Raw genomic sequence first — 72,089 nt, 5'->3', positions numbered from 1 at the left:
AAAACTCTGAAAGAGGGTTCTCCTGCCACTACAATTCCTGTACTTGAGCTAAGACAGTGTCGTGGTTTAACTCCAGCCAGCAACTAAGCACCATGCAGCCGCTCACTCCTCCCCCCTCCCAGTGGGATGGGGAGGAGGATCGGGAAAAAAAGTAAAACTCATGGGTTGAGATAAGAGCAGTTTAATAACTAAAGTAAAATAAAATGTAATACTAACTAATAATAATTAAAATATAATAATAATAATTGTAATGAAAAGGAATACCACAAAAAAAGAGAGAGAGAAATAAAACCCAAGAAAAGACAAGTGATGCACAATGCAATTGCTCACCACCCGCCTGCTGATGCCCAAGCAGCGATCTGCCCCTCCAGGCCAACTCCCCCCTGTTTATATACTGAGCATGACATTATATGGTATGGAATATCCCTTTGGCTAGTTTGGGTCAGCTCTCCTGGCCATGCTCCCTCCCAGCTTCTTGCACACCTGCTTGCTGGCAGAGCATGGGAAACTGAACAATCCTTAACTTAGGATAAGCGCTACTTAGCAACAACTAAAACATCAGTGTGTTATCAACAGTATTCTCACACTAAATCCAAAACACAGCACTGTACCAGCTACTAAGAAGAAAATTAACTGCATCCCAGGAGAAACCAGGACAGACAGCCACAGTTTAAATTAATTCCCTGTTCCTGGGAGCCCAGCAAAGACGCTCCATTACTTCTATATTGGACAGAAAATATAACAATATTACAAAACCTTTACCATGGAAAAATTATTGGTTAATAACTTGTACAAAAAGGGGTTTATCTTTTGTCATTTGCAGTGGAAAAAGTTGGATTGGGAAGCTGGTTCATACATCAAATGTATATTTTTGCTTTTGTTTTTGCATTATTGTCCTTCATCTTCTTTGTCATATAAAATATTAATAATTTGCTCAAGTGACTTGCCCTCCTTTCAGGTGTCATGTCACCCAGCACAGCTACAGGTGAAGATGGCTTTCCTTATCCACTGGCAACTAGCTTAGAGAAAAAGAATTTCAGGCAGTTCTCCAAGAAAATCCAGACCTTCATTTTCAGCCATGACCTGAAAAATAAGCTTCAAGAGCAGAGGTCACAATCTTCCAGATCAATGAGCACACAAGGTGATGGCTGTTATGGTTGTCTGAGGTGAGACACTACATCGTGCTTCCACCCTCACAGAGGAAAAACTGGGATTTAGCCTGGCACTAGTATATTCTGGGGGTTGTAGTTTGCCTTTGGGGATATTCATGACGTATTTTGTTTCTCTCCCCCTGTGTTCCCTTTGTTTACACCCATTTGTACAGTCCATTGCTTATGACTGAGGAAAAACCTTTTCTTCAAAGCCTAGAGAGCTTGGTTTAATTTCCTCAATCTAATTTAATTTCCCCACAGTTCTGCATGCGAGTGCAAAACAGTGTGTGCCTGTGCTTATTTATTAGGGATCCCCAGGGGCTGAGCTTGGCCAAGAGACTGAATCGTGCCTTCCTTTCTGCCAGTCAGTCCCTGGCAGAAAAGTTACATGAGTGAAGATACCAGAGCTACCATCACCCTGGGCTGTGAGACAGCAATGAGATTATGAAAGGAAAGCAGTTTTAGAAGTGAGAAGTCATTTTAGCTGCGAATGTGTGGAACCATGTAAAGAGCTCTTGGCATATGCATGGCGCTTGTACCTGGCCTTGCAGTCTCTTTGCTGTGTATATTCAAAGGACAACAGTGCGAATATTTATATATTGATACCTGCCTTTATAGATACATAGTGGGCATGCACTCTGTGGTAGTTCACGCTTCACAATGGGGGCACAAAGAACAGTCTGTGCCTATAACATAGCAGTTCCCTTGCTGAAAAAGAACAGCCTGTGCCTGTAACATAGCAGTTCCCTTGCTGAGGAAAACAAGGCAGATAAAAGTAGGCAGCACAGTCTGAAAAACTCCAGTTACTGTAACATAAGTTACCTTGAGAAAATCCCTCAAAAAGGAAGCCCTTTGAGGGATTTTCTGCTGTGGGCAACACCAAACTCATAATATGCAGAAGTGAAGGAGAACAGTGATTACAGGAGTGCTTTGCCAGCTATTAAATCCAGAGGCTTCTGTAAATTAATGTGTAAATTAATTAAGGTTTGCTCTTTCAAATGTCTTTTTTTCACTGACACTGCTGAGACATCTCTGATGCTCTGTTTCACTGCATATGAAAAAAAAATGTAAATAGCATAACACCAACAGAAAATGGTCCATTAAAAATGCTAAAAATACTCTTACATTCACAACTAAGTCCATCTTGACCATCTTGTAAAAGCTCTTTATGCAAGCTACCATCCTTTTGGAGAGTTCCTAAATGGCTGGAGATTGGCATACACTCCGCCTCCATTACGGCCACAGCAACACCCAAGGAGACAGCCAAAATATATGATCCAGAAGACAAAGCGTGGGATACTGTCTGGCACCTAGATTTTAGGCCCCTATTCCTATATGGGATTTGTGAGCTCTGGGGAAGAACAACATTGAACTTTTTTAGGTTAGCAAAGATTCTCCAATCTCTTTCAGCAGAGTGGATTTTTAAGAAATACCTTGTCCAGGTAGAAATGATGTAGTCAGGATCTGCTAACATAGCATGATCAAATTTAGGAACAGGCTGCTTCAGTGCTTCTTACATCTCCAGACAGTAGTTTGGGGTGCAGAGTTGCAATATGTCACACAGTGTTAGATAGTCTCTTCCAGATGGGAAAGCTCATCATAAAGCCTGGTAATTCTGCCTATTAAGGTTTTGCTGATGACAATTAAGGTAGCAAAGATTAGTAGAGAAGAGATTTTCACTTATTACAGCAACCACCTAACTTCAGGCTGAGGGGTGATGGGATGCTTTTCCTCCCACCTCCATTCTGTGACAACAGAACAGGGTACAGAAGGTTTGGGTTGGGTGGAGTCACGGGATTCCCCTCTGATTTGGAAAGAGCCGTAGCAATCAGAAGGAGCTGAGAGCAAGCCTACAGCAATTCCTCCGTTGTCGAGGAGACACCGGCAAGGCATTCCTAACTCTGAGCTTTTCAGAAATGGAAACATTTACATTTCTTTTTGGTTAGTCCTTTAAACAAATCAAACCTGCAGTAAGGACGAAAAAAATCCTTGTTGTTCAGAATCTATGACTGTTCACTTCTGGTGTTTAAAGACATGCCTGATTAAGTTATCCACCAGACTGTTCTAATAACTGCAGCACAGAGTGATCTGATGCCAGATGCATGAGTTCAAAAGCTTGATTACCTCCTGGCATTCAGAAAAGCCCTTACTGCTTCTCACTTCATTGTCATTGTCTATCCTACTTATACTGATTATCCTGAGATATGCTACACAGGTCATTCACGGGCTTTCTGGGCTGCTTCAGACTCCAGTGCTGGAGGAGTTTGCAGAGAATGTCTGTCTCTCAGGCAATATGAGCAGTAAAATACCTGACAGAAATTTACCCAGGTATGATAAAATACAAAATGCAAGTTAAATATGTTTTGTGCCTGCCTCTGAGTGCTTTTCTCTCTCTCTCTGAAGTAAATATTGGCAAAGGATTTCACCCCAAAAGGCCTGTTTCTACTCATTAAAATTACCTAGAATTAGATCATTAGCTCAGTCTGTGTGGTTAAGTTACATTCAGAAACTGAACCTTGTTCACTTTCCAAACAGTGCCTATTTCTTTCCAGTGACTCTAATAGGAGAGCAGACAACGAGCTCAGCGGTAGATGTCTACACCTGATCAGATGAATCCCATCATCAGCCAAATTGTTGCCCCAGCTACTAGACTAGAGGCTTCTCAATCCCTACATTTTTCATTGTGAATACATGTTTTCTTTTGATCGCTCTGCATGTGAAATGAAATTTCTGACCTGAAAATGAATCATTTGGGCTCACTTCAGTAAACCAAAGTGGATTTTTTTGATTGTGGATTATGATAACATTTCATTTAGATTTTAAAAACAGCAGGAAAACTTCTAGATTTTTAATTAAACTTTTGTGGGAACATCTGTTCTCTGAAGAACTATGTGCTCACGTTTTTTCTTCATGTGTAACAAAAACAAATGTTGAAATGTTGGAATTGTCTTAGGATTGAAACTGGGTTCTGTTTAACAGCACTGAAAACATACTGAATTCAGCCAATTAGGTCACAAAGTTACAAAAGGACATTACAGTGAAGAAGAACCTACTGTATTTAAACAGCTTTGTAGCGTTTTCCTTTTACATTTGCCATAGCAAGCCATAGTGCTGATTGCTATGAAATACTGACCACATCTATATTAGTAAGCTGGACAACTGGGGTATGTTTTCTGACCACGCAAACAAATGGGACAGCCTGGCTTGCTTGCAACAGCATAGCTAGACCCTTTCCACAGCGCGGTCTTCACCATACCATGTATTGCAACCAGCCCCTGGCCTCGTGTTATCCCTCAAGCCACTCCTGGCCATCATCTGAGGGAGTGCTAGTTAATGGTCATGCACCAAAACTGGGCCAGGTAGAGGGGTAGTAAACACCAAACAGTACGAATGATAGGTGCTACTTCTCAAGCCAATGCCTTGGCCCAGTTTAGCTTGCTTACAGTTTGCTTTTAGTTTACTACTGCTAAGTAAAAGACCCTAAGTATCACAGGATGGCTCATGCCCACACCGCTGAAGGTTAGCTCCCTTTAGAGCAAATCTCCTCGTGCCTCAGTGATACACTGGTGGTTCTAAGATACTGCTACTATTCAGTCTGCTGCTTTCAGTTCAAAGTGTTTTAAATAACGTAAGAGGTGTTTTGCAGTCCATCAGGATGTTTTCATACCGAGCGATGCCAGGGTGTGTATGGCATGCCCTGGGATACACTATAGCCGTGTGTGGAGGTGAGTGGGAGGGCAAAAGATGCTGATATATTATGGAAAGACTGTATAGGGGAAGAGAGCCAAAGCCAGGGTAGTCCCATACATACTACCTTTTGGGAAAAAAACCTGGAGTGAACTGTCCCCAGAACTATGCCTGGGCTTTGTCCTAGCTAAAGCAGATAGGAGAGGGCCAAACCAGAGCCATGGAGTGAAACTACAACTGAGCAGAGTGAATGATCAAAGTCTGTCTCCTTTGCCCTTGTGCATTTAGCAGCAGTAACACCTTCAGGTTGTAATACCATGTTTAACAACGGTTCATCATTAGCTTTGGGAACTCCCCGTGGATGGGAGAACTGGACTCTAGAGTCAAACCGTGCTTACCTCTCAGGTTCTCTAAAGCCAAAACTTTCCAATGTCAAAATTTCACTTTCAATTTTAGAATAACTGGACTTGAAGGGAATGTACAATTTCTACACGAAGGATAACGTAAACCTTTGCTGTTCCAAACTGGAGCATTTTTGTGTATGATTTGTGGCCAGGCTTTGAAACAACACTCCGTTGCATGGTAACAGCCAAAGTGACACTATCATCTGTTTTGCAGAGATATGATTTTACTACAGTGGTGCCCAGTGAAGAGTCCCCTTTAATAAAAGATTCATAAATGTCTATTTTCAAAAGGCCTTATCTGAACCATAAAATTTGTCTTCAGCCTTGTGCTGTAAAATAAGGCTGTGGCATTCAAGCATGATTTTATATTTTTGGCACCAGCGTAGACAGTGTGTTTAAATTTGAGTTAGTTTGCCCTGATTCAGTCTTTTTTTGGTAACTTAAGGGATGTCACAAATTATATCACATTTTTATAGTGTTAGATTTTTTTTTAACAGATTTCATAAAAACCCAAAAGAAGGCTGGGTTTATGCCTGTAATTTTTATGGACCAATAAATCTGTGAGATGGACTGGTGTTTCACAGGCGAATTCCAGCTCTGTACAAACATGTTATTTTCATTGTCTTTGTAGAAACACTAATTACTATAACCAAGACTCTGTACAAAATCTTGTAGATACACGTTTGTACTCTACTGGGAAACACCCTGAGGAATCACTTTTTTTTTATGCACTTTTATGTTTAAAGCTTAGCCTGACTGACTGGTGGCTCCTCACAGAGAACTATGGTTCAGAACAATAGCATCTTCTGTCAATTAAATGAAGAAGAGTTCTTCTTTTTTCATGCACAGCAGGATCTAGCCCAGTCCCCTGGGCTGTGAAGTGGTGGGGCAGGGACTCTGCCTGCCAGGCCAGGCAGACGTAGAGGTTCACCTCCAGCAACAAGCCTCTATTTCCCCAGACTGCTTCAATACCCAACAGCCGCACCTGCAGCCTACCTCCAAAATCCCTGGTGTACCAGTGCATCGCCCTCTCTTATGCATCACCCAAAATGCCTTTTAACCCTGGGCCCTCCTACTGCCAGCTCCACTCAGCACCACAGGCACTGCCTCCTACCTATCATCAACTGTCTCAATGCCTAGTCCCACGCGTAGTCCCTCATTGTAAATCCCTTATCTGCTGCCAGATCTGCTGCACTCATCAGCAAAGTCATATGATTGCTAGCTACAGAGCCACAGGGCTGTAAAGCCAACGAGGACCTGTGCAGCAAGGCCACCCCAGGCCGCTTTTGCGTTGGCCGCTGTTGCTACACTCTGTGTGTCTTGACCTCAAGGTCTCCTTTTCAGTCAGCGTGGCGTGACGAAGAGGGCGACCACCAGAAATATACCAAAAGGAGTTTCAAGAGGTGCGCTGACTTGATGATATAACCAAAAACAAGCCTGGGAAAGTTCATGCTAGGAATTAGGGAACACAGAAGTACTTTGGTTTCTAGGAAGAAGTGATATTGCAAAAACGTTGTGAGTAAGGTAAAACGAGGAGTCACCCAAATGAGCTCATAGGTTAGACCATCCCTGCGCTACTGAAAAGGAATTCAATCTAGGCATTTTTAAAAACCTAATAAGAAAGGAAAGTAACTGACTAGGATGTAGCTCTGCTGGCATGGGAACAACCATCAGCTACATGAAACCAAATATAAGAGGCATATGGCTAAACACAGGCTGTAATATTTGTTCATTATATTGTATAGGTAACAAGCATGCTGTCAAATAACTTGTCTTCACCTCTTCCTCATCCCCATAATCCCCATACATGCAAACATTTTACCAGTCCCACAAGACTGTGTCTCTCTAATTCAGTTTTATCACCCCTGAGTCCACCTATCTTCCACTCATTATTTAAACTAAATCACAGTTACTAGCTAGAATGGTCTGAAATGTCTCAGGTTTTCCTGCAATTCAGAGTTTTCAGAATGAAAACATTTTTCTCTTTTTTTTTTATTTTTATTTTTATAAAGCCAGGATTTCCCATTTAAAAAAAAAAAGTCAGTTTTTTGGTCTTGACAGAAGGCAAATATTGATGATCTTTCCTTTTACTCCAAGGAAGGGAAGGGAGTAAAAATAAACAAGAAAGTGGAGGTATTATGCTCCTGAGAGAGCAGAAGGAAGAATTTCTATAAATAACCCTGTCATTTGGTAAGAAAATGCCAGCTGCAGGAGGCAGCTCCTTACTGGAATTAGCTACAGAGAGAGAGATGAACACAGAGCACAGACATAATGCGCCAAACAACTAGCTGCCTGAAGCCATCCCTTCAAAAGCCTTTGGACAGCACATGGCTGGTGTTGCCAGAAGGGAATGTTCCCCGCGGTGACAGTGCAGTGATACCCACACTCCGGTCCCCAAGCCTGTGCCTGCCTATCCCTGCTCTATAAACCCATGTTCAATTTACAGAAGCGTTTTCAGAGAGGCATGTGTTTCCTTGCTTCACAGGCACTTGTATCTGTACCACAACACCAGCATGTTGTACTTAGATCTTAAAGAGTCTGGTAACTTACATGATTATGGCCTTACCCTCTCTTTTTATTTGCTGGTCCCCAGAGGACTTTTCACTGCTTGTATCTGCACAGAAATTGTAAAGTTTCTTCTGCTGCTGAGCTGGGTCTGATCCTGCTTGAAAAAGAAGCTCACAAGACACTTACTCCTTCCTATTTAACCCTTTATAACAAATTACATTAAGGAGCACAGTCCTTTACGAAAAGACCTACTATAAATCTTTTGGGCTCAGACAGGACTCCTGACCAGAACAACTGATCAGAAAGTGCACCCCAAATGAGTTTTTAGTTAGGAAAAAAATCCTATTTTCCCTTTCTATACCAAATCTGAAACGTATGTCATAACTGTGATCAACTCTGTCATGATTCAAAAGCTGGAAAAAAATTGCTATACTTTTCCTGGTTAGCATAAATTTGTCACTGATATTTCAGATAGGTCTAATCAGACTGATGTAGTCAGAGGTAATTATTTTCCCAAAAAGTCATTACACAGTACATTAGCCAAGGAATAACGTTTTAACGCCTAGGACTGCATAATTAGTTCAGCATACATGTGAAAGCTGAGAAGTTCACCCAAAAGAGGAAGTAGTAATTTCTTATCACCTTCGATTTGCTTACACTCCTGTGGCTTACTACATATCAGCAATAAATTCCTGCTAAGTATTTCCATAATTCAGATCGGTGTGTCATCATCCAACAATCTGGCATGAGCTAACCTGCAAAAGAGCAAACATCTACAGCAAATGGAGCATATCCAGTCTGTGATCGATCTCTTTCTCAACTTTCATACTTAATATGCCTCATTAAAAGTGAAAATGCTGGTTCATTCCCTCAACATCCATGTGGAGAGGAGCAGTGATAAACCATGCAGCTTGGAGTGCATTCAGCATGACTGTCCTCAGCAGCCCAGATCTCTGAGACCCCTGGAGCTCTGTGGAAAACGAAACTATTACAGTATCTCCTGACTGCTACAGCTTAAGAGCGGCAACTCCGCGTGTTACTGACCCACTGGCAAACCCTAAATTTCCAATCCAAAATCCCAGCAGTGTAAAATGCAAGTGGGTAATCATCAGCCCGGCCACTGCAAAGCCTTCCACCTACCTCCTGCAGAAAGCAGCCTGCTGGAAGGGGTAGTTTCCAACAGCAAGGTATAGGCTAGATGGTGCTACACTTAAAGCCTCCTCCTCTTCTTCCAGATGTTCCAAATATCCAGGGATTTGGGATACCATATCCTTGACCTCCTCTGGAGGTTCCTTATCTTGGTCCCTTCAAGGGATACTATTAAGAAAAATAAAATCTGTAGAGGGTTTTAATGTTTTTTAATTTCATTTCATTAACTTTGCAATTTGAGTAGCTGCTAACTGGCTGAGAACAGGATTGGTTAGCATGGCAAAAAAACCAGTCACTTAGACCTTCCCAACTGACCTGTGCCCTCTTTAGGTGCAGTGATTTTTTTTCAGTTCTACAACAAACCAGTTAAGACCATTCAGATGAGCCCAGCCTGAGCAGCGGCTGTCCCTCAGGGGGCACAGAAAGATCCCAGCCTGCAACGGCCAGAGTTTTCTCGGTGTTATCTATACAAATTCCAAGGGGTTTTCTCATCTGAAATAACCCATAACCAGCAGAGAAGAGGAAGTCACACTTCCTCGCACACCCACGTGAAAGATGATTGACACTAAAGGCATTTGCTGTATTGCGGTAGTTTCTCCCTTTGTCACAATGTGTTGCTCTCTAATTCTGTCAGCGGTTCCCAGCACTGGCTGACTTGGTCTTATCATGACAGCCTTACTGGAAACTGTCGTTCCTGTTGTTATTCTTCACAGGATTCATCATTCATGATTATTGCACCAGTTTTCAGAAGTGCTTGTCAAGTGGAAATTCCCAACTTTGAACAAACTTACATAGATTACAGTCCATATTATATTTGCCTAATTTCCTTATAGGAAACTGGGGACAGGTTGTGCTTTTAGAATTAGCTGGTTCACTTTCCCTGAGTTACCCTGCTCTGAAAATGTAAAGAAGCTGTGTTGTAACTGGAAAGTGGCCAAGGATAAGCAGTTTTGTAATGGGTTGTGTGTCAGATCATAACCTTGGTTATCGTTGTTTCCATGCCGAGGCTCAGCTCCCTGACATAGAATGCAGCCATTGGAGCCAAGGAAGTAACATAATTACCTGGACATAGCAATAGGCTGTTCTGTGTGGTGGCACAGCCACCATGGCACAGGCATTGATTATATGAATTCTCACTCTGAAATCTCTGGCATAATTTTCTTGCTCATATTGTCTGCTTGAAAGAGCACCTGGAATCACCCCAAAGCATCCTCTTATGCAATCGGCTGAAGCTAAAAATCAAATTCTGGAATGAGAATTTGCATTGAAATGGTTGTTATTGGTGCTGAAGCTCTGTTTAAAAATCAGTCCATGAATTCAGCCTGAAGTTAACACAGTTTAAGGAATGGAACAATTTTCAGGGAGGCCTAGAAAAAAATAAATGAGGAAAGAGATAATGAAAGAGATAAGAAAAGATGATTGATTTCAGCTTTTAGATTCCTGCCTGATAGTGAAGCAATTCTGAAAGACAACTTTGAATAAATGAAAATTCACCTGAAAGACAAACACTGATACTATGTCCCTCTTCCTACCCAATGACAATTTATGTCTTTCCACATAAACAGTTGGAGGATGCAAGTGACTAAAGTAAAACAGATAACAAATTACTAAAGTAAAATAGATAACTGATAAGAAAATGCAGAAACAACTTCTGAAGCGAGGTTCTCACCACAAGGAATGTGTAGAGCAAAATAAGCATTTGAATATCTCTGGCAAAACAAAGTAGGAAGAAGAGTGTGTCATCACAATGCAATAAAATGATATTATGTTTATGGGCGCTTTTTTTTCGCCAATGGAAGCTAAGAGAAGAGAAGGGCTAGAGAGGGTGCAGAGGTGGAAGTCAATCTTTGGTCTGCATGGCTGGATCCAAGGACGCTATGAACAGACCAGGAGATAATTCTTTGTGCAATACTGGGAGAAGTATTAATACAAACTAATACCTCTGTAATAAGGAAAACCAAGGCAGTAAAGCCAAGTCACTTTCAAAGCCAGGATTCACAATCAAGCAATTCCCCCTCCTTAGAAATTACCTTTTAGTGTGTGCATGTGTGGTCCCTGAAGGCTTGGCTCTGCAATTCATACCTCAGTCATTACCTCACAGGAAGGGATAATTTGACAGCAGATATATCCTTTGTATTTTGTTTCAAAAGGTACCGCATTAGTCATAGGTTGCACATTCCTCTCATGCACATTCCTCTCTTTTATATATCATTTTAGCATTCTTCTCCTTTTGTTCCCCTTGCATCTAAGTGGAATTGAGATTTTTATAGGAAAAAAAAGCATTTGCAAACTTGCATTGACTTCCCCATTCTTGTCTTTGCAATGTGGAAGGACCTCCTGCAGGGTCTGGTGTTGCTATATTAATAAGTAAAGTTAGTCAAAAATTCAGAGTTAAAAAGCTGTGAGGTAAAAATGGCAGTACTTGCTGTTCTGACTGTGGTTTCATGTTCAGATTGGAAGAATATGTTAGGAACCCTGGAGCTGAAACAGAAGCATCATGAAAAGGAAACTGCTGAGGGTGATCTGCAGTAGATAGAAGTGGATAGGAAATGGGTGTCTGTAAAGAGATGAGAAACAAAAGGGATCTGAAAAATTTACGTAGCTGCCTTGACAGAAAAATATTAGGGAACTGTGGATTTCAAGCTTTGCAAAAACTTTTATGATGATTCACAACCATGTGCCCATTTTTCCGCTGAAAGCTGTATGCGGAGTAACTCTAGGGAAACCAGAGGAGCCACATCTATGGAGAGTGCAACCAAGCTCCACAGCCATCATGGCAAAGCCACCACTGCTTTTCATGAGCAAAATAATTCCCAGTAAATAATATAATGAAGCACCACAATATACTGATTAATCTGTAATTAGCTTTCATTTGCTTTTATGAACCCATATTTCTTTTCCAGTGAAGCAGCAGGGAAGTCACCCCCAGAGTAATCCCTCCCCCTCAGGATGAACAGCTCTCCTCTGGAATGAGGAACAGCCCAAATAGAGCCTCACGTGGGCCTGCTCCCTGTACCTCATGTGTTACTCGATGCTGCGTACGTATGTGTTTGCTTTATGAAATACTTGTTAGAACAGGAAGGTAGAGTATTTCATGTACCTATTATCTATCCTCTTTTCCAAATAAATGCTTCGGAGGCGTCTTCCTGGCACACAGTAGGTTCTCTCAGCCTGCAAGCTGGCCCAGGCCCCAGGTTTTGCAGTCTATTTTCAGCACGCTCAGCAAAAGTGTTGCACTCCCCACCTGCCCAAAAGTCACTCCCACCAAAGCTGCAGTTCTTCCTTTACAGGTACCACAGCACAGCCATATATTCAGGGGCCAGCTCTTGGGCTCTGACCAAGAGAGTCCCGTTCCTTCCCATGACTTACTGAGATGCCAGGCAAAGGCAGCTCAGACACATCAGTGTCGGGGTGTTGGTCGTAACAAGTTTGCATTGAGATTCAGTCTCATCAGTCCCCAGAGGGAATTTCCAGCCTTGCTTGTTCTCCTCACTGTACCTCAAGCCCCTACTTTGCATTTATTATTGCATAGGTGGATGGGAGTCCCTCTTCCCCCTCCTATTTTCTGTCAGACCCAAAAGGTGCTTTGTGCAATTCCCAAACTCTGGAGATGGGGCAGTACAAAAAGTCAATACCAGAGCTCAGACGTATATGGCATTAGCAATCATCTGGCTTCACATCCTACTGAAAAAGCTACTGGATAAGCTAACTTCCAAACCATCATACCGTAACCTTCAGTACTCAAGTGCACCAAGAGAGGGAAGGCTTCTGTTTCTTCTTCTCTGTGTTACTTTTAAGAGGAAAGAGAGGTTGAGTTGCTGCTGAGGAGTCCCACTGGGCCTTGAAAACACACAGAGCAATGGTGTCCAGAGAGTTTTCCAAATGGTCTGTCTTGAAAATCAAAGAGACTGACAGATGTCAAGGAATGAGTAAACGAATGAACAAACAAACAAGCAGATAACTAAGTGTCCTGGATATTGCATGGAGAATTTCACTATGCAGTTTCAGAGGAACCATGTAATTGTGGAAGTACATTTCAACACAGGTTGAAATTCCCCCTATCAGACTCCCACATGCAGCAAGACTTGAGCCTAGGCCCAACAGGTAGTCTCTTCTTTCCTTACCAGTCATTACAGTTTGAATGCTGTGTTCAGTTTTCACAATTAATCAAATAAATGCTCAACCTACGCAGCTGTTAAGAAATGCTTGATAAAAATCACAGCTGAGAAGGTGAAGGAGAATGACTAATCCAAAGCAAACAGTACTTTGCATAAATTAAGAAATAAATGCGGGGAGACATATTATTCACTGCAGAGCACTTCCCTTTGGAGCACTCCATGGCTAATTGCAAGTCAGTGCAATTCCATTCCACAGCTTTCATTTTTGGCCCCAGCTGTGCTATTAAGCAATCTATCTGAAGACAATAATGTCTTCTAGTGACAAAAAACTGAGGATGAGATCAAGGGCATTAGAAAGGTATCCAGCAATTTAAGAAGAAATATTGACGTAAATTTTTACTGTTGTAGAGGGAGCACGTGTTGGTTTCTCAACTGTTCAACATGCTCATAAATTATCTAGGTACTGATATAAACCATTTGCTGATGAACCTAAGGTATTCAGGCTGAATATGACAAATTACAAATGGGTTTCGCAACAGTGAGCAGCTGGTGATAAAATGGTCAGTGATACTCAATGCTGATAAATAAAGTGATGTGTGTGGGAAAAAACAATCCTAACTTCACAGCTACAGAAAACACCATTGACCCCACCACCACTGTCACCACCCCTACCACAAAACCTTAACTACATGCAGAATGTATCCTGTGCTGGCTCACAGTAACTCGGTAGACTTGTGAAAACAAAAGCTACCATAATGAGTAGGTTGCAAACTTTTCTAAAGCTACCTATCTTGCAGAAAGATATTATAGTCCATATATGATATAGTCACATACAGCCTGCTCTAGATAGCAGTGATTTGGACTGGAGGATCAGGACCATTTTCCCTTAAAATCTGACTATATAAGGAGCACAGAGTTATAACAGTGCATGGGTGCCTCCATATACGACAACCTACTTACTGTACAAACATCCAGGTATGGACTGACCGTCCTCTGGCTGGGTCTTCCCTGCAGTTTGGCACAGAGGCATATTAACATGCATGGAAGTGTTACCAAAAACTGTCTAATAGAAGGGAAGTGCCAGCAGTTGTCTTTTTTGTCCTCCTGGTTTTTCTTAATTAAAGAATTAATAACGAAGCCTCTCTCTCTTCTGTCCAGTCTACAAGAAGCAGGGTCTGCACAGAGCATAAAGCTGCATTTTTTTGTAATATAGTGCTAAACTCTGATTTAGCCATAAGCACTAAGGAATGAGATCTCAGATTTCTAACAGTTCCATGTTGTCAACAGTTCAGTACTTAGTAGTACTGGTTAAAAACACGCATGTAGTTGTCAGCATTATTAGGTAGGGAACAGAGAACAGGACAGAACATCGCTATGCCACTGCATAAATTCATGAAGCACTCATATTTTGAATACTGTACACAGTTCAAGTGACTTCCACATAAAGAATGATTAAATTGACCTGAATTCTTCAGACTGACAAAAAGATCAGGAGGGGATAACGTAGAGGTCGATAAAGCATAAGGAGTGTGAGAAAATAAATACATAGAAACTATTCATTGTTCCTTATGACACAAGAACTAGAGGATAGCTAGAGCTAAGTGAACGACGTAGTGGCTGGTGACAGGTTTAAAGCAAAGACAGATACTTCACATATCACCCGCTTAAACTCTGGAGTCCCTTGCCACAAGAAATAGAAAATTTGAGAAGTTTACATGAGTTCAAAAAAAGACTTAGGTAAATTCCTGTAAGAAAAACCCTTCTGGAGATATTAAACACACACACAAAAAAAATTCATTTATCAAGTTCTTAAGACACAGGCATTGAGGTTGGGGAATATCACCCTATGCTTGTCCTGGCTATCTGCAGATGTAGCTGTTGAAGACAGACTACAAGCTACATGAACCTTTGATTTGACTCAGTACAAACCCTCATATGTCCTTATACAAAGTCAGGGAAGCCTGAGGTGACTGGATAGAAATGTGAAAAAGGTAATGGTGCAGAGAAGCCCTGCTGACAGTGTGCACTGAAATCCTGGCTAACTCGTCAAGACTGGTTTTGGAGTGCTCTGGAACAGGTAAGGAAGGATGGGATTTACAGGGGAATAGATTTAACTTGTCCTGCCTCTGTCTGTGATTCCCTACATTCCCCAGACAGTATTTTTTGCTTCTTCCAGCTCCTCAGCCCCAGTTTCCCAGATGCCAATCAGCTGGGCTCCAAGAACAGGAGAGAAAATGCAGTGTTGTATGGCAGAAAGGGAATGTGTGCCTCTAGCTCCAGCCCCACAATCCTCCCCCAGGATGGACTTGATTTTGAGACGGCATAAAGGGAAGCAGCTTGTCTCATCATGTGATACAACATGGTGGAAGGAGGAGCATCTTTGTCACACGACACAGTCCTGGCAACTGTGAAAAAGTAGCTACCCCCACAAAATATCAGGACTGCATCCTGCCCTGACTTATATCGATGGGGACCTAAAGTCAAGCCTTTAGGGGAACTAGCAAGGATGACAGCAAAAGCATGGAAGCTTATAAGGTCCTGATCCAGAGCCCATCAAAATTTGTCTAGTGAGGAACAGACTTTGATTTCTCATACTTCTATACCATATATATCATTTGTACTCTCTGAACAAAACCTATAATTACCCACATTTCAAAAGCTGTTCCCTATGTCTCATAGTCTAAAAACTTGCTTTCCACTTACCTGGAAATGAATCACTGGACTTCACAGGAGAATTAAGAGTTTTTGTGCTTCTGGGAAATGAAACTCAGTAGTGTGCATATATTGCCAAGCAAAAAATAGCACAAAAGACAAATGGAATCCATATTTGACTGGGATTTACTACTAATTACTACAGATGACTTACAGATCAGAGGCGTACTTTCCTTGGGCGGGACAAAGTCTGTTTTCTTCGTGACAATACCAAGTGAGCAGTGAACGATGTTGATTCTGGCAGGCATAGCGATTGTTGCCGTCAAGCAGTGGCTCACCGGGCAGATAACACACAAGAGAAAGTTTCTTGCGATGTTCATTCTTTGTCCCCCTTTGTCTCACACTTCACACACATGAACACACACACACCCTTCACAAAAATTCACAACCATCAGATTAGACATGGGATGGGAATTGTGGTTGTGAACTATATTACAATGAACATTCTTTAAGTGACCCTCCCACTTTGCTGGAGTTTTTCAGAATTCCACAAAATTGCCTATTACATTTAAAAGCAGTTTCTTTACAGACCTTAAGATATAGATAAGGGAATGGTGCTAGCCTATATGCTGAGTCTTACACAAACCTATCTCCAGGAAAGACTTGATGCAATGGTTCTTCATTTCTGTGAGCTGGAACCCAAATATTGGAGTATTTAATGGAAAAAGAGAATGAAACCTTGTGAGAGTCTAAACCAAATTAGCCTGTAGTGTTTTGAGTCTTATAAAATACCAGAAACATAGATGGTGGCTTATGTTCTTCAAACACAGTCACTACTTCTCTCTTGTAATCATGACAGCTGGAGTACAGTAGAGCATCCATTCAGGAATCACAGAGTCCTCTTTCATCTGAGGCAGTGACACAACAGCAGCAATTTTTGTACAGCTATTTCCCATGATACCCAATGTCTCTGCACCAAGCAGATAATGACAAGTGATAAACAGCCCTCACAAGTACATTTACATTATCTTTGTGATCTTTTCCATGGAGTAAATCTTAGTCTGCTATGTCAGCTTGTGCAGGCTAGGTTGTATATATACTGTTCCAGGGCTCTTTCAAGAGCAGACTGGCTACATCCACACACCCCCAAAGGGAGGGAAAATACCCTGGAGCCTAAGCTGTGCCCATGCTTTGTCTCAGAGGGGAAAAGTTGGTTTGCTCCAAATGAAAGTCCTGGAGTGAACTAATATGTATGTAATGTGGATGATCAGAACCCTGAAGTAAACTGGAACAATAAAGTTTCACCCTAGGGACTACAAAATATTTCTTAGACAAAGAAAATAACAGAATATCAGAGAGTTTTGTATCCCCCAAAGACTGAGGGTCATTTCACAATGCCTCTTCAGACCCAGTTTCCTGAAAGTTGGCCCTGTATCACTTTTAAGTGCCTGATAAGACCTTTGTAGCAACTGGAACACATTTACCTCAGCATCCCGTTGGTGTTTGTCTCTCCAAAGTATTCCTTTAAGTTAGTTCCAGCTGGCTGTGATTGAGAGGGCTGCCTCCTCGGAGGCATTCCACCTCATGGGATACAAGGAAAAATAGGAGGACAAGAGAGAAAGAGATAAACTCATTAATAACTTCATTCATTCATTCAAGATCTCCAAAGCCATTTCTGGGCTAGAAAAAGGCAGAAGAACAAAGGTCTCACTCTGAACTTCAAGAGTTCTGCTCACAAAAGAAAAGTCAGAAGATTGCTCATCAGCGAGGAACTAACACACGCTTCAGCTGTGAAGGCATAGGTTCTTGATTTGCCTCTGGCCTTTGTTGGACTTTGGGCATGCCACAAAGGCCTAAATCCCCCCCAAGGTATCTAATTCAAGAACTTGTGAGCTCATTTTCATGTGGAGGCCAGATGGAGCTGCAGTGGAGCAGCTCCCAGGAATGAAAACTAGCAAACAAAATTAAAAAACAATGCAATAAGATGGCATCTGAAGGTTTTGCAGCAACAGCTGAAGGACATAAAGTCAAGTAGAAGAAAAATGTTGGTTGGATTTGACTGCAGTTTTTACCGACAGACTGGGAAGCCCTGTTGCAGCACTTCTTTTTGGAAGTGGGGATGTCTGGTGAGCCGGCCAGCAACAGCTAGCTATTTGGTGAAAATTCTCCTGGAAGTAGAAGCAGATGAAGTCTGATCACCTTGGAGCTTACAAATAAAGGTGATCTGTAACACACCCTTAAAGAGCTAGAAATGTGCCTCTAGAAAGAGACTTGAGGGTCACAAAACACCACAGAAGTCAGCTGCCTGAAAACAGGCCAAAGGAGTTGAGTCAGGCTAGATATTTATGATAGTTTTCTGCTCGTCATTAACTCACAGAAACTTAAAGGAACATAGGAACGATGCCTCAGCTTGAATCATAAAAAAACCCCACAGTCTCTGAAGGAAGGGACCCCAAATGAGGTAGCTCATTTGGCTCAGCTCAGTCTCATACCTTAAATAAGCCAAGACAAAAAGAGCGAATTTGGGAAACACAGCTCAAGTAACACTACAGAACATACATCCAGAAAAAATGCTGAAGTTTTGTTTATATAGCAAGGTGAGGACAGACACCAGATTGCTGTCTGTGCTCTGACTTGGCCAGAGCAAGTTATCCTCAATCTGGAAACCACATTAGTGCTGTGGTCAAAATGATCTATCCTGCCTTTCAGTAAATCTTATTAGTTTAGGCATATTCCCACACAAATATAGTTAAGTGACTTCCAGGACTCAGATACATAGCCATCTTAGAGCACAGACAGAAAAAGCTTGCATAGTCTAGAAATATTCTGAGAAATTCAGACACTCATGGTTGTAAGGTTCATCAGTGTAACCTGGGTAGGGCACAGATAAGAAACTGGGTAGATAAAAGAACACATCAATGGAACAGGCAGAACATTTAAGGGTTATTATGATATTGGTATCTGCAGACATACAGAGAACCATGTCTTCCAGAGTGAGCTGGCAACAGCCCAATCTGAAGGCACTCAGCTGGCCAGGGTCTTGCAGATAAAAAATCAATGAGTAGAAACTACAGATGTAGGAAGATATTCGGGATTTCACAAAGAATGTGAATAGAGAGCGGAAGAGGAAGAGCCACTGGAGAGGAAGCTGACTGCCACAGAAGTCCAACACTGCAAGAGAGCAAAAGATTCATTATAATATTAAGTAGCTAAAGAAAGTGAAAGTTCTATGTCTAAAAATAAAGGAAAAATGACAGTAATGCAAAAAATGAAAGAAACAGCTCTGTCAAGTTCCAGTATTTTTAAGGGGGAAAAGGTCATGAAAGGACTATTAAAGTTATATGGCTGTTGTGTAACTCAGTGTTTCTCCACTCGTTTGGATCACACCTTTGCTTTCTCTCCCCCCTGTTAGGACTGTTATTATTGAAGAAGAAAAAAAATGACAGGCTGTTTCTACATCCCTTCTAACTCATGCTCTGCACTTAGAAGCTGAGGTGTAAGACGACTTGCTGAGGACCCGACAGCGAAGTCCTATAGGTAAGAAGCCCATAGGCACACTGAAGAGGACTCCCTGTCATACAAGGAGGTTCTGGGTCTGTTTGCCTCCCACTCACCATGACGTTGTGCTCCATGAAGGAGGAGACAAGATAGCATAGGACAGGGATGAAGGTGAGAAGCAACCAGGTAGGGCAAATGTATGCACTGGACGCAGAGCAGTACATGCCTGGTTACTCTCCACTCGCGTTCTCATTTTACCTGGAGGTTCTGAGTAGATCTCAGTAGGAGGTTCTCAGTAGATCTGAGCCAGCAATGTGAATCACACCTGGGCTGGCTGGCTTCACCTCCCCCTTCCCTCTCCTGCTTCACACTCTTTGTCCCCTCCAGTACATCTCCCCTGCCCCACCTCCAGTCATCGCTGCCTCCACTTCTGCATGTCCACTTCATTCTTCACCCTTTATGGGCTTCCTTCTGCAGGCTTCATATACACTGTTTCCTGCTGAGTGCTTCTACCTACCTGTGCCCGTAGATGGCTCAAAGCACATTCTCCCTATCTTTTATCTAGTCATCCTATCTCTGGGCCTTCTTTTTCCTTTCATCCTTTCTTCTTCCAGACACATCCCATCAGAGAACCTCTCATGCAAAAACTGTTGGCCAAGCACAAACCCAGCTTCAGAATGCATATAAGCCATGAGAGCAAAGCTTGGAAACCTCTGCAGTGGGTGTTCAGCCACTGAGCATGTACTAGAAGCTGTGAAATATATAATAGTGGCTATTGGCTCAAAGGCAAGACTTTTTTGATTATATTGGCTACAATACGAAAAGGTCCAAAACCTTACAGCACTCATGTGGAGACAGAAATGTGGAACATGATCCCATCGCAAGCTGATTTTGAAAATTGGACCTTTAGAAGTTAGATAGGAACTTACACAGCTTTAAAAGAGGCTGGTTTAGGTTTCATTAGTCAGAATGTAGCCAATGGCAGGAAATATATCTTACAAATTCCACCTGTTGAAAGATGCAGTCTAGAGAATATCATCTGCTTTTCGGTAGATAAGCTATCATGGTTTTATTGTATCATCAGCTACATATTAAGGAGTCATTTAGTCCAATGTAAGATGGAGAGTAGATGAGATCTGTCTTGACACTGACGGTTCCTAGGAAATCAGAATTTCTAGAGTTCTTGTGAATCCAATACAGGAACTGACCCTTGCTCATTTAGTTAAAGTTTTTAAAAAGTGGCACTTAGTGCCACATAAAAGCGCCTATTCCTGCAAAATGTGAGCCAGTGATACTGACAATGGCTTGGAGCAGTAGAAAACCAGAAGAGGGATGGGAGTAATAGCTTGCCCCATTGCTACAGGACTTGTTCCAGTACTGCACTAAACACAGCAGCATTACCTGTTTGCACTAAAGGGCTTTCTGGATAAGAGAGAGAAATTGTTTTCTTAATCCAGGAAAGATATTTCTGTGTACAATAAAAAACTTACAGGGCATATGAGATATAAGACAAAGTCACCATTTTTTAAGGCCAGCTGTTACAGGCTATGAGCAAAGGCAATTTGCTTATTGCAACTTTTCACAGTAAATTGAAGCAAATACATTTTCTTCTGTTTGCTAAGCCCAGGTACGTGATCAGGTTGCAGTGTTACATTACAGTTCAGTCAACCTGCTATCTAAGGAACTAACAGAAGCAGCACTGTTTCCACTCCCCTATAGCTGGGCTGCTTCCCTTCTGCTGGCTCACATATGCCTGACTTCGTAGTTCAGGGAGTGAAATCAGCAGTAAACTAACCCTACAAAAGCAGTCATTATTTCTCTTCCCATTTATTTCTCTGAAGTAGTTTATCAGAAGTCCAGAAAAGAGATGGGTCAGGAACACAGCCTGCAGAGCACTGGACTAGATCTGCTGTGGCTGTTATCATGGTTTAGTGAATACACAGCTACTTATTAGGATGTGGCAATTCAAGCATGCCACTCAACTATAACTTGCTATCAAGGAAATGTATCCACTACTGCAAATAAAGACATCCAAAATACTGCAGCAGCATCAGTCTGGTTTCCCACACCAGACCCAGTGTGGGTGTGGCAAGTGAAAGTAAGTCCCTAAATAAGTGGAGGAAAACTGCTTTAATTTATATGTTAACTTTAAATGTTAGTTTCAGGTTTGTGCAATGCACTAGATGACACAACTGAAAGTCTTTTCAAGAGATTACTACAAAGCACCTATCAGTGCCTTTGCTATACCTCAATGATATTCTGATATATGGTAATATCTCAGAAGAATTGGGACATTGATGCTCTGTGATAATAGTAAGAATGTACATATGAAATGAAAACCAAATAACTGCGGGTTGTCTCCAAATAGGGTGATTGGACTGGGCCTACAATAAGCAAGAAGGGAATTTCCCTCAACAAAAGAATGGAGGCTCTACAGAATTAGCCAAGTCTATAGGCAATCACATAGGGGATTTTTGCATTTGACTGTTATTACAGCATGTTTACTTGTGCGTTGGTCAATACTGCAAAACTATTGCATCGTTTGGGTGAGAAAAAGAAAATATTTCAGTGGCCAGCAGAGTGAAATGAATACTTTTAGAGTTGGGAAAGATTATCATACCTTCTTCTTTCGGGATTGAGCTACCAATGTTTAAAATGCCTTGTGAAAAAGAAAAAAAAACAACTTTCTTTTTGCAGCTATCATGTCACAAGGACAGTAGTGCCTGGTAGCTTAGTAATGCAGAACTCTAACTTCTCTAGGAAAGGCACCACGTGAGTGGAACTCCTTCCAGTGTGTTACATGTATAGGGTGGTCCAGTCACTATTTGAGAGAGCAGAAAGAGCTGGTCTCAGGTGGAGCCAGAATTTTGTAATCAATCAGAAGAGGCAATGTTTACCTGAAGTAGTGTATCAGAAACAGGACTCTTAAAGATCAGCTTGGGAGTCAATCATCAGAAAAGCTACCAGCAATTTTCTCACTACACAAATGCAAACAGGCAGACCTGAGCCAAAGTATGGAAATACTATTAGGGATTATTTGCAAACATTGCCATAAGCAGGAATGTCTTAATGGTAAGCATTTAGGCTAAGTTGTTTAGGCTCCCTCTAAAACAAGTATCCAAGCAAAATGAAATACGCTTGGGAAGTACCTGTCTCTCTGCAGGGGCCACCATGGGAGCCTAGGCTACTACCTTTGAATGAACACTTTACTTCCAGACAGTTAATATAAGTGACATGTCTGCTATGTTCACCATTCAAGCTTTCCTGTAAAAGAGCACCAAAGTGATCAGGACCATGGCTTGTCACATTCTCTTTGGTATTTCCATCGCTGCAGCCAATAAGAGAAGATACACTGCAAGAGATTTAGTGTCTGTGCAGCTGAAACAGGATCTTATCATTGAAAGCATCCAGCTTCAGTACAGCTATTGTTGCTTCAGGACCTCATATGAATTTGCCATTGGAGGTGGTGTTTTGTCTTAGCTACACTTAGGTTTTCAGATCAAGCCACACCTGTATAATTTTAATCCATTTTCAGTCTGAGGACATATTCAAAAAGTGGATCTTAAGACTTCACCGCAATAAAAAGCACACTGTATAAATCAACCTTTCCTACAGAAAAGACTTTTCCACTGGAGGAAAGTGAAGAGAGTAATGTTATGGTGCTCTCTCAGTTGAATGGCTGAATGTCTTGTTTCTGGCTGCAGTCTGGAGGCTATTAAAGGAAAAGCAGATGTCTGAATAGATCAGTGCTGCTATTTCACAGCCAAAGCAAGTAACGAAATGCTTTAGGAAAGCTGCCTTGCCGCCTCTGCTTTTGGAGCTGTCGCACTGCTTGGAATAAGAATATATCTAACAGATGTGCAGTCTACACAATGAAGCTTTGATATCAAAGGAGTCAAGCAGAATTTGTCCTCTTCAGGGCACCTCAAAAACCTTGTGTTTCAACACAGCAGATACGTCTCTTACACCATATTTGTCTCCTGTAAATTGCTTTTTGAAAGTCTTGAAACAAAAAAACACATTCAGATGGAAAATATTTCTTTATTGATCAACTTCTTGTTCCAGACCCTCACTCCCCACCCATATTCCTGATCCCACATGAGCAATTCCACATGGTTTTAGGATTTGCTATTAATCATCTTTTAGTTGACTTTATTTCCTTGTTACACAACAGGAAGTAAGGATGTTTGACCGGAGTATTCAGTCAAATAAAGGCCAAATGTTTGATAATCAGTACAGTGTGTAATATTATTCTCAACAGTTGAGTATAAATACTGATATAATGGAAAAAAAACACTTCAATTCTTTCCACTAAACTGTTTCTTTCTAGGCTGGATTTCCACATGACAGTTTTAAATAGCTATCAAACCAAAGACATGTACCTCCTCAGACAAATAGGAAAGTTATCTCCATGTCAAATACAAATGCAAGCACAGAAAGCAGTTGTTAGATACATTTAAAGAATATGGTCTGTCATGGTGAGATCATCAGAATGGCATCAGAAAACAAAGGAAATTACAAACAAGCATAATGTAACAAAGCTGAGAAAACTTCCTCCATTTTTTCTTTCTCAAAAACTTTTTCTTACGGTTTAAAAATGAAGGTTACAAATAAGAAAATCTGAAATACTTGTTCTATAGGTACACAAGGTACTATGAAATTACTCGTTTATAGCATATTGTATACAAAATATTAATTTAGAAGGAAAATGTGAACCTGATTCTCTAATTAAGTGATCTAAGACATTTTTTGTTTTGAAGTACTGGGAAATGAGGAATCATAATCCAGCTTCTTTTGGACATGTTAGAATAGGCTTAACTTGCTAAATTGTTCACTCATGAGAATAATCTCACAGCAATTAGCAAAAACTACTAACATGACAGATGACGAGTTAGACAAGATTTGCAAGTTCCACCAAAATACAACTTGATGTTGAGAAGATACTAAGGACCTTGAAAATGTTAAATTCAATGCAAGGAATGCACACTCTTCATTCTAGGGGAAAAACAGAAGAGGAAAGATTGGCTTTTTTTCTCTGAAGTGTGAGAGACTTCATTGCATTCATATATGGCTGGAGTTAAATCACTAATCTAACCATTTGTCTACAGCTTGTGGACTTGACTGTCACAGTCCAAACAGCGCTCATATGAACAAATGAACAAAACCAAGATACTTTATTTTGAATGGTATCTTCTGACAAGGGAAAAGCCAAAGACTGCCTCAAAGCAAAGACGGTAGCCCCTTCTCAACCACTTGACTTGCATAACTTCTGCAAGGCTGCATCTTTTTCCCATCTTTGAACAAGGGCTTTTCAGAGCATCTCTGCTCTCTCTGGAGTTCTAGGTTGCTCCCACTATTCTAGGTTGCCTCTGAAAGGGTATCCTTAGAGAAAGAGCATTTTTAAGAGCTCAGGGTCTACCAAATCATACATCCATGGGCTGCATTAATTACTGATTTGTGTACAACCTAGGAATAGGTGTTTTGCAAAGGGCTGTGGGAATGAAAAGAAGCAGTGGAACAGCTGAGCAGACACGTCTAATGAGTGAGAGCACAGAGAGGACTGATCTGCCTGCAAATGTCAGGGAGAAAGCAGGAGGCAGGTGCTAATAATGTGAATGTCATGCTCAGCAAATCTGAGATTGTTCCAGGGCTCTTGAAGGTTGTCTTGTTACTTTACAAACTTCTCATTTCCACTGGTTATTTGTCTCCCTTTGCCCTCTCTCTTTGGCAGGAAGGCAGCTACCTCTGATGCCAGACCGCACTGTGGTGCAAGAGAGAGGGAGCAAGAGGAGAGAGAGCACAGGAGCAAGAGATGGGGGGCAAGGAAAGGGGAGAGATAGGAACCTGATACTCCTGCTGGCTAGTACAAAATTCACTCAGACATTGCTTCTGTTCTGTAGAGAGGCCAATCATATGTTTTCAGGATTAACAACTCTATCAACTCTCAAAGACGTTTTAAACTATACATTGGATGGATACCTGTGTGTTATGGCCTTTGCTGGGTTTCCATCACCGTATGTCTGATCACGAAAACCTGAAGAAACAAGTTCAAATGTCGGTTGCCATTTTGTTTTCATTATGGTTCACATATTTATTTTCAGATTAACTGATCTGGGCTATTGTTTCATTCAGAATAGGCAAGTTTCTTTTTTAATAGGTGAAATAATGTCTCAAAATATTTGGCTACATTAAATGGCATCCAGAAAAGTGGCCAAAGGAAAAATAAAATTTAAAAAAGAACACAAAATTTTGTTTCTAATTCAATGCTACTAAATGCAAAAAAAAATTATTTTCCCATTTCCATCCTCTGTAGAGCAAATAAGGCTAAGCCAGTCTAATTCCAAAGCACAGCTACTGATAGAAAAATGCAATGCGTGGCAGTATAATGCATTCTACATGCCAGAAAACTCTTCTTGCATCTGGAAAGAGATTAGCCTTCATGATGGTCAGCTACACTGATTTTTTTATAATAGATACTGTCATCACTGGAATCTTGGTTTTGAGCAACAAAATACATGTTAATAACATCATGGCTTTTTTGGACACACTGACGCTGCTTGGTATCTTTAACAGTGATACTTAACAATGTACATTGCTATTTTACAAAGATGTATGCAGTAAATATTTTCACTATTTTCACTATGCCATTATAAGATTATTTCTCATTTCCTTTGACATTTTGTAAAATCCAAATTGTCACAAATTAAGGACAAATCTTAGGTTTAATATTCCCTTCATCTTTATGTGGATTGTTTTTCTTAACATCTTAGGTTCAAACACAACAGCATCCCAGTGTAAGAATTATCACCCTCGGTGACATTGTCTTTAAGCAACTTTCATCATCTCCTGATTTTGAAAAGCTAGTGCTTGAGAAAATATCTTCGTTATAGAAAATAAGCATTTAAGAATACGAAAGTCCTTAGTAGTAATGCTATTACTGTTACATTAAAAATCTTACACATGACAAGCAGTTGATGGCTCCTGACAAGTCATTAAGAACACAGGAATTACAGCAATGAGTTGAACCCACCTAGTTAAGTGTCCCATCTCTGACACTGACCTGTACCAACTGCCTCAGAGGGACATTTTGGGAACCCCCTTCTGGTCAGCTGGCAGAGATGGAATTATCCACCTGCTAATGTGGACCGCATTATGCCAAAAATATAAAGTATGTCACAATCCATGAAGCATGAGGTTAATATCCTCTATACAACAAACATAGTGATCATGTATTACAGTTCTGATATTCTTGATATGCATACAGTTTCTCAGATTTTTTTCTGAATCTCCACAAATTATTGATCAGAACAAAAATTTGTGACAAAAAGTTCCGCATTTAAATTAAACACTGTGCCCAAAAAGTTCTTTACTCAGTTTTCGGTGTTCCACCATTTTCATTTAATACACAGACCCATTCTCTCCTACTATAAGGCAGAGGGAAATTCCCAGACTGCCTTCTCTGGAGCCTTTCATTATTTTACGTGCTTTCGTCATACCCTTCATATTTGTTAAAAGGAAAATATTAATAAGGAAAATGCATCCAGACTACATGAATCACAACACTGACTATTTAATTGATTCACCTTGAGTGGGCTTGTTATGAGATTTTAAGTGAGAAGAAACCTGAACTAGCATTATACAAGTGCTTGCACAGAGAACTACATTTAGACTACAAATTCAAGCCCCCTCCTTTTCAGTATCAAGCTTCCAGATCTGAAGCTATAGTTAACTGAGAAGTATTTTTAGACAACAGAGAAAATCTGTCATAGGAATCACTATGTTCACAATAAACTGGGAGGGGAGGTTGTTTGTTTGGGTGGGTCTGGGGAGGTGTTTTTGGCAATGCTCAGATTGAGCCTTCTCTCAGCTTGACTCCTTTTAGACTTTTTAGTTCTAAACTAGTCAGTTCACTCCTGTGCTCTTCACCATAAACCCCACAGCCTTAGTTCACTCTGAACTCACTGACTTCTACAACGCCTTACTTTCAGGGCTTGGAGATTTCAGAATATTCTGACTCCATGAGCATATCTGAGTGTTCCTCAAATCATAATAATATCCTCACCGTACTTCTGCAGTGGAGGGAAGTACTACTGTCCCATTTGCAGAGGTGGGGAATTAACAGTAGGGCTGTGCTGCAATCACTACAATGACAGCACTGTGTGCCTACTTTGCCAAGGATTGTTTTTAACTAGTTACCTCATGTACCAACAGCAAGGTAAATATAGGTGTGGCATGCAGAACTTGGCACAGGATGGAAAATTCACCCAGGAAGCAGAGAAAACAGAGAGCCACACAAGTTGCCCTTGCAGTAGCTAATTAAAAGCTAGTTGAGGTGTACGAGTCCATTGTCTGTAAAGGAAGCTGAGCATATCTAGCTCACATGCAGACATATACATTCAGTCAGGTGAATCCCACCTCAGTTTCCCAGTGAAAACACCCTTCACCTGAGATGCTTTCTTCTATACAGTCAAGACCTAATTCTTCTTTTGTTATCATCATACTTACCACAGTGGATATCACAGATCTGCAGTGGAACTGAATAATCTACATCTGTCCTCCAGCCCTTTTAAAAGAAAGAATTGAGGCTTATTCCCCTTTCAGCAGAACTGTTACTAAACGCTTGTGTTGAAAAAATGAGGTTGCTTTATTAGTTTACTCAAGTGACTGCATTTTTTAATCTGTTTTTAAATAAATGCATATGGAGACTGCTGGTCTAGTGTGTATTTAGTGAGTTGCAATCACCTTTAGGTTTCTAAATGATAAAGCTAATCAGATTGGGGGCCGGGGGGGAACTGTATTCTGACAGATAATGTCTTAATTACAAAATAAACGATTTATGCAGGAAAACATCGATTTTACCACCAAATCTGATTTTTCACTAGGGAAAGAAGAACAACTGTCATTACCCAGAAGGCTCTTGCCAATCTCACTTTCATCTTGCCCCTTTCTTTCTAGCAGCAGAAAGTGAAGCTGACAAGGGCCTTCCAGGGCAGCTGCTGGAGCCTCGCAGCTCTGGCTGTCAGTATCTCTTGTCCCAGTGTCTGCTGAGAACATCAACTCGAGAGGAATAAACCTATCAATCAGCTTCATGCTCATTTTCTATTAATGTTGTCTTAATAAAGTTCAGCTACGGAAATAGTGTGCAAAAATGTCAGAAATAATTTGCTCAGCTCTGCTTTCAGGAGTGCTAATTCTAGCATACTACGCACTTACTGTGCTGTTTGCTATATGCCTATGCCTTTTCCAGCTAATGACAACTTTTGAAAAATTCATCTATGATTTACTTGGATCTTTTGATGCCTTGGAACTTTTTATAACAAAGGAACATATAAAGACAGGATTAACAACTTCCTGATGATATCCCTTTATCTGCCACTGACAAAGGAGCAAGATCATGGAGAGCAACTTCTCTGTTAATTAATGTCATCTCAACAAGAGGTGGTGGCAGCACATCAGGCTATAAATAACGCTCTTTGCCAGCTCCGTTCACACAGTAATCAGATTTGGCTGGGAGGAGAAAGCAGTGAGAGTGCCTGATGATTTGTTTATTTTGTACAGAGTACCTGGCAAAATCAAGACACATACCTGAATGCAAATTGTTGACCCACACATTTCCCGTGACATAGTGATTGATATAGAATCTCCCTAATGAAAAGAAAAGAATTGAAAACTGTTATTTTTCATACCCTGGAACAATGAAAACGTATTGTGTCTCTCCAGCTCTTTGGTTCATTTGCCAATAATGCTACATGTTCTACTGTGTCAGAAAATTAATAAAGTATATATTAATTATGGAAGATTATTTATTTTCAGAGATATCCCCGGATCTCAATGACCATAAGCAGCTGGTGTAGTTTTGCCAAGCACAATTTGGGCAGCACAGGAAGAGGGCTAATGTTCCTGCATTTTATGAAGCATCCTCAGGCAGGACACCCACCCCGCCGTGGCTGCTCACACCACATTAGCCAATAAGCATCTTCACTTCTTTTCTCTGGTGTACATGAGTTGAAGGAATGACCCTTTCTTTACAGTTCTTCTGGATTTCCCATCACATTGTATGCTGAGAACAAGTTCAGCCTTAGGGTAAAATTGTCCTAAATGACTGTTTTGACACTTAACGTTTGATTGTTTATGGTTTGTCCTCAAAATAAAGTTAGTTACTCCACTAATAGCTATGAATCCTACACTGCTCTCTTTAGTGTGGCAAACTCCTAAAATAATTCGGGGCAAATTAGGTGAATATGTTATTTTTCAAGCACGACTGAACAGGGATTACTAGGTAGAGAACGAACACTGGTTTCTGGGAATACAGAGATAAATCTTGATGAAAACTTGGTGTATATTGCTCATTGTGTTGAGACAGGAACTGTATGTAATTTATGTGGGCTCCCATTCTGTCACAGCAGCAGAGGACGTAACAGCTTTGTACTGGAGGGAAGAAAACAGCATTTTTAAATGCGTCAGTGCCCTTCACGAAACACACACTTCAGTACCTAGCTGTGATTTATTGGTGCCTCACCATTATCCTTTTCACTTAGCAATTCACACAGGGAACCTTTAAAACCAGAAAGTCTAAACTCCACAGATTTCATGTGAAATAAGCCGATGGAAGGGAAGCGCCACTGTAAGTGTTCACTGAACATAGTGTTTGACAACTCTTCTACCGTACAGATCTCCATCTCTGCAAGTAATACAGCATTTCCCCAGATATCTTCCCCCATTAGGACAGACTCTTGATAGTGCCACGAATGCCCTCTGTGGTCTGTGTTGATTAGGATAGCTGTTTTTTCCCAGGCCTTTCCCCATGATTATTAAGCTCTGGGATCTCCTGCAGGAGCAGTTATCATGTTCCATTTAAGCATGTCCTCAGCTAGAGCAGCAGAGCTGAGTTGGGAAACTGCTTTTAACAGTCGTTCTGTTACATTCAGCACCAGAGATGTAATAAAGACCTAAACTGATCCATTAGAAAATAAATTCAGCTTTCAGTGTCCACCCCTTTGAGTTTAAGAAGTCCTTATTCATAGCTGCCTACTTCTCAGCTACCCCCTGGTATGTGCACTCTGCACGCTGAAAGCATCAGAGGTACTTGAAAAAGTCACAGTTGCAGCATGTACCTGCATACAGTGGCAAAGAAAGAAGTACAGCTGGAATATATCCTAAAAAGAGGACAGATGTAGGAGCTACAGCATACTTGTGTCTTCTAAAGCACATCCCCCTACAGCAGAATGAAGTCAATGGGCAGAGTCAGGAATAACAGTAGAAATCACAACATCTGGATTTCTCAACTGTCTCAAAATCCATCATACGACATCTCATATACCTGGTCAGTGGAGCAGACAGCAGGAGCACACATTTAGGGGTGGACCTAAGACTACTGAGGAGCTGGCTGCTGAACCAGCAGGATGCCTTTCAGCCTGGTGGTCCTAGTAGCTCCTAGGACCTATCCTGCTAATATTGTCCTATTTGAAAAACAATGCTATGGCCACTCTTCTGCTCTTTGACCTCACTTTCCAGATGTACCTCTCAGTAGATCACAAGTCAGGCCAACAAGGTAACTCTGGTAGGCAGGGTTGAAGGGCAAGGGCAAGGCACAGTGCTGCACTGAAAATGTATGAGATACAGGCTTAGTTGCAAGAGAGGAATGAGGCGCCCATTTCATGACTAGCTGCTGCCTGAAACAGAAATCTCACCCTCCCATAATCTTTTCCCTCTCTCCCCCCACTTCACTGGAAGAAGCAGTTGTGTAGTCACACAGTCAGCTGGCTCAAAAAGCTAATTTGGCTGAAAACTTACCTTTTTTGTGTGTTGAGTTTGTTTTGGCAGCTGTGAGATTTAGAGTGGCTCAAGATCATCATGGATTTATACCTCAAGTCTTACATTTCATGATGTGAGATTTGCCAGGTCAGCTGTATCAGTGACCCATATATGAAACACTAACAGTAACATTTGCTATATACATAATACAAATACTACACCACATGTGTAGTTAAATGATGTTAAAAGAATATTAAGGTTCCACTCAATAGTCACTTCCTTTGATGTGACTCATTTGACTTCAGGATCTTTATTTATTTCTTGCTTCAGTGTGAGATCAGAATTAGAACTACGTACTTTAAAAATGTTCTAGTAATTGTTCCAATATGTACATGCATGGGTTTATTAATGCTTTCAAGCTGCAGAGCGATAAATGGAATAATAAATGAATGCAGTTAGATATGTTTAAAAGTCTTACAATGTTTAAGAAATAATATATACAAACCACAGAGACTGAATGGTGCATCCCAACAGATTCACATAAGGCCAGCTGCGTCCTGTTACACACAAGCACTGAGAATTGTGCCTTGGTTTGGGATGTGAAGAAAACTTGTATTTGTTCTGCAACTGCAGCAGTTCTCATTTTCCAAGCTGATATTAGGGGAAAAGACTTACTTTTAGATGTACAAGGACCATATATGATATTCTAAATTATTATATCTAAAATAAAAGTCTCTTTAATCAGTTAAGTGCCATCAAATGATATGCAAGTAATTATTTTGATTCCCACAAGTTACTTTTTATACTGATAAACACTTGATCTACTGGGGATACATAGAAGTAACAAGCTGTCAAATCTCTTTGCCGTAATTTACAAGCTACAGTGATGTGAAGACATCTCATTTGCTTACTGGAGAAGGCTCGTATCTAGTGACTGATTTAAATATTTTTCCCAATTTTTTTATTATGTAATTAAAAAAATATATTTACCTGGAAATTCTCCATGAGCAAATGGACATTTAACCCAAGAGCCTTGCTTGGTTGTAAACTGAAAGCAGAGAAATCTGTTAGGAAAACTGAATTTGCAGTTTCAATCTGTGGCTACAGATTCAACTAGAGATGATCAGTGCATTCCAGAAAGTTGCAGAAGGTGAATTCACAGTTTTCCTGCTCTACGGTATCTTCCAACCCTTGATTTAAATTAGGTGCCCCAATTCTTCAGGTATTTATACACATGCTTATTTTACAGAAACATGTAGTTCCACTGACTTAAAAGTAATCTAAAAGAAAACAATAATATGCCTATATTAACCTTATGTGGCATTTTTTCCTCAACTAGTATAATAAAAGGTACTCCAGTAAATGCAGTGTATCGATCATTTTTATTATCAAATATTTAATATGGAAAACTTTATACGTTTAGTGCATGCTTCAGAGTTTGCATTGACCTAAAACATTTTTTCCCTGCTTTTCTTAAGCAGAGAAAACAGAAGGCACAATCTGACCTGTGTCCTATCTATCATTGCTGCTGCACTTCCAAAGAACCTCCTTTTAATCTAGTCTTTCATATTTCCTTCATTCTTCCTTCCCATTCATCAGAGCTATGAAACAAAATATTGATCGTAAAGAACATTAGCAACTCATTGCTTTAGAGCTGACAGAAAAAGGGCAGTTAATAGGTGTTTTACAAAGAAATCCCTTTACCTTCATGCAAAGTCTCGGGTGAGTGTCCACACGAGAATATTTAACCTGCTTGAAAAGAGAGCACTCAGCATTAGTTAGTTTCATTAACTAGTTTCACAAAATCAATTACCCAAAATTTTCATGGTTTGATTACTGAGAAAGGAACTGGTTTGTTTACTTTACAAACATCCCAGGAAGTTAATCACATAAAATAGTAAGAATAGGAACAACCACTACTTTGAATTATTGAATAATTTGCTTCTTTTTATCTGTAACGTAGCATTTTTTATAGTCAGTCTGACCCATTAGAGCTAAATTAATTGATTCTATGGTGGTTCGTGTGCAAAATTCTGATTACACAGTCATCTTGTTTCAGTCCCTTATCTACCACTCATCAATGACTCAGCAGAACATTTAAACATACACCCAAAAGTGTTGTTATACCTTCAGTTCAGAAATTTTTCGATTTTCTGTATCCCTATTCCAGAAAAGACTTAAACGTAGACTGAATTTTAGACATCCACTTAAGTGACCGACAAAGCGTTCCTTTCTTGATTAACAACTATTTACCCGCCAAGGGCTTCAACATAAAAAGTCTTGTCTCATATAAACAATTACTACCCATGTAAGTGATCTTACTTAAATAAACACCATTGCTTAAGTAACTGAGCACAATGGACCCTACACACGACACACGGCATCGTGACCGAAGTAACACCTCTTTCCTGTAACTTTTTTGAGAAGAACATAACGGTTGTCCTCGGGAATGTCTACAATAGGGTCACAGGAGATAGTTCTGTAAGAGTCCACTCAGATATGGAGACAGCATTGCCATCAACAGAGGAAGCCCCACCCTAATTAGAGAGAAGACTTATGTAGCTTTTGGGCCTGAATCGGTACATGTGCATGGTACTAGAGTGGGCAGCATTGTGTGGATTTACTGGGGGAGCTGGCACTATGTGAGGAATCTCTGCAGTAGTCTCCAGCACACTATAGAGATGTTCTTCAGGGTTACAGTACAAGAAATGGACTAAATTCAATACCAAACCTTTTAGGATGAATTAGGAAAAAAGGGAAAATTTACCGTGTCCGTGAATATTAATAAATACAGGAAAACATTCATCATCTGTAATAAACTAATCTTGGATTGTGGTCTGGGTAATAGATATGACCATTACCAGCCAAACCTCATTTTAGGCTTCTTTCTTTTTTTTTCTTTCTTTTTTTTTTCTTTTCTTTTTCTTTCCTACAAGCAATGAGTTGTGCTTGTTGTCAGCAGATAATGAATCCCACCGGGACCGCTCACGTGTATAAAATTAAATATATTTGGTTTTGCAAGATCAAAGCTTTGTTGAAACCCATAAAATGGTGAATCTGAACAATCACTAAGCACTTGGACAGGAGTTCCTAATCAAAAAAGCATTCAGCAGTCTTGAGTCAGCCCCCCCCAAATCATGTCATCAGAATAATATTCATAAAGTTTCAGAAATTAAGAATTTGTATTTGATTTTATTTGCCTTTTCAGTTGTTACCTCAAGTTTACCGGCTTCTCTCCACAATCAGGGAAGCCTGAAACCTGCTTTTCAAGACGAAAGCCAGAATTCTAACCGATCTCATAAATCCAGTGCATTCAGTATCATGAGACTTCAGATTGAAGTATTCAAGATACATGCAATGAAAACCCTTTTCAATTTTAGAACATAAGTGCTGGAAGAACTGAGGAACCAAATTTTTCAACACCCACAATTTCAAGACATTGGACCAGGTTGAGGAAGGCACTTCAAAGAGATCTTAATAGAGTACAAAACAATTGTGCCCTACCAAAGTACTGTTATGTCTCCAGTAAGTTTTAAAGAGATTTAGCTTCATCTCACTTACATTTTAGGTGTCTAAATGTTAAATATCCAAATCTGATCTAATCACAATAGACTTTTGTGATAGCCAGTGAAAAGGAAGAGGTACCTTCAGAGAGAAATCCATCCAACCTTTCTTAAATGCCTATCTTCAGGTGAGAAGAGTTGTCCTCTCAAGTCTGTTTCACATACTTACTTTAAAGGGAATCTGACACGGATAGCGTAGACTTGAACACCTATCTTTTAGACAGTGAAGTCAGGGCAGATGAATCATGCCTTTACTATAAATGAAAAGCAGACCCTATTTACCCCAAAGAATTGAGCAAACGTTACTAGCTTCACAGTCATCTCCACTTTTTATTTCTTAATAGTGAGTCAGTGAGCTCTTCAAATAAATCATGCGGTTAGTGTACAAGAACAGACTGTTATTATGAATAGTTTTAAGTATCAGAGAAGAGAGGAATTTGCAACTGCTCTTATTCCAAAGTCTAGCTCTTCACATTATGCCTTTGGTCATGGCCTTCAATCTCACAGATTGAATAAATCTGCATAGCTCTTACTTTCTCAGGAGAATTTTTGGAAGAGTTTTGTATATCTTCACAGTGGTTGTTAGACTTCATTAACCTGCATAGGTTAACCATGACAAGCACAGGACAGGCTGGCTCCCAAGCTAGGGTTTGTGTCGCTGGGTTATAAACAATGTTATCCCATAGCGCCTTCGTATCTGTGCACAAAGAGTGGAAACATTATTCAAGTTGTCTAAAAATGAATCAAAATTGTTCATAAATCTGGTACCGATACATGTGCTTCAAACCAAAAGCATTGCTTTTCCATTTCCTTGTCATTTTCACCAATCAAAACTGCAGTGTTTCACACTGTAACAGTGTAAAACTTGAATTCATCCCACCAAAGTGTTGGCATTTACCAGAGGTACTCAACCTGAGAGCTTAGTCTTACCAGTCTCCCACTACGGTGATAGATAGGCATCACCAGCGAATGACACCTCAGCTCTTAAGTAGGCTGCACAAGCTCCTGGAAGTGCATTCTGTGCCCATCAATCACAGGGGGAGTGTAATGCAAGTAAATTCCTAACCAAGGACCTTCAGTTAACTGTGTATGGTAAATTGGAATGAATCCATACATCAGTGACTAGAGGTCATGATATTGGAGACTCAGATTCTGTGTGTCTTGTGTAGGACTTACATACACACAATGTGTATGTAAGAGGACAAATTCAAGCCTTTAGCTGAATATCAAGAACTCCAATAGTAAACAAAGCTGTGCAAGTAATTCACAATAAATAATTTTTCTACAGCTTTTATATAAATCTTCTTTCTATGTATACTGGGCACACCGTAAATTCAGAGCTAGTCAACTTATATTTGGGGATATCTTAAATAGGCACTATTATAAAATAAAAGCTGTCTTATTTATTTGATTGGTCAAATTAGTCACTTCGTACTGACTTTCTTTTCTATTTAGCTGCACATGGATGAGAGAATTTCCAGCATGAAATTCAAACTGATATTTCAGTTCATACTTCAAGAAGTAATTTGGAAAGTTTTACGTTTGCCTAATAGTCAGAAGTAGGAGAAAAATACATTTCTGCAACTATTTGTGAAGCAAAAACTTGAAAACGTGGCCAGTTGGATGCTCAAGAGGAGTGAACAAACAATACCCGTGACTAGAAAATGTAGCAAAGTGAAGAAGCACAGTCTACATCAGAGTGGAAACACCAGTTGTCCAAATTCAACTCCCATCAAGCATAACAACAATTCCTATTGGTATTGCTTCTCTCAGAAATGTCCTGAAATAAAACCTTTTGATATTTTCTAATAGAAACCTTCCAGGCTTTTTAATTCTGCCAAGCTTCTTGCTGTCTTAACTTTGTGTCCCAATGCGTATACACCAAAATACTGAAACTTTCTATGAAGTGGAAATTTTTATTCTGTTTTTAAAAAACTGCTGGAAATTTTGATTCTTTTTAAAAAATGCTGGTTTTAATAAATGGACATATACTATAAAGCCAATGTTTAGAGGGTATTTAACCTGACGGCAAAGTCCTGGGTGCCAACAGTTCTGACAGTTTTCACAGCTACGTTTTGAATGTTATAGGAGTCTGTAATAATGTAGACATCATGCAAGTGTAATCCTAATAGTTAAGAGAATATCACTGCAATTAAGACTTCTCAGGTTTGTTTCCAGGCCTGCTCATTGACTTATTACCTGAGTTTCCTTCTGTTTTACTCCTTAGTGGCATCTACTTATTTACATCATAATAAAGATGCTCATTCATCTTCAGTCTCATATAATTACATTGTTTAGTAACCAATAGACATTCTTTTTTCCTTTTTTCCTTCTCTTAGTTACATTAACCCAAAAGAGTTATTACATAGAGGAGCTTCTTTCTGATACACAGCTGATAATTACCTCCTACCACAGAACTAAATCTATAATCCCAACTTTATTAGATCAGTGATAAATGAGCCAAAAAAAGAAGCAATCTACTTTAGATATTCCAGCAAACAGAGCTGTCAGTCAGGAAAAAGAAAGATTTAAAAAGAAAACAATATGTGGCCCAAAAGCTGGAACTCCTTATATACTTAAATAGCTGGGTGTTAGAGTCTGAAAAATTACCTGAGGTTCCTCCAAGAAGTAAACAAAAACTATAGCTGTAAAACAGTATTTCCCATATTCACTTGCTCATCAAAGCTGTAAGTTAAGTTTTCAATTGTAATTGTCCATTGGAATTTCCTAAATGGGCAGAAATAAGCTTCAAGGGCTTCAGTGTGCCAAAGCACATACTGCCTTTCCTCTGACTACATAAAGCTTTGTAACCTATGCTTCAGCTATCCCCATAGCCCTGATTCAATGGCATCAGAGAGGAGAATGACTGCAGTAGGAGGGGAAGGAAAAGAAGCAGAATACAGAAGGAAGGAAGGAATCATGGGATTCATGAGCCCCATTTCCTGCACTTGCAAAGCATAACCATTCCAAGCACAGGAAATAGGTAGAGATAGGAGAAAATTTGGGAGAAAACAACCTGTGGCCCATGAGACCCAGCCTCAGGCTGAACAGCTACTAAGAATAAACGTTGGGACTTCATACTGCAGATGGCCAACAGGCTTTGCTTTGATGACCCTGAAGCCAGATCTGACTTCATGACACAGACACAGCTACAGACAGAGCTTGAGCATTCCTGTAAGTGCTCTCTATTGCATAAATAGAGAAAAAAAAATTCCCTTTTTATTTAGTCAAACTGCACTCCATTGCTACAAAGGAATGGTAGTGTCACAAACACTATATTCTGCCACAATAAAATAAATCAGAAGTGAAGGCTGGGTTTACTAAAGAGGAACTTGCTTCCATTTTAACACAAATGTATCATCCCTGCAAGAATGTGAAAGGATTGCAGTGAATGTCTATGCAGCTTAATGGAGTTTGGATGCACTGTTATGGGTTGGTGTTTTTATTCTCCCTCATGTTTTGGTTTTTTTAAATCAAATACTAAAATCCCTTAATGGGCTTCTTGGCATAGTCTGGGGAAAAAATATCGTTGTACTTATGTTGGACTTAACACAATAAAACACTTTTTCAGGCTATGCTTTTTTTTATCTGCCTGGTAAAACTTTCACTAAAGACCTATATGATATGACAATTCCTTTTTCAGCTGTCATCTCAGACCAAACTCTGACTTTGCTGGAACATTTGGAACATATGGGAACTCCCATATGCAGTTAACTGTCTTCTTTTTCAGCTCCCTGTTCCCTCCTTTGTTGGGTGTCGGACACCTTCTTCAAATCTCTCCTTGAAGCCCTCTTCTCAGATCAGCATTTCAAAGCTGACCTCAGTGGCTTTTCCTCCTTCTGGCCAGTTTGCGTGTGACTTAAGAAAATGTGGGAAATGACTAGAAAGTTACTTAGTGTTTATATTGGCATAAACTTGGCGAACGATTTGGTCTGAAAGTAAGTTATTTCGTCTACCCACAGTATAACAAACCAATATGATTTCCTTGAAGTTTTGCAATGTATGGTTTTCACCTTAGATGAATTTCAAATTGTGACATACTACTAGAGCTGCTGAAAATCACTCATATAAAGAGTAATCACACAGTACTTGCCATTTTCAAAGGGGCAAAGTTGTATCCTCCTTGCATCTGGAATTGCCAGCCAACCCTACAACCCAAAAAGTGGCCATTAGCTAGAGATTCTCAGATACACCAGTTTTTAACATTTCAGACAGAATGTGACAGAAGACCTTTCCACCAAAGATAAAGATGCTATGTTTATTAGAAAGCTTTGGAAGTAGTTTTTTAAAAGGATGTTTTGCACTAAATACCTATTTTATTGTTCATCATTAGGGGGATTTGAGCTGATGAACTAAGGTGATCCCTTCTAACACCATATTCCTACTATTTCTGAGTCATATATTTAGCCCAATTGCATTTAGAAAGTCTTCCAGTTTGATTTTCATTAAGTTTCTTACAGTGTTATTACTTTCTAGGGGTATCAAAAGACATTCAAAAATCATAATATCAGATCTCCTGGCCTTTGTAATGGTAAAGGATGTATCCTTAAAATCTGAGGACTAACACTTAATTCAATCTGCAAGTGTATGTGTATGGCTGTTACTATATCCTAATTATTTAGATTCATGTGCAAATGTTTCTTTACTTAGTTCCCATCTGTTTGCTCACCAATCCTATAGTGGAATTCTCTGTGTATATGCTGAGGAATAACACCTTTCCAGTGACCTCATACGTTTCAGAGTGGAATAAAAAAAATCCGTAGGCTTGGAAGAGACCTAGTTTGCGAGTATGGAAACACTAATATGTGATTTTAGGTGCCTACAATGTACACATCTGAATGTCACTAAAGTGCCCAAATTACTATTACAGTAGCCATATAAAGATCTAGCCAATGCAGCCAGTGGAGTCTACAGTGCTACCCAGCACATCCCAAAATAGCCACCTACAGTTGGTCATTTGAGTAACTGACTGCATTAACTAGATCTCCATTGACTATACGAGTTTGGACATCTAATTCAAATGTAGATATCTACATCTGGACATCTATATTTAGGTATCTTAATCCGCAAGGTAAATCCTACCCCAACATTCACTGAGAAACTAGGTTCACATAGTATCTTTACATCTTACCAAGATCATTTTAAATTGGTTTGGTGACTTTTTATTCCTTTTTATGAAAGATATTCCAAAATCTCGCTTCTCAGATTATCAGAAAAAAATCTGTAGCTATCCTGAATATATTCATGCAATGAAGTTTATCCCCCTTCATTCTTGTGGCAAGAATGGCTTTAGCTTAAAAAATCTGTTGTTTCCTTATAAGTGACCCTTCTGATCTGTATTTAGACAACAAACATATTTTCTCTTTGCATGTGTTTTACCAGGCTAATGAAAACCTGTTCTTTGAATCTCCCTTATAAGACAGTCTCTCCAATCCCCAACCATTCTAGATTTTTTATGTACATCTTCCATTTGAATTAATCTTTCTTGAATATGGATACAAGAATTGCCTACAGTATTTCAAAGAAGGCCTTGCCCATACTTTCCTGTTAGCTTGGAATAATCTAACCCACTAGACCTTTGTTCACGTTTACATCATGTAAGCATGTTAGTTTAATCATCTTGCGATGAACTATTACACCCAGATCTTTTTTCCTCCACTGTTATTTCTAAACGAGGACTCACACCTTACAGCAAGAATTCTTTTTATTAGAGCAAGTTCATGAACTTGCACTTCATACATTACACTTCCTCCTCCTTTAGTTATTTCACCTATGAAGATCTCTAGTCTCTTCCAATTATCCTGACCTTCTTCCATTTTGATTACACCTCTCATCTGTATTATCAGCAAATCTCATTAACACATTCCCACCTTTTGTGCCCATGTCATCGATGAAAACATTTATGTAAGAACTGCTCTAAGTGTGGTCCTTAAATAACCTTCCTACTAGCACAGCCCCATTCAACAGGAGTAGTTGAGTTAGCCCTCCAGCTAGGTATTATCTACTGTACAAATCTTGTTCTCACTCCCAGCTTCCTCAATTCCTCTTTTAGTTTCTCATGCAATACTATATCAAATACTATGCTGAAATTCAGTCAGATTAAATTTTCTGTCTTTTCACTGCTTATAAAAAATCAGTCAAATTAATCTTACACAATACTTTCCATAAATTAATGTAAATTGTATCCCATTTTCTTCTTGTCTCCATGTTTTAATTAGTGTTTCTTAAAAAATCTCTTCTACATTTACATAATCATAAGGTCAGACAAGCCTTAGTCAAAAACTTAGGTCTAGAGCCTTTTTCTACAGATTTTTCCTCCTTTCTTAGCACAAATCTCAGATAAAATTTCTTTAATCAGAAACAAAAGTATATACCAAATACCAGACTGTATTACCTCAATGCAAAGACAAGGGAGTAGCTGAGAATATTTCAGAGAAACTGGTTTTAAAGATTCCTTCCCTTTTACCTGAAATGAAAAAGATGGTAATGAATCCAGGACAGTAAATGACTTTTAATAAAGCTAAATAAAGATATAGAAGGCCATTTCCTATAACTATGACCTCAGTGAACATTTCCACCTACAAGTCACCCCGCACCAGTTCAACAAACTGCTTTGAGCTTTAACTCACCACAGCAAATGCCCCTGCATCTTCACAGGTAAACCATTTGTGGCACAGGCGAACGTAATAATCTTGATCTCGAAGAAAGTTGGATACATTCACTGATATAATTTTCCTTGCCCTGTCTACATTATAATCAAACTTTCCAGCTGAAAAAGCAAATTCAAGCATGAAATTATCACATCTGTTTCTTTATTACTTTATTATTTCTATTTTGTTATTCCTTTATAAAAGGTACAGAACGTATTTCATAACTTGATGGAGATGAAATTCAACATATATAGATTCTTATCTATGATGTTTGAATTAATTGTTTTTATATCCTGATATTCCTAAAGGTATTCTTGTTTTATGAGATATAATAATTTTCATGAGAATAAGTTTCAATATTATTCAGTTTTAAATTAGCATTGGCAATACTGAGAGGCCAGGACACCTACCGATTGTACCTCAACCTTAGTACTTGAAATCTTATGTAGTTATCCCAAGGTTGCAATTTCATTACATAGAGAATACGTGCAACTATGTTAGACAAATACAATATGTGGGGGGATGTTTTATTTTTTTTTATATTCATGGGTATGCCAAAATCAGGATAGCAGTTTGGCAAATTAATTTCAATCTATTTATGAGGTCTGTCTATAGACAAAATGTAAAACCAGCAATCTGAAGTGCATGAAAAGGACACAAACCTATTTCCAAAAGTTTAAGTATTAAATAGGTTGTCAGTACGTTTATCTGCTATCTAGAATTTCCAAGTCAATATAAAGAAACACATTTTCCCATACATTACCTATCAACTACATGGTAATTATAAGTAGTGGTAGTTGTAAATCATCATTTTTTTCCCTGCTTATTCAGCTATGAAAACATATCATTGTATAGGTCACCAAAAATATCTCACAGCTCTAAACTCTATAGAAGATCAGCTCACCCGAACAAGCTGGAATATATTTTCCCACATCACTGTTTCTGCAATCTGCAAAACAGAAGCCAGAGTTTTCTTCAGTGCTGCTTTATTTATGTAACTGTGTAAATAAACTACCAAATTATCCAACAGCTTCCCAACAGGAAACCTATCTCTTATACCCCTTTTTAAAGGCAGATTTACATCCACTTCTAGATAAATAGCAAAAAAGGAAAGTACCCTTGCCACACACAGAGATTATATCACAACTTGCCTTAAGGAGCTATCTCACCAGTGTGGGGTTTCTACTGGAAAACCTCATCAGCAGTTTAAGGTGGCGGTCTAGGATATAACACTGCACTTCTTTACCTAGTACCTAACAATAATTTAAGTAATAATAATAATAATTTTGGTTATTCTTTTCTTGAAAGCTACTCCTGTTTTTTACCAGGCTTATTCCTCTGTTATAAACAACTGTGTATTTTTCCTATTCTGACTCTACTCTAGGCTTACAAAGAAACACCCTATTTAGCTCCCAGGGAGCTTACCAGAATTAGAGGCTAGGTGACACTTTCAGAATTAATCTCTAATATTTGTATCTCCAAAACTTAAATCTTGATTTAAGAACACTAAATCATCTCCTAAAGTGCTGCCTACTGTTTTCACCTCTCCTTGCTTAACTCAGTATTAGAGCAGCGCTTTGCTCTCATTTCCCCGCACAGTTCTTTTTCCCAGATAAATATTTCCTATTTTCATTTGTTTACTCACCCTTGTAAAGCATCTTAAAACCGGGCTTTATAAAACCTTATTTTCCCCCCTCTTTATTCACAAAGTACATATCTACTTCAATAGTGAATCGGGATTTATCAAGACAATGAAAGGCTTTTTAAACAAAAAAAGGCTTTACTTCTATGAAAGCGTGAAATAGCCACAACATGTCTGATACTGTGTGCAAGGGATGATACTACACCAACCATCCACAGGCTCTGGAGATGGGAAGGCAGGACAATCCCGGGCACTGGATCGAACAAGGGGTCTCATTTCATTTTTTGCACCACCACTTGGTGCGCTTCTCTCCACTAGCCACGCTGTATCTTGGTTGGACCACAGTGCTGAGTCTATTTTTATATGCATATGGTAGGCACTTTACCCCAAAAACACGGAAAAATGCTACCTTATCTTATCCAGTTACATGAAAACAGGTGATAGAACAGCTAGCTAATGAAAGTAAAAAGAAATTTCTTTACACTTTCTTATTAAGCTTTCCTCAATCTCTGAAACCACCTGTGGCCTAACTATGAAGAGAAGCAGAGGCTTCATCTTATGCACAGAGAGCACACAGGACTGAACCTGCAGGCAGAGAAAGAGCACATGCCAATCACAAGAAGGCCAATTAGGACAAATGCATAGTGTAGTTCAGTTTTCCATGTATTTTCAGATATAAACTCTGGTCTCTGTTTTTTATAGAAAGTCAGACATTTATATACACAGAATAAATCATCGAAATGTAGAATAAGACTAGTCCTGGCATACACGGTCTACCATCAGTTAGATCAGTGTATCCCAGAACGTGATTTGGCTTTGCATTTGCAGTTTTTTGGTTTGGTTTTTTTTTTCTTTGAAAAGATGTTTCTTGAAAAACATCTGGTTTGAGATGTTTTCCTACCTTCAACATAGTATTCCTGACTCAGCTTGACTTCACAGTAATTTGGTACTGTTTTCATGGTCACATAGATGTGTTGTGCTACATTGACTTCAATGCAATTGAATTGTACCTGTACCTGTTTAAAACATTTATAAAATCAAGTTTGTGCGTGACTTCCAGAATACATGAAAACCACTGGTTATCAGAGTTAAGCAAGCAATATTCTTTGTTCAGATTTATTTACATTTACAAGGAGCATTAAGCAGTCTCAGATATTGTAGCATTAAGAATGTAAAAGAAGCAGATACCACTTAATGAAAAGATTTCAGAGAGTATCGTTACTTCTAATCCAGGATGTTGCTATCTTCTTCACTTCCAGAAATCCAAATATCTACAAGCTATCAAATAATCCTAAAAGCATAGAAATACAGGTACTCAATGCTTACTGAACTTCAAAAGCAAAAAGGTCTTTCGTACTACCAAAAGTCCCAGTTTGTAGGCATTTTACAAGCAAAACCACTTGCAGAATAGGGGAAAAAATGTCTGTTTAAACATTTAATGGCAACTGCAGCAAATTTGTTCATTCCAGTAACAGTTGGTGAGAGCAGGTAATTTAGGAGACAAAAGTTGAGGTCCAGTTATAGCAGGTCATCCCCTCACTGACAGCAGTAACTACTAAAGTCCATACAGGTTTTCATGTTGGATATACTCCTATTTGGTACAAGGCATTTGGAGGGTAAAAGACATCTTATGTCACCATTCTAGCCACTGAACTGAAACTAAGAGAATTTCACTAAATATGTTTGTTGAGTCTTGCCTATAAACTTACCTTACTCTAAAAGCTACCAGTTGTTCATTGCTGGCCCTGCATTGCCTATAGGGACGTTTGATCATCAAGTGATACAAAGCATAAACTGCAATTGCAGTTTGGGAGAACTTTGTCTCACATGTGCAATCAATATAACATTTACAAAGCACATGAAATAACACATTTTGTATGGGATTAATAACAGTTATCCACCAGTAACTGAAAGCAAAAATTCATGTCTTTTAAACAGTTGCTCAAGGATGGTTCTTTTTTTTTTTTCCCCCCAGTTGCAAATTTTAATAACAAATACTTGTGGGTTTAGTTTAGTAAAAAATTGTAGTCTGCTGCTGCAATTATTACCATGAGTTTAGGACAGATGTGCACAAGTGCTTAGGCACTTGGCTGTCTTCTAGATGTGTAAATTCCACTGAGTCCATGGTTGGACTTAAATAAATCATATGTATGCATTTAAAATCCCTGTGGCATTGTGCTTCCTAGCAATTGGAGTTACAAAAGCTTCCCCACAATTTGGTGGACACAAAAAGAAAGCTAGCAAGATTGATATGAAAATTAGGCTTTGCAGAGGCAGCTTCTCTTGCAAAAAGGTAAGTGGAAGAAGTAGGAAAATGGTGGAGAATTGAATTTATAGGTTATAAAAGGACATTTTGATATGGAGTTTCATTTGACAATGCTGAAGCATACATTTCATTGCAGTTTTCCACAAAGTCAATAAGAGAAGAAAATGACAGATACAAAATATTTTTTTTTTCCAAAGGCTCATAAACATTTAAATGAAAAACAACCTAAAAAAGGAGTCTACCTTCTTTCCATTAAGCATCTTGCTTTTTTTCCTAGCAAATCTCACATTTGTGCACTGAGATTGCTGTGTGTCCAGTGAAAGAGAACATATTTCCAGCCCACGGATACTCTCTGAAATGAGTTAGGAATAGACTTCAAAAATATAATTTGAGCATCTTTAAGAAAAACAAAAAATACATTAAAATATATCATATTGTAAGCTTTTCTTCTAAGTGAAAGGTGCATGTATTTTATCTCTGTTAAAAAAAGGGGCATTATATATAACACACACATGGGGGTAGGAGCAAGGTTTTAATACAGATTGCTATAAGTTAAAGCTTTAATTATGCAAATTTAAAAAATAAACCTATAACTCTGAGTGAAGCACACCAGGAAATATCTAAATGGTAACACACTAAGCACATGAATGGCAGGGTGTTAGTAAAAATAGACTATGCCCAAAAAGTTTGTGCTTTCATTTTATTTTAGTGCAGAATTGTAACTTCAGATGCATAAACTGTTTCTCCTTCTGATGGGGCAGTCACTCATGCCTGAGTTACCAGGGCAGACAGAATTTGTGTGTGTGTGTGTGTGTGTGTGTGTGTGTGCAGGCACGCGTGTCAGAGCAAGAAAGAAAAGGGCAGCAGTATGCTTGGGGCACTGGTAGAGGACAAGTTAAGTGTATTATGTTAGAAGTAAAAATTCAGTTGTCTTGAATTCATTATCTCAGTTCTCATGGCCTTGAGAAGGGCCACGGCTTTATCCTGGTTTGTAGTAAAATGGTTTCACAAAAAATACCTTTCTGATGTAATCACATGAAAACAGCTTGGACACAAATATTGCAGTATGGAACAAAATTTGGCTGAACAGCTATAAACAAAAAGTAAACAGAAATGATTCAGTAGCAAATCTGCTTCCTACCATCCAGACTCAGAGTTCCTTTAATGTTTAAATGAAGAGAGCATGGGCTTCCTTGGACACATTTCATCACTGTTGAGATCTTCATGCTTTTCAGTACCATAGAAGATAAAGATGCAGGAGCATCATGGCAGAAGCTGTTAAAAATGCCACCTGCAAATGCAAATACAGAGAAATCTCATTGTGCACAGGATATCTGGGGGAGAGAAAGCACCAGAGGTGAAGCTCCAGCTCTACTGAAATCAGTAGGGAAGTCATCATTGACTTCAGCAAAGCCAGTACTTTACCTGAGACTTTCACATGGCCAACATAGCTAGTTGGCTTCACTAGCAATGCAGGGTGGTTGGAAAGAACTACATTACAGATGGGGTTTGATAATAAATTTCCTGGCTTAGGGAAGTGCTAACCCACCAGAGGAAGGAATCACACTTCTAACAGTTAAGGCTAGCAGAGCACACCTAGACTAATAGTGTTTTTAAATAATCAGATCTGCTAGATCATGGCTAGACTAATAATTTATTTAAACTTTTTTTCAAAACCATTACCTGTGTATTGTGAGCACTCTCACAGGTAGTATTTTAATTTTAGGATTGGCTGACGGTCTCAACTGCTGTTAAAATACCACTTTCACACAAGAGGGCACCATTGCATTCCTAGTCATGGAAAAATCCCTCACACCTACAGGATTTCCTTCTGCTTTAGACCAGAACAGCAAGAGCAGAATAAATATTATCTAGGCCTTCTTCAAGGTGTAAACAGTAGGCGCAGAACACAGCTACTACGTCTTATCTTATTTTCCTATGGAAATCTAGTCATCCCAAAGCCTTAGGACATCGTTCTGCACAGCCGCCTTCTGTAGGCTAGTGTAAAAGAAAAAAACAGTCTTAAGGCCCCAAATCTCATCAGTTAGCCATATTTCATCTCCTTCTACTTCTCAGACTGCCCTGCACAGAAATCAGTTATTTATGAATTTATGTTGGTACAGTGGATTTAATCCCCAATGCATTCCTTGTGCTTCTCTACCTCACATACATTGTTTGTAGTCCCAAAAATTAAGAGTTCAAGAAACTATCAGAACAAATAGCCAGGGAATTGGGGTTTGTCCCTTGACTTTGTGGTACACAGTGCAGCACACCTAATTTTAGCTGTAACTACATCACAGCAATTTCTTTGAAATATTTCTTACCTTTCTCACTTCGGTACATAGCATGAAAGTTAAAAGACACCCAAGTAAAACAAAGTATTTTAGTGCACATTCTCCTCCCCCTGGGGAGAGGCTGGAAGAACAAAAAAACATTTGACTCTTATTAGTCATACTGCTTAACATACTCCTAGAAGGAGTTCAACTAGTATGGCAAAGAGCATAGTATGAAACAGCAGTGCCACGATACTGTGCTTGCCATAAAATACAGGATAACACTCTTAACTCAAATCGGAAAGGGTGCATCCCTCAATGTCTAGCCAAGAATTGCTGTCAAGCGTGGATGCCCATTGACTCACATGATAGACACATCCACAGTTCTCACAGAGGTAAGGTAGGATGTGAAGGAGGAGGAAGGGCAAAGCTTATCCTTACTTACCCCTCCAACCTCTCCAATGAACAAAAGTACTCTAAATTTAAAGACTGAAAGTGTATTAACCTGTACAGGACCTCTTCCTATATTACAAGATCCTCACTTTCACAGTGTCCAGTTGCAGCTGAAGCCCATTGTCAAGGATCAGATACTGATACATGCAGGACATGAAGACAGGCTGACATAAATGTGGTACCTTGGCTTGAATCTGTCAGGCCTTAAGGTGCACTCACACTTGGTATAAGGAGAAATAAGTCCTGCATGACACATATCAAAAGTCAGAAAAGACAAAAGCTTCACACCTGAATCTCCACTCCATTATCCTGGTTTTGTGCCATTAAGCATCTTTTGGAGGCAACAGGATACGCTGATATGAACCAAGTGGAAAAGAATGGAAAAACAAGGACACTTTACCTCAACTGACAGTAGAGTCAGCTCTCAATTATCCAAGGTAACATGGGCAACAAGAGAAGACAATTTGTGCAAACCAAAGAAAAAACACAGATTATTCAAAATATACAAATTAAGCTTTAAGAGCAGTGGAGTACATTGACTTTTGAAAATTTTGTAAACATGTTTCCACAGAGATGAGGCAGCCTTAAGAAGTACAGTGCACAGCAGCCAGATGTGAACACTGTATTCCGTGTTCCAAGAATGGGTGGTGTAATAATCCTGAAGGTATCTCAGGATGGAGAGTTATTGTACAACACCAAATCAATCCACCCACAGTTAATTGGGAGGTTATTATATTGCAGAACCGCCTGATAATTATTACTAATAACATGATAAGTGCTGATTAGTTTTAGCTCTGTCTCTTTGCTCAAAAAGAGATTGTCTTGACTGCATCATATGACATGCAGTTGTGGATACCAAATGGTATCCAGGAGCAACTGTTTCTGCTTAATTCCTTGGTTGTTGGTGTAAATTTCTTGATCCAGGCCTATAATCTCACCCATTCCCATATCTGTGTAGAAATGATTTAAGGGAAGAGCAATGTGTATATACAGATATTGTCAAAGCTGACAGTTCTTTACAAAGTATTCTGTTTGGGTGAATTTGACCATATCATTTGACCCTACTTATTTTTAGGAGAGACTGTCATGACTTAATTGAATCCAATCCTTAGTTATAACTGCCTGAGATATGGTATTATCAGATGTCACAGGCTTGGAACTATCTCAGGGGAATCCTAAGTCATACCTAGGTGCATTACTGACATTGGATCAGTATCAGGCAGATGCACAAACACAGTTTTAGGGACTACTGTCTGTCCATAAGCAGGGACACTGTCCTTCGTGATCACAGTTTCTACCTTCAAACTGAGAACAAATAAATAATACACTAGATAAAATGAAATTACTCTTCCATTTTGGATTTTTTTCCATTAAATTTATGATACATTTTGAGAATTGCATAAGATACTGCAAAACTCATGAATAATAATTTAGATGGATCATATCATGCATGAGGATGTTATTTTTGGATCACAATAAATATATGATACAAGGAAGAGCTGACAGAAAATAATTTTCATTCTATAAATCATCACAGTATAAGACTCATTTCTGACTAATTCTTCAGTAAACTCTTACCTTATCATCTTTAATCCCCCCTTAGATAGTTTCCTCTGGAACACACACCTCTTTCCTTTTCTCACGAGTAGTTTGATCTACACCCCAGAAGACATAAAGATACATCTTGCTACACAAACCATCTGCTGAGTAAATCTTGCCTAAATTTTATGTTTATGAATTATAACTGTAATTAGCCCTACATGAGAGAGGGATTGTTGCTGTAATAAAAGATTCCTTAATTATGGACACATATAAGCGCAGGCATAAAGAAGCCAAGGCTTATTATTCAGCATGTAGACACCTTCCTTGTACTTTTGCCATCAGCTCAACTACAGCAGATTATTTTTTTATCTGATGATGCAGCAATCAACCCAGAACTGTCACGACAGCAAAACACACCTTATGTACACTTGGATAACAGAAGCCAGAGCTGAGCAATGAATACGCAATAGAAATGATTAGATGGATAATTTCAAGCCTCAGGCAAGAAGATGAAATTGGAGAACAGCAAAAAAAATTGCAGAGAAAACCCATTAATAACAGGTCCAGGCCAACACCCAATAGAAGATCCTAACTGTTTTTTCGTCTGATATTTCCTCCCTACAAGAATTCTAAGAATCTGAAATACTTAGGATACTGACAGTGTTAAATCTGTGAGCATATCTAAAGCACACTAAAATTGCTTCACTGGAGCATTATTCCATGAGTATAAATTACAGTAGCATTTCAAACCTATTTGCATATGATTTACCACAGTATCTGCTGCATCTGTGCATTAGGATGATTCAACAAAATTCATAAACAAACTAGATATGCTCTCCTAAGATAACCACATGGTGCACTTCAGTTAATAAATACCAAAATTCGCTACTTAAAAGTACTTACACCAATTATGAAATTGATTAAATTCAGGCTGACAGCCTCTCTTTCACATTAGATTTCAATGCACAGTAAATTAGAAGGGTTTCACAGTTGTACGTTCAGAAAATATTTCAGACTTTCAAGGATATTAGACAACATGGTGATATACTGTGCCAAATACATTTTCTGACAATGTAAGGCTTTTTTAAAATCATTGATATATTGATATCAATGTCTGGATATATTACAGTGAATTTCAAATACTACAGTAGGTCTTATGTACTACTAATAGTCTAGAAGAGCAGGAGGGAGAAGGCACAGTCAAAGCTACGTTGCCAAATACTACTGAGCTGATTGATAGCTGCAAATTCTAGGAAATAAAGTCATCTTTTTGCTGCAGCTAAAAGCAATGACTACTGCAAAGTACTCTATTATACAGTTAAGGTCTTTTAAGGTAATTTTACCTCAAATAATAAATAATAAAAAGAACGACTATAGAAAAGGAAATATGGAAATTAATATACACCCACTGTTGCACAAGTGAATTAGGATGAAGACTAAAAAAATGTTTTTTCATCACCCCTACAAGGCTGAGTCATCCTACATGTTACTTGTATTAAAGATACCTGGTAAGTCATTTTCAGGCAGCACTGAAAACCTACAACCAGCTCTGCTTCATATACATCATCTTGAAAGATAAGGATCTTTAGTTTACAAACTCTTCAGTGCCCAAACTCTATATCCAGCTAAGAGCTAAACATCTAGTTTAAGCTTATGTGCATCATCTAAGCACCTCTGGCAGTCAACAGAGAAGGAGAACCCCTCTCGCCTCCCTCCCAGCACATAAATCACCTTCTCCTAAGATGGGTGGAATGAATCACCACCTCGTGGTACCTGTAGTGAGTCTCCACTATCTAGATCTGCATTTGTGTAATACCCAGCACAGATTTTAACTCATAACCAACACTATTGCTGGTGTCCTTCCCTTTGAGACCAGGGTTGAAGGGTTTGGTTTCCTCAGCCTGTGCTGCCTGAGGGCATGAAGGCATGCTTCAGTTAGGCAGAGCAAAGGTCAACGCCCCTGTTTCTTCTACCTTCCACATAGTTTGTGTAACTAGCAGCTCAGCTGCCTAATCCTAAAAAGATTCATTCACAATCCTTGAACCAGCCACTGATGGTTCACTCTGCTCACTGGCAGAAGACCAGAGACTTTTTCAGGCGGGACTTTTAACTGCATCCCTTCCACAGCCGTGTTCTTTCTCTCCACCTCAACACGTGTCCCACAAATGCCATGCTTTCAGAGTAAGACTCATGACAGCTGACGTTTGGCTCATGCCCCACGCCATAGCATCAGCATCTCACACGCTTGCAGCTCAGCATCGCAGCTTCTCCCTGTCTGTGGACTCTCTGCCCCATGGATCCAGGAAAGGCACCGTGGAGACAAGCAGGGCTCAGAGCTGGGCCTCCAGCTAGGACTGTCCTCTGAGAGGGGACTGCCTGCAAGGCAGCTGCCTCGTACTTCCCTGTCAAGTGACTGTGCGCACGGGAGGAGCGACTGATGGAGGCTTCAGAGTTCAGGTAATTCAAGAGCCTGTATTGTTACTGTAGGCAATAAGTAGAAGCAATAAAAACATGTGAAATGACTAAGCAAATTCTCCCAATGACCATCTATGGTAGGGAAAATTATAAAGCAACAATGCACAGTCATTAACCTATTATTTATCAGAGCCTACCAATTTCTAATGTTTTGTACAAGGAAACTGGTGGTAAATACCCTGTCATGACAGTGATCTGATGTCACCAGGAAAGTGGATTTATTATCTGCAATAAATTATCTTTACCTTTCAAAAACAAATGTAGTAAAAATGTGAATGATGTATACTCACTGGAAGGTTTGCTTTTACAATGAATCCCCTGCAAACAGAAACAAAAATATTATAAAAGCTGAGGTAACAATAAAAATAAATATTGCTTAATCATTGTACACAAATATAAACATATCTTAAACAAGTAAACATATTCACAGTCCACAACAGAAATCTTTTTCAAGATAAAAAAGAGATTTTCAAATACAGTGAAAACGCACATCACTCCTGCATATGATAGCCTGATACGTATGGGGACACAAGATCAGCATTATCCTTATTTTCATGTATTTCTACTGAGGTGTAATTGTTATAACAAGTATAATAGTTCCATCAAATACAGACATCATTTTATCAGGTACTGCCATTCACACCAACCAATAGCTTATTTATTGTTTTGTCAAACTTTACAATGGACTGCTTCATACCCGGGCAAAGAAACCAAGCAATTTTTTAATGGAAGATATCTAGAACACTATTGAATATTATATGATTTTCAGAAGATCCCACTAGACCAATGGAAGGAAGTATTATAGTAATTGCAGACGAAGTTTAGAAATAAGACTTGCCTTTTTATGTCTGAGAACTATCTGGCTCAGAATCCTGAAAATGAAATTACTCAGCCACAGTACTTACCATGTTCAAGTGGGAAAGTGTTTTTGTAAGAGGCAAAGTGAACCTAACATTGAGATTTTAACAAGTTTCCAGCTATCTTTCAGACACACTACATCCATTTTCCCAGTAAAATAAACACTTAACCGCACACTAAAATTCTGTAGAGTATAAAAATAACAAATCTTATTTTGACTACTATGCATGACATTCTAAAGAAAGGCTATTACTTAGTCAACAAATACTGTTTTCTGCTGTTCTGGCATTCAAGTTTCTGACATAGCACTTATACCAGTATTCCTTTGCATATGGCATATATGTTCACCTCTGCTTTCCTTTAAAATCAGTGTCTCATTCACAGAGGCACTTTTGTCACACCCACAAAAGGAACAGGCACCACCTTGTCTCCTCTGCTCTCAAACGGACTGGCAGCTCTCAGTCCTTTTAAAACATTTTAGGATCTTGTTAACAAGCCAACAATCTGCAAGTTTTAGAGCCAGCAAAAGTCTCTCAGTGGACATTTGGAAGTTCTCAAGTTGTAGACAAACACAGAGACTGCAGCCCGGGTAAGCATTAGCACATCATAAAATAACTATTGCTTGATCTTCCATGACGCTTTCATCCACAGGTAATTCTGTCCGCCTCATAAACACAGCTGTAGAGCAAAATCATATTATTGCCGCGGGTGAGAAATGACAGCATGTTAGCTACCCTGTGGCAGCTGCCTAGAGTGCCTGACAAGTGTGTTTTCTGTCCTTGATCACTGCTTTTAAGTTTTTAGCTAGATAAGCTTGTTTTTAAAGAAGGCCTTTAGAAAACCAGTGACCAGTATCTAACCTGTATTAGTTCTCAGTCCTTTGTGCTTTTGACACTTTTATTTTTAATAATCACTTCTGGAGGTAAGTTGTCATCTTTCACAATTGGCAGTTTGTCACTATGACTCATAAAAGTGCAGATGCATAAAAGGTGGTATTTTAAACCACTTTTTATAATAAGACAGAGATGGTCATATACTTTCATAGACTGAAGTTTATACAATTTACTTGTGACACTGTTAAATATACTACTTTGGCTGTTTCTACACAATACTACATCAACACTCAAAGAAGCAGGGCCTGTTGCGATAGGACAAGGGGGAATGGTTTTAAACTAAAAGAGGGTTGATTCAGACTAGATATAAGGAAGACATTTTTTACGATGAGGGCGGTGAAACACTGGAACAGGTTGCCCAGAGAGGTGGTAGATGCCCCATCCCTGGAAACATCCAAGGTCAGGTTGGACGGGGCTCTGAGCAACCTGATCTAGTTGAAGATGTCCCTGCTCATTGCAGGGGGGTTGGACTAGATGACCTTTAAAGGTCCCTTCCAACCCAAACTGTTCTATGATTCTATAAAGGAAATCAAACTTCTTTACATAACTGTTTTAAAACTGAGGTACTTCTATTTCAATGGTTTTATAAATTCCTCAAATCCCTCTGAAGGATTGAAAAATGTAACTGATGCGATCTCATTTCTGCTGTAACATGTTCATAGAAATATTTGTCATTTATGAATTATTTCTGCCCCCCAAAAAAGCTTCATTGGTAGTTTGCTGATTCTCCCAATGCACATTCATCAATAGAAAGAAGACTATAGCTTTCTGAATAATTCAGTGCAACACTAAACTAATAAAACCGGAACATGCCAGCTCATATAAAACTACTGGAATTTTAACCGTTTTTTCAAAGCCCTAATTTTGAATTATTTCTAAGCAAACCCTGCAGAAGTATGCAGAAGAACAATTTGAATCAGTCTCTTTACTTGAGGTTCTCCATGGCCTTAGGGAGTGGAATAGACAAATACACAAAATGACTGCAAAAAATCGAGTGAGTGAGTTAGGGAGCTAGCTTTTCTGGTGAGAAAACTGAACTGCTGGATCAACTAATTGCTGAGCCACTGCTTACTGGAAGAAATTAATCTCTCATGAGGTTGATAATTTAGCAAATTACTTCCGTATTTTTAACTTCCCATTTTGCAGCCAGACTATTGAAAATATTTTGGTTAGGTGGCTTGAGAGAGTTCCCAATTGCCAGTCAAAATTTCTTAGAACATTATATTTATACCAACTTCTCTAACCGTTCTTTCTGGTTACAATCATAGTGCAAAAATACATTAGGAAAAAATCAAGATCCCATTGAGGTAAACAACAAAAATCTCACAAAACTCAGAGGACTCAGCCTTTTACTTCAAGAAGGCCAGTGCTTTGGAGCCCCTGTTATGATACTTGAAAAATGCAAATTGTATGTAAATAATTTTTCTTAAGCTACAAACATGAAAAAACCCACCATCCACTTCTGTGGGGCTGTGGGATGATGCAGAAATCCTCCTATACTTTCTAGTCTATCCTAATTAATTATTGTTTTTCACTATTGCTCAGATGAATCCTACCATCTGAGCACTTTCCAGTACCATCTTGCTTTTATTTCCTCATCTTCTCCATGGGAAAAAGAAACATATCTATCAGTGATTTTTGTTCTGGCAGGGAGATGTTTTGTCATTCTCGGGCACTTGGTTTTGTTCTGGGTGAGGAGTTGTTGGAAAGATTTACATAAATAATCAAACAGTCGCACAAACACTTGCCAGTTACAGCAAGCATTTGGTCACAGCTCAATTCCTTTTTTTTAATAAGTGTTTCTTTTTATTGTACAATACCGGGGAGGGGGGGGGGGGGGCAGGGAGGCGGTATTTTCTTTTATAATCATTTTGCAAAATAGTCAAAAGAGACCATTTGTCTCAAAGAAGAACTCAAATAAATTAACCAAGTTCCTCTCCCACTTTCTGTATCTTTTGTTTTCAGGAATTTTCAGTGATGAATGCAATAGAAAAACATAACACACTAAAACCAGAATGGAAATTTTCTTCCCCTTTCACAAATGCCATGAGTGTCTTCTATGCAAAAATAAGATCCTGAACATGATAGTACATTTTACTCCTATACAGAGAGCATCTTTGATTCATATCTACTTTGGCAAAGAGCCTAAGCAAAATATACTTACACAATGCACAAACAGTTAGGGATTTTCCTATTTCTCTAGGGTTTTCCCCATTTGTGGTATTACTCAACTGTAGCTAGAGGTTATCTGAACAGACACCACCAACGTGCAGCATTCTGAATAGAAGGTGTGGTGCCAACTTTTTAGCTAGCACAGCAACTTCTCCTCAATCTAAGCCAATTGTAATATCACATTGTTTTGTTTAAAGACTGTAGAGAAGAAAGTGAGATCAGCAGAGGAAGACTTGGATTTGGGGGCACAGAGAGTATTTTTGTGAATTAAAATTGCCAAGGAAAAGAAACAAAGATTAGACCTGCTTCCCGCTTCCTCTCGTATCTCCAGGCACTGAATCAAGCGCAGAACTGTGGAAATTCTTCCCTGAATGTTCTGTCATGCAGGAAAGAGTCTGAGGCAAATTTGGTATCACAGTCTATCTGTTAGCTCTGTTGTACCTCGTTCATAGGAGAGTTGGTGGCAGCTCTTCCACAATTCCATAACGAATAGTAATATGCCTGAAAATGCCTTAAAATGTATTCCTTAATTAGGACCAGGTTGCCAGACACTTAACATTCACTCATTAAGGTGCCTACATTTAAGTCAGTGAACAGTAGAGTGAACAGTTTTTCCCCCTTTTGAGAGATCCTCAGTGGCAAAGCTATTATCTACTTTCCTACTTTAGGTTCAACTGTCAGAGAGGGCAGAGAAAAAGGCACATGACCATATTCTGATGTTTCTCTCTATTCCAGAAATTTCTGTTCTTTGACCACCATTAAAAGTAAGCATGGGACTGTACATATTCTTACAACACAGGGTAAGTGTGGTCTTGCAATAACTGATGCTCAAATTGTAGCCAAAAGGCTGATAAAGATGATGAATTTAATCATGTTCTTTTCGTTTTCTAATTGAGAGGGGATGCTCTGCACAAATCCATCTTATTCTGCACACAATTAGAAAGGATCTCCCAGATCACTGGGTCTAGTCCCCTGATAACCACAGGTACCACATCATCTAATCCCTTTCAAAAACTGGTGAAGCTTCATTTTAAAATGAGTCAGGCTTTCATGTGCACTGCTCCAATAGCCAAGGCTATTCCAGAAGCCCTGTTCTCTGCTAGCACCAAATCTTTTAATTTCTAATGTAAACACAATAATGGTTAGCTTGTATTGACTTCTGATTGTGCCTACTATCTTTTCACTTAAATAGATGCTTTCCACCCTGGAATTTACTTTCCATTTATCTACAACCAGTAATATACCTTTTCTCAGCTTTTTTGTGAGACTATAAAAGCCAAGCTCTTTTATTCCTCTCTAATAAAACAGGCTTTCCTTCTTACCATCACTCTTCTCAGCAGCTATTTCTACTTTAATGCATCTGTCCAAATGGAGTGACCAGAACCACCCACAGTTCTGAAGACAGTCTCCTACTAGGGTTTATTTGGTGCCTTGTAAAGTGGTAATATTCTTTGTCGCAATTGGGAGCACCACAACCATGTCGTCTCAGTAGTTATCCTCCAATACAGAGAAGGACCTGCTTACCCCTTTCTATGTAAGCAATCCAGCAGCAGCCTTCTTTTCTCCATCTGCTCACCCCATTCAATTCATGGAGGGAAGAGCCTACAAATGCTGGGCCATAAGAGTCCTAAATGATTTCTCATGGCCTCCAGTGAAACACCTGACAATGTTAATGTGATCCCAATCATCTCCATTGAAAAATGTCTTTGAGCGGTGGAGAGCCACAGTCAAAGCGATATGGATCTATACAATTTAAGAACTTTGGATGGAAACAGAGAGGATTCAGAGCTGTATCATAAGTTCCTCAGACTATCAACAAATGACTGTAAATTCTTTCATAGACATTCAGCCCCAGAAACTATCTAGGGAGAATGGAAACAACTGAATATGCTTTAGCTTTTTCCAGAGCCATTTTCACAGGTGAAGGAGATAATGGCTTTGCACTTTATACGTCCTTGATGCTGGAGGAGACTGGAACCTCACAGGACTTTTCTCATTCTATTCTTATAAAGGTCACCACTGTATTTATCTTACCAAATGTAAGGAAACAGAATTCTTTACAGTAAGAGAAAGCACAGGGATAACATAATGATTCCTGTCCCACTAAACAAAGTCTAAACTATAACATCATCAAGTATTTATACAAAAAAGCATGTTATTGGAAATGGGTGAAAAGCAAAAATAATAGGCCTACAGAACACATCTGGCAATTGAATAAAATTGTGGTTATATTTGCTGAGAACCAGAGGAATACACATAATATGAAAATTTAGAACTGTTAAAAGTTCATAGTTAGTACTGCTGATCAGTATCCCCAGAAGACCTTTTCTCAAAAGGAGCATCTGTATTTGTTTTGACGTCATGTGTAATTACTGTCATTGCCAAGGTAAAACTATCTTACTGATGATCCTTTTTAATTTTTGGCAAACCACAAGGTTGTTCTTCAACTTTACTGATGATGTGGTGATCAGATACATGTGAACAGTGTGCAATGGGATCAGCTAAGCAATCATAGAAGGAAACATTTGGACTGTTACCCATGCCGAAAAGAAACAGGCACCTGAACTTATGGCAAAGCATTATTTTGGACTACTTTGAACTACTGCTTCTACAAGAGCACCTGGATGTTGCTGGATTTTTTTACAGAATGCTAAAGACAAAACATCTGAGTCATGCCTACGCATTATCCAGCTTCGAGTCTGTGTGTGTGTGTTCCAAGCTGAACAAAAACCATCCCATCCCATTAGTGCAGTGCCGAACCTGAGAGAATAAGTACTACTGAGAAGTGGGATATTAAGCTCAGGCTCAGTACAGTGCTAATGAGGCCACACACTTTTTGGATGAGAGCTGGCTTGTGTCCGACAGAGCAAGGTAACGTCTGCCTGTGTTAACGCCATGTTGATGTGCTCTCAACTAAACAGTGAACAGACGCTGAACAAACAGGGAAGACATTATTAGGTTTATTGAAGATTATTGGACAATCTTCAGTAAGGCTTCACAGTGGTCTAACGCATAGCCTTGTACCAATTTTTGTTTCCCGCACCATTTGCCATTTCACATGTATATGCAAACGTATGGACCCTGTGCTCCACAACCTGCTGTTTGTCACAAAGCCAACACTTCCATTACAGTCTAGCAGTACTTCAGTCATGCAGGAGCACATGACTAACACAAGACCCTCAGGCCCCTTAGATTTTTGTCCTTCTGTTTACCTGCTGCTATTCAGATATAACAGATTTCTGTCTTCAAGTCAGTATGTATTTCCTCCTGCACTGTATTGATGCAGAGGAATCCTGTTCCCATATTTTAACTGGACTGTCCCGTATTTTAGCTGGACGGCATGTGGCATATAAAGTCTTCTGACCATTACTGTGGCTGCATGGCTGTATCTCTTTTACAGAGCAGAACAAGTGAAAGAGTTGGCAGCACAATATATTTCTGGGAAGTCTTTGCAGTGACATGCGTTTATCCTATAAGTGAATGTCCAGTCAAAACAATATTGCTTTGAGGTCTCACAACTGGGAAGAATATTCCCCCGTTGTATTTTTTTAAAGTGAATTGTATGTAAAAATAATGCTGTGATACAAAAAGGACCTACATAGAAACCACTTGCTTTTAAATTTGTTGGACCAAAGGGAGCTATGACAGTCTGAAATAAAAGCTGCCTGTTCTATTGTATGCTTCAAGTCCAAGACTAAAGCAGAATTTGCTTGAAGCAACAGTATGCTCTAGCTTCCTTTTTTAAGAAATAAAACCCAAATAAAATAAAACAAAAAAATTGTCAATCATTTTGATGTCATGTTTCCTAAAATATTAATACAAGTTGTTAACAAAACAGAATTGCATACAATAGACAAAGTAAAATTAAAATGCACTTTGAGTGCCATACCCTCAGCTGGTATAAATCAGCACCATCCCATACATAGAGTGTCAAAAATTTCAGACCACTCAGCTACTTGAAAGGACGACTAATCTACCAAATCAGCACTTCTAGTCTAACAATGAGACAGGGACATTCTAACACAGTATTAATGGTTATTTCAATGAATGACTGGAGATCTCATACAGAGGATGATAAAATGGAATCAAAGAAATTTAGGGTGGAAGGGGTCTCTGGAGGTCGCCAAGTCCAGCCTCCTGCTAGAAGCAGCACTGTCACCAACACCAGATCAAGTCAGCCATTACTTTGGCCATTTCTTGAAAAACTGGAGGACATAGATTCCATAAGCTCTCCAGACAACCCATGGATATCCCATGCTTTGAGGTTAGGATGGTATAATGATCTCTGTAGCACAGAAGAGGAGGCTACAAGAAAAATTTAGTCAAGATCCCTCAGCAGCACTGACAGCACTAAGACTTGCAGCCTCAGAGGTGACTGGAACCAGTGGGCAGTGAAACTGCCACAGGAAACGAAAAAGAAAAAAAAAAGCAAGAATTGAAGTGAAGATTATGAGAAGAGACCCTCTGGGATAGAATTGCTCCTGCTGCTGCTCGAGGCAGTGTTTTTTTTCTTTTGGAAATATTTGTTTTTCTTTTGGCCTGAAAATCTTTTTCTATACCAGTTACTGTCTTCTCATACATCCCTTTTGCTCAGCAAAAAAGGGAATATATTGCAGGCCTGGCTTTCCAGTGCTCTGGCATACACAGCGAAGCCCTCACCGTTTTGCTCTAGGCAACTACTCATTTTGCTTATGTTTAAAGTCAGTCCCAGGAGCAGAACAGTGCTCTGCTGTACACTGTGACCTTTATAAACGATGAATGCCATCCTGCTCACATTCACAAATTGTGTAGAACTATGGTTGAGTGAAACTCTTTCCACTGATTTGAATGAACTTTGAATCAGATCCAAGTGGGGAAAAACTTTTTGCCTATTGGGGTGGGTTGACCCTGGCTGGATGGTAGGTGCCCACCAAAGCCGCTCTATCACTCCCCCTCCTCAGCTGGACAGCGGAGAGAAAATATAACAAAAAGGCTCATGGGTCAAGATGAGGACAGGGAGATCACTCAGCAATAACCGTCACAGGCAAAACAGACTCAACTTGGGGAGAAAAAATTAATTTATTACCAGTCAAATCAGAGCAGGATAATGAGAAATAAAACCAAATCTTAAAAACACCTGCCCCCCATCCCTCCCTTCTCCCCGGGCTTAACTTTGCTCCTGAATTTTCTACCTCCTCCCCCCACAGTGGCACAGGGCAACAGAGAATGGGGGTTGCAGTCAGTTCATCACACGTTGTTTCGGCTGCTCCTTCCTCCTCAGGGGGAGGACTCCTCACACTCTTCCCCTGCTCCAGCGTCGGGTCCCTCCCATGGGAGACAGTCCTCCATGAACTTCTCCAACGTGAGTCCTTCCCACAGGCTGCAGTTCTTCACAAACTGCTCCAGCATGGGTCCCTTCCATGGGGTGCAGTCCTTCAGGAACAGACTGCTCCAGCGTGGGTCCCCCACGGGGTCACAAGTCCTGCCAGCAAACCTGCTCCAGCGTGGGCTCCTCTCTCTCCACGGGGTCACAGGTCCTGCCAGGAGCCTGCTCCAGCGCAAGCTTCCCATGGGGCCACAGCCTCCTTCAGGCATTCGCCTGCTCCAGTATGGGGTCCTCCACGGGCTGCAGGTGGATATCTGCTCCACCGTGGACCTCCATGGGCTGCAGGGGGACAGCCTGCCTCACCATGGTCTTCACCACAGGCTGCAGGGGAATCTCTGCTCTGGTGCCTGGAGCACCTCCTCCCCCTCCTTCTTCCCTGACCTTGGTGTCTGCAGAGTTGTTTCTCTCACATCTTCTCACTCCTCTCTCCAGCTGCAATTGCTGCTGTGCAGTAACTTTTCCCCTTCTTAAATATGTTATCACAGAGGCACTGCCACTGTTGCTGATGGGCTCAGCCTTGGCCAGCGGTCTGTCTTGGAGCCAGCTGGCATTGGCTCTATCAGACATAGAGGAAGCTGCTGACATCTTCTCACAGAAGCCACCCCTGTAACCCCCCCGCTACCAAAATCTTGCCACGCAAACCCAATACACCTACACAAACTTCAGCTTTGCCCATGAGAAAAGGGTCACATCATTTCCAAGTAAGGCAATTTCTCTGTGCGGATTTTGCATTACTACTGGTAGTGAAATGAAGGCAAAGTTTGCAGTCATTTGCAAAATAAGATGAAGTCAGCCAAATCTAAAAGAGTATTTAGGTACCTGAAATATGATTTAAGCAAACTGTGGTCATCTCAGCTGAACATCATGATCCATAATACCCTATTAATTGCTACCTAAAACTAGAGGCACCTAAGCTTATTAGGCACCTCCCTTTCTGATCTGAAAGCTCTCTGGATGCATGTAGTTTGGTGTTCATGACCAGAACAAAGCTGGAATGACATCTAGCTCATGCCAAAGCTCTTTGGGATAGCATACACTCACTTGTGAGACACCCACGTCCCCCAGGTGGCAGGTGGAGATTTAATAGTAACAGAGGTCAAACTAACAAAGCTCAAGCCTAGCTTTTTTCAAACTGGAAATATTAGAAGAGGAAAGCAGAATATAGGCATGTTCCAGCTTTTATACTCTAGCTTTCAAGTCCTTACCTCAAGGGACAGCCAGGTTCAACATCCTCCTTAACCTGAAGCAGTTCTAACCCTAAGTTATCTGTTTGCCATGCTGCCCAGTAAATGAGAAGGTTTCCTAGGCCTCCTGTCAAAGCAGTGATATTGTATAGAGAGGACGTGAAAGAACGATGGTCTGAGAGAAGGACAGGCAAGATGCATGTAATTGTCCTGGTTTTGGCTAGGACAGAGTTAATTTTCTTCCTAGTAGCTGGTATAGTGCTGTGTTTTGGATTTAGTAGGAAAAGAACGTTGATAACACACTGATGTTTTCAGTTGTTGCGAAGTAGTGTTTATACTAAATCAAGGATTTTTCAGCTTCTCGTGCCCAGCCAGCAAGAAGGCTGGAGGGGCACAAGAAGCTGGGAGGGGACACAGCCAGGACAGCTGACCCAAACTGGCCAAAGAGCTATTCCATACCATATGACATCATGCCCAGTATATAAACTGGGGGAGCTGGCTGGGAGGGGGATCGCGGCTTGGGAACTAACTGGGCATCGGTCAACGAGTGGTGAGCAATTGCATTGTGCCCCACTTGCTTTGTATAGTTTAATTCTTTTAGTATTACTATTGTCATATTATTATTAACATTATCATTGTTTTTCATTCCTTTCTGTCCTATTAAACTGTCTTTATCTCAGCTCACGATGTTTTTTTTTCCTGATTCTCTCCCCCATCCCGGGGGGGGGGGGGGCAGTGAGCGAGCGGCTGCGTGGTGCTTAGCTGCCAGCTGGGGTTAAACCACGACAGTAATTTTTAAAGCTGAGTGCTTTCAACATTCAAATGGGAGATCTGTTTCCTACTTCAAAGGCCACTTACATTTTATTTTAAACAGTCATCAGAAAAAAAACCCAGAAACTGAAACTTTGGAAGAGTGGCTCTCAGCAGCTACTCTGAAGAGAGAACGTCAAACTCTGGCTCATAACTCAGGTGCCTGGGCTCTAGAGAGTGGAGATCAGACTAACCCAGTGCTTAACATTTTCCCTTGCCTAACTTGAAGCAGCACCATGCTGAGCATGCAGGTTTCTCACACTGCCCTGACAAGTCGCTAATGCTTTCTCATGATCTCCATTTAATCTGTTTTTAATAACCTGGAACCATAGGAAAGGAGCAGGGTCACAGAATGGGTGAATGTTGCACTATCCTGAAATTTTGGGGGTGGAGGTGCTTAAAAACAAAAATGAACTTGCTAATCCCAACCCTGCCAGCATGGATCACAAAGTCATACTAAAATTTAGAACAACAAAGCACACTTGGCAATAACTTCTTATAACAGTTTCAAGACTTCGGAGGCCACGTGTCAGGGCTCAGACACCCTTCAAAGCCGTGGAGAGAAATGCAGGAGCACATGTTTCTGGTTTTTGTAGCTCCCACAAAAATGGTGTTTCTCCCTCTTCTCCTTAAACAGAGAAAAATTTCAAATCTAAATAAACCTGGAACCACCCCTGATTATAGCTCTTCCTGCTGAGAAATATTTTTAAATGTTGACTTTGGTTTTATTCTAGCCTTAGCTTGTTATGGTGTTGTATAAGGATGTAAGGCCGTACAAATGATCCCTCAGGCCATGCTAGAAGCAGTGGTAGAGTAGTCTCAGATGGCAGTCCTGAGCGACCACTGCATTCTTTCCTGGTGCCACAGTATCAGTTAAGGAACTGCTTCCATTAGAGATAAAGATGCCTGACTAGCTCTAATTGTGCTTGCTTGAGTTACAGAAACACTCTAGCCACAGCTAAATGAGGGAAATCTTCTTCGTACATGTAAGTGAAAAACTTTTTTTTGCAGCTGTATACGTGAAAATTTTTGAGAGGATTATTTCCTAACTATTCATATTTGTATTATTATGGCATCTGAAAGTCTTAATCCTACATCAGAAATCTTATACCAGAATCCCTGCATACATGCCTTTCCTCTCCTATCAAGAGCAACAAAAGCCAAAAACACCTTTCCCTGAAAGAGCTAGCAGTGCGAGTACATGAAAAATTAAAAAACATTCAAAATTTGCCATGTAGAAAAACCTTACTAAAAATATCTATACTGTGCATTCCAGCTGAAACATTTGCAGTTTGAGATAACTGATATATAAGCTAGTTATGAATAAATTTGGAAATGCTAAGGAAGAATAAATCATATAAAATACAAAATAAAAAATAATTGCTCGAAAAGTCATTATATAGTCTGTTTCTTTTTTTACTGTTAACTCATGATTTTGTGGGGGTTTGGGGTAGGGGGAAGGAAAAAAAACCCTAAACTATGGAATAATCATATAGTTTGGCTTTATCTTGTGTATCTTCCACATACTGTAGTTGCTAAAGTTAGCACAGTCCAATTAAAGGAGGCAGACATCCAAAAGAAGGGCTTCCAAAAAGGCAGGATTCTACCAACTTTACAACAGCAGCATTGTTTCACCTGACTCTCCTGATCATGCTGTTGTCCCTAGAGGCAGCAATAATTCCTGGGCATGGCCTCAGCTTAATAAACCCATCAGTGTTCAGTACCTTCACATGTTGCTTCACCCTGTGTCTCATTTTTAATGATAGCCCTTACTCACTGAAAACCACCTCTGCCACACATTCGCCTAAAAAGTGTATGTGTTTTTTTCCCTCTGAGTGGAAGAGAAAATAAGCTACAAAAGCAGACTGAATGGTAATACAGATGTGACCATGCTCTAAAAATTATTCCACTATATCATATATAAATATAATATATTGAAAATGAGGGGAAAAAATTAAAAGAACACGTACTACTGACCAAAACTAAGCATGAAGCATGATGCTATAATGAGAATTGCAAAAATAAATTAAAAAAATCTAAACCACAAATGGGGAAAAATTATAATACAAAAATATCAAAATTTGAAAAGTAATGGAGAAAACTGTCATTGCAGTCATGGAAGGAAGAACAACAGGTCAGGGAGATGAGGAAGTCAGAAAAAGATCAAGGAAGTTTGCATATGTAGGGATAAAAGGGGAAAAAAAACTGCAGACAGTGAAATGTATTAACTGCAATAAATTCTATTTTGTTAAAGTTTTTCCAAGAAAAGACAATGAATGCACATCTAGTACTGTACAATGTTGTTTATATGATTCATACTTTCTGAAAATATGCGGGCAAGTAGAGGCAACTCCAAGACAATCAGTTTTCCAGAAATGATTGAAATTTACCACACATATTCAAAGCAACTAAGTTGAAACATTTTCTTGCAATAGAAAGAGCCACAGATAATTTGCAAAGTAAAACTAAAATTCTCTTCATTTTTGCATAGACACTTCCTGAATGAGATTGTATGTCCCATACAGTTTTCATGGTGAGTCCCATATTTTGCATGCTGAAAGGGCAGGATATGCAATACAGCAAGACAGGTCTTTGGCTCTGTTGACTGTTCCAAAGGAATGAGTTAAATATGACTTGAAAGACCATCTTTAGATCCCACAAAAGAGAAAATGATGAATGAAAGCAGAGATACTAGGGTTAGAAAAGAACTCAAGATGCCATCTACTCTACATTTCTGCCTTAGGAAGAATGACCTTTATCTGAGACATATCTGAGAGATGTTTGCTTAGCATGTGCAGAGATCTCTATAAGCTCCGCAGGCAATCTATTCCAGTGCTCAGCATCATTAGTTACTGTGACTTTCCAACTTATTCATGACCTCAGAAAATTCTGGCCCAGTGAATTACTACAGTTGTGAAGGCAGGGTCAGGGCTGTGATGTGTCCGTATCACATCTGAATATACATGAATTTAGTGGTTCTGCGATCATTCCTAGCCAAGTAGTTCAGAGCTGGTCTGGAACGTCCTCAGCAACACACTGCTGTTGGGGGCATACTTTCTGTTTTGTGTTTTTAAGATGGCAAATAATTTCCTGGTTTTCAAAAAACAGCCAATAAATGTTAACAAAATCAGAAAAAAAGTTTTAAATGGAAAAATATTTTCCTGAGAGTATGAAAACTACTATGAAAACATCTGTGCCAGAGTTGATATATAAAACCTAGGGATCTCTTGTGGGGATGATGGTAACGCAACACATAGAACTTCAAATGTGGGTTCCTGGTTTGAACAGCCTGGTAGCCACAGCACAGTGCGCAGGAATTCATGGCTCCCAGAAATCAAATGATTTTCAGTCAGAGACAGGAGGAAACTCCTTTCTTAGGTCCAAATTACCTATCTATCCGGGAGCAAGGCCTAGCTTCTCAATGCTGAGCCAAAAAGCCAGGAGAGTATCCAAAGCTATCCTTAGAAAGAAGTCTTTTAAAACGTCTTTCTGGTCCTTCTCATTTTTTATCATCCCTGGTTCTCTCCCATGCACAGGCATTCTGGCAAGAGAGGAAGAACGGGACAGTATAAATAAACATGACAAAGTAACAGGTACAGCATTGCCAGCTCCAGCAAATGTACAAATTAAGCTAATCCTAGACCTTACTACAAGAATTCCAGCTAGGTCACACCACATGGCCTCGTTAAAGTTATTACCACTCCTAAAAAATTTGTCCTGCCTAGATTTGATCAAATTACAAGTAGCTTTCCAACTGCAAAGCAGTCAGTCAGACAGCAATGTTCTGCAGCTGTGGAAAGCACCTACTCCCAAATCTCGGTATTCATCACTAAGCTTTGGGTCCAAATGGAGCTGAAGGATATCTTCTCTCCCTAAGATCACGGCTGAGAGAGATTTGTGAGCTAAAATTCACTGCTAATAATAAAGGTCAGCTGCTCCCATCTCTTGCTGAGCTTGCTTATATATCCCTTTTTTTTTTTTTTTTAATATCTACCTCCTGCTATGGGTACTGATTGCACATACTTATGTTGACGTCTCATGGTGGTGAAGCTTCTAGCACTGCCTTGTGTTTCAGTTTCAGGACACCTTGTCAGGTCCAGTTCCAACATCTGTTAATTTTGTGCCCCCAACTTTCATGACTGTCTGTAGTGCCTCTGCTGTTGCTACTCCAGTGGCTTATCTCTTTCCAGACGTTCCAACCTTTTTCCAGAGTTCTTGAGGAAGGGAGAAATGAGAAAGAAAAAAACCACAAGAGCTACTGCTGCATTTTTTGCAAGTTCTGAATTGCAGAGCTTTCTCTGTCTCCATCTCTCCTGAAAGAAGTGGTGGTAGCTGGCCTAATAATGAGGAACACTGGAGAGTTCTGTAAGTCCCTGCTTGTACCTGTCACTGGCTGTTTTCTTCTCAGGGGATGAGGAAATGCGATGACACCCAACCAGTGGCATAGGACACAGCAGGAAACATGGAAGCTAAGTGTCTCATGTCATTGCCAAGCTATTTTTGACCCTACAAGCAAATGTAAATCACAGTCCAAGAGATAAGTCACCTAAACTTGCTAAACTGCAGCTCTCCTGACTACCAGCAGAGAAGGCAAGCAGGGGTATCTAAGCAAACGGATTAATATCACTCTAATACAGTGACTCAACATGATTGAGCCCCTTAAGTATGACTGCTTTGACTAATGAGTACTTAACACTTAATTATAGTATTCAAAGCACTTAATTAAAACACATAATTAAGACACATCACACAGGAAGGTCAGCACTATTTTGTACTTGTGAAAACTGGAGAAAGGAAATTACTTGAACAGGGCCACACAAGTGAGTCAATGACAGGCAGGGATGCAAAACCCAGGCTTTCTATCTAGGGCATGTTCTCATGGATTGTACTGCATCTCAGCAAATATCAGAAGAGGATACGTTTTATTTTTTTATGCATCTCCTCCAGTCATCAGATGTATCGATGCATACACAAAAAAGTCTTCGGTGAATCATCTTCCTATGTATGTTGGGACTTCACACTGTATCTCTCTCTCACTCTGAGGAAGCCAGGTCTCTGATCAGTCTCTTTAGACATTTTTCATGTCTGAAACTAGTTTTTCAAACAGATTTTAGACAAGAACTAAATTATGTCACCTAGATTATCATGTCCATTTTTTAGAGGCTTGGGATCACTTTTAAAATATGAATTGCTTACCTTAATAATGAACAAAGAATGCCAATTTATGTCAGCTGAGTTAGTGGCCTAACGGCTGTATTATATCACTGGTTTTCACTGTGTAGTATTCAGCAAGGATGGACTGATCTATGGCATAAATATCGAGTAAAGAAACACCACATACTTCAACTATGAATAGCATGAACAGGCAGCAGCTATATCAAGAATTTGCTGCCAATAACCTTTATAATTGCAGGGAAATCCCAGATTCAGTTTAGGGTTTCCTTCTTTATCCATGGACTTTGGAAATGTTACTATGTTTAATGGCAGACAATACAAATACTATTTCATAGTTTTCTGGAGAGTTTTTTTGAAATGTAGTACTCTTGATCTTTACCAGCTGTTGAGTCAAATTTGGCGTAAGCCTGTTTCTTTGTGTACAGCCCGCAAACAATGTGGATTGTAAAATGAGTAGAGCATAAACCCAATTTCAATTGCAGTCTGGGATTCCCCTATGCCTTTACAGGGGAACTTGGTTGATAACTGTGTTTGCTATTGGGTGAGGCATGGAGACCAAGCCTATTGTATTTAACCTTTGAATACCAGAATATCACGCAAGCTCTAAAGCCAAGCCATTAAAATAAGGAAGGAGAAATAAATTATAATACATAATAAAAGCTTGGTTGTTCCTTTGCCATCACTCAACCCACAATTGTATATTTTCATGCTGTTTAAATTTTCATGTAATACTTGCATAAACATCCAATGTTCTTTTGTTTCTTCCTTTCCTGTACTGAGCAGAAGTACAGTTTGTGGTATAGTAATGAAACCTGGATATTGCCTTATACAAGGCAATGCAAGGATGTCTTCCTGAATACTCATGGTAAACTAAGAATGATTCATAAAGTTGTAATAAGATCCAAAATCTAAACAGTTCAGTGTGAAGGGTTTTTAAGTCATGTACCTCAAAACAGTTATGCCACTATTTCCCTCTTAACTACAACCAATGCTTTACTCTGATAAGGAGTACTGAAGGAGGTCAAAACTGTTTATAAATATTCAAGGGACATAGCCACCTTAAAATCCAGTCTGCTGGTCAAACTCAACAGTTTCAGTTATTAAATCTGCTCTAAACCTTCTGACAACACCCACAGTTTGAAAAATGCAGAAAAATGCGAATTAATTGCTTTTCATTCCCCAATTGCTTTATGAAGAACCACAGAACCTCAGGGTTGACTCTGCAGAAGAGAAATCAGCTATACAAACTTATGGCAAAACTTCATAAAGAAAAAAACAATTTTCTATAATATCACTTGTAGCAATAGCAGCTACAGAAAACTTCTTATAGTTTTAAAATTACAATATCTCATTATCACATTAAGCAAATTGCTAGAAAAAACGGCATTGATTCTCTGCTTTGTGATCTGATGTGCTATAGCAGAAGGCAGCACACATATATCGCACACAGACAAAGACAAACTGTAACCCCTGGTTAGCGCCCCTATAAAGACCATTGAGTTATAAATTATGGAGAAGATAAACTGCTCCCTTTTAAAGTAACTTAGGTAGGAATGGGATTGAGGCCACAAATCGTGGTCGGTTATGTACGGAAATTGAAGTTACTTCCAAAGGAAAAGGAAGAAGGGGTTTTCTCTAACAAGCTAGTTATGAGACTCTAAAGTTCATGTAGCTAAAATGCTTTGCACTAGATGGAAAATGCTACGCTGGCAGTCATTTGTCCTGTTGAGATCATTATTGTTCCCAGTGAGAAAACATTTTTGTCTTAAAAAGTCATTAATGCATTCAAGATTCTACTGAATACAACTAGCAGAAACATTACATAGAGAACATTAACTGAATCCTATCTTTAACATCACAAATGATTGATTGATTCCATTATACTGGAAACAATGTATTTCCTCTGTAAATTAAAAAAAAAAAATACACCTTTCTCAGTTATCCAACCTTCAGTATTGGAAAAGTTGTAAGTCAAACTCTTGAAGGCAAAGAAAGGGAATCAGTCTACCAAACCTCAGGGTTGTGTCTATATCTTAGGCATCTAGTGAATCAGTCTTCTTAACATACATACCTAAGATATGACAGAGAAAGATGCCCTTTAAGGTCCCCAGAGGTAAACCCTATCCCCTGGACTGAATCCCACCAAAAAAGGTTGCCATTGTTTTTTACATACTGAGTCTGATAGTCATACACTTTTCGGAGGGATAAATTAGAACGGTAAACCATTTCTATTTTAAACTCTCATTGCAGCAGACCAAGGAGCATAAATTATTTAAAATACATGTGTGTTTGCATTCATAAACATAAGTACATAAAAATTCTTGAAAAGTACTCAGGTACATCTAGAGATTAATCTCTTATGACTATATTTTATTATTCTAAAAACATTATCTAAGTGGATAGAGACTACAGAATTTGAATGCAGGAATATCAAACAACTTCAAATATAGAGAGGGGAGTTTCCCTCAATCTAGTATTTTATAAGCATCTTTATTTCTGATATTTTCTAGGATTCACATATAAAATATAGAATAAATTGCTGTAACATGTACTAATTTAATATCTGGGTAGTACCACCACATTTAGACAATCTTTAGTATGTCTCATTGCCTGTCCTAAACACTGACATCTTCAAGCAGAAGTCTGTACAGACAGCCAAATTCTTTCATGCCATCAACTCCACTTCTCTGTAGCCAGTACATAGTTATCATCCTCTACTAAGACTGAAAGTCAGATTCCCTATTATTTTATGCTTTTTTTATTTATCGTTCAATTTACGCTATTCTTACAGTTTCAGAATGCCAACAGCAGCAGAATATCTCCATACTGCCCCTTTGTGGGGATATTTGGAAACATACAAAATTCAAAGCCATTAGAGAGATGGTATGCTTCACACTCCACTTTCATGCACATACGTAAGTCATTAAATTTAATACTTTGGTTACATTCATCCCACAAAATGAAAAACAGGTTTTACTCTTTCTCAAGCTTAATTCATTTATTCACAGGAAAGTCAGTGTTTCCTATATTCCTAACATGACTAGCAATTTCTGAAACCTCCCATTCCTCCCTCCCTCATCTCTTTGGCACCACTGCTGTTGTAAAAACTCACTCTCCAAAGTAATGAATATGAACTAAATCATTTTGTTCAAATACAAAAGACAGATTAAAAAAGGTACTAACAACAGCAGTTGGAAATAGTGTAAGATATATTTTCTTACTCCCTTCCTAACAGTCCTCTTTGCCACTTCGGATACTTAATTCAGAATGACAGGAATATAAAGTGAATGTTCAGGACAGCTGAAATATTTTTCCATTTTTGCTTTCTTGCTTTTCTTACAATTATTTTGGTAGCATACAACTACTATATTAATAGATAGCAAATAGGAACAAGTAAGAGATTACCTGAGAACATGAAAGTCCACATTCTTCAATCCTGTGAATAATCTGACAATCAGAATTCCAAAAAAGAATTATTAGAAGAATCTGAACATGAATACTTATCATCCTAAATTAAAAAAAAAAAAAGCAAAACCTCAGAAGAAACCTTCTACTCTGACAATTCTCCCTCTCATGCCAAAACTTTAATATGAATTTTAGTCCCTCCCACAGCACCTCTGAGCTCCTCCCTCTAAAACTTTCCAAAGACAGAAAATTGCTAGTTGTGGGAAATATAAAGCATGTTCAACTCATTTCTTATGTTCCGTAGTGGAAAATGGGAAACGTGAATTTCTGACAATCACAGTAAAAGACTTTTGCTTCTGGATTTCACCGTGTCAGCTTTAGATCAGTTTTAGCAAATTTCTTTTCTGTAAATTCTATGTATAAATGGGAATTTCGTTTCTAG

At 39.4% G+C, this 72,089-nt stretch overlaps 1 protein-coding gene across 1 annotated transcript; it reads right to left on the bottom strand.

Moving 5' to 3' along the window:
* Positions 1-23,805: 23,805 nt before the first annotated feature.
* Positions 23,806-71,749, bottom strand: IL17REL (interleukin 17 receptor E like). Its single transcript, XM_050912015.1, has 17 exons — positions 71,648-71,749; positions 52,076-52,103; positions 46,184-46,333; positions 45,285-45,394; positions 43,678-43,792; positions 42,039-42,083; positions 41,114-41,253; positions 40,879-40,950; positions 38,578-38,632; positions 35,018-35,181; positions 32,626-32,673; positions 31,912-31,969; positions 31,427-31,572; positions 28,753-28,812; positions 27,673-27,730; positions 25,147-25,201; positions 23,806-24,162 (listed from the first exon to the last, which is right to left on the bottom strand). The coding sequence occupies exons 1-17, from the start codon at positions 71,747-71,749 to the stop codon at positions 24,135-24,137; spliced, it is 1,434 nt and encodes a 477-aa protein (XP_050767972.1). The 3' UTR covers positions 23,806-24,134.
* Between the last annotated feature and the right edge of the window lie 340 nt (positions 71,750-72,089).

This window comes from Gymnogyps californianus, chromosome 1, assembly GCF_018139145.2.
Source record: "Gymnogyps californianus isolate 813 chromosome 1, ASM1813914v2, whole genome shotgun sequence".
In the NCBI taxonomy this organism is placed as follows: Eukaryota; Metazoa; Chordata; class Aves; order Accipitriformes; family Cathartidae; genus Gymnogyps; species Gymnogyps californianus.
Note: the sequence above shows the minus strand (reverse complement) of the source record. Positions and strands in the feature narration are given on the sequence as shown.

Excerpts from the sequence above, each read along its gene's own strand:
- IL17REL (XM_050912015.1), bottom strand. The coding sequence starts at position 71,749 with ATGATAAGTATTCATGTTCAGATTCTTCTAATAATTCTTTTTTGGAAT. Across the intron at positions 45,395-46,183 it reads AGGAACTCTGAGTCTGGATG|AGAGTATCCGTGGGCTGGAA; the intron begins GTAGGAAGCAGA and ends AACTCATTTCAG. Across the intron at positions 35,182-38,577 it reads ACTTTGCCCCTTTGAAAATG|ATACGAAGGCGCTATGGGAT; the intron begins GCAAGTACTGTG and ends CTTTGTGCACAG.